This window comes from Maniola jurtina, chromosome 6, assembly GCF_905333055.1.
Source record: "Maniola jurtina chromosome 6, ilManJurt1.1, whole genome shotgun sequence".
NCBI classification, from domain to species: Eukaryota; Metazoa; Arthropoda; class Insecta; order Lepidoptera; family Nymphalidae; genus Maniola; species Maniola jurtina.
The window spans coordinates 14,197,414-14,269,502 of NC_060034.1; the positions used below are offsets into that span (position 1 = coordinate 14,197,414).

Consider the following 72,089-nt stretch of genomic DNA (forward strand, 5'->3'; position numbering starts at 1 on the left):
AAAACTGATGTCTACTCGTATCTTACCCTGAATTTGTATTGAATGCCATAAAAAATAGCCATTTTCAATAAACAAAAGATTCCAACGAATTGAGAACCTCCTCCTTTTGTGAAGTCGGTTAAAAATGCGAATCAATGCAAAATGTGATTTCACCCATCATAAATGGTTATTATTATAGAGAATTTTACTGGATTTAATTTTTCATATTAATGACATACCCTGATTGATTTATTTCCTCACATGCCATACCAATGGTAATAAGATTACATAACTAAGTAAAAGATTTACAACATACAGACGTACATTAAACCAAGTTATCCGTAGTTCAAGTGTAGAACACAATAAAACACACACGGAGGTCTTAGCACTTTAATCCTTCTAGCTTATCTTGAGAAACAAACTAGAGAATTCTGTAACTTAATCCCTGGCTAAATAAATTACTTCACAAACACTCTGTATAAAGTCATCCAACGTCGACTGCTTGTCTGAAGATTTAAGTTTCTCCCGGTCCTTTAAGATACATACAGGGTGAAACCAGAACGCTAACTAAAACTTAGGGTTATTATTATACTACCTAAACAGACTCCAATGCCAATAACCATTTGCCTTATCTTGTAGTTTTAGTGATTTAGTATTTTCAAACCCGCAATGTATGGCGTGCAAAACTCGGTTCAATGCCCCACCTACGACGCGGCATTGACTCCGGGTGGCCTATTTATGTAACGTTCGTTGACCTCTAGCGTCAGTCAGATGTTTTATTTGCAATATTGTGAAATAAAATAAAAAACTTCTAAGCGCATGCGTGTCATACCATACACACAAGCGTACTTTGTCTTCAGTTTTAAAACACGAATGTATGGGCATTTCCTATGTGGAGTTTTATAACATTTTTGTATACGTATCAGGTTTAAACCACTCGTGCGTAGCTGGAGTTGCCTTATTCATAGAGGTGTTGAGTTGGACCCGTGCTCTTCGACTGACCCGGCCGCGGCCATGTAATGCGATATAGGAATTGACTCCCTTCCTCGCCTGTCTCGATAACCTGTCGAAAAATATTCGCTTTTAGCTTTGCACGTAAATCTCTGGAGCAAGGCACACCGCACACCGGCAGAGCGGAGGCGCTGGGTTTCTCTTAATAACAACTGAAAAGAAAACTTAATAATTTCCTTCCGTATAATGGCACAGTTTTATGGAGGTGCGTGGCAAGTGATTTATAGAACGCACTTTGACTTTGCTCAGCTAAAACGAGAAAATATTATGCCAGCGATATAATGCCAAAGAATTTTTAAGTACTAACTGCCTAGTACTTAGTACTGACTATGCAGTCTCGTTTTAACAATGACAATGAAGAATGTAAAATAAAGAGTTTCCGCGGAATTTTTAAGACATTAAATCTGCACGGACGAAGTAGCAGCATCTATGTATAAAATACATAACAACCTGATTGCTTCCCCTAAGCATTTTACGCGACAAGAAGGCCGTAGCCCTGCGGTTAGTAACCCTTCTTACGTTTCACGTGTTAATCAATCGTGATATGTTAGTTCAAGAGATCAATAACTATAATGTGGAATATGGAATTTAATACAACGTAGGAATTTGTAGGTAATGATCGCTGAAGGTCTTGATCCCCTACAGAACATTTTACACAGGGACGAACGATTAGCAACTATGAAGTTTGTTTCAAAGTTGTTTTGGGAGATAACAAAAGTGTAAAAAATCTGAGATTAACATATAAAGTCTTATTTTTTATATTGTCTTCGAAATTGTATTAGAAATCACGTTATGTATTGACAGACACTTAGTGTCGTGGCAACGCCCTACCAGACAAAATTAAACTTAAAAAAAGTTTAATGGTGTCTGGCAGGGAATTAAACTTTAACAAACGTTACGGAACCCAGAAAATTACTTTTCTTAACGACAAACTCACACATTAAAAACTGCTTGATAATATTTTTTATCAGGCGTTTTTATTTATTAAAGAATATTGATTTTATTTTTTTATTAAATTGTAAAAGTTTGCTTTGATTAGTTCTACTTCTAGACTATTATTAATCTAGTTTGAATTAATATAGGATATTCCAAATTAAGGATTTGCTGGTCATGCTGAAGCCGAAATGAACATTGTTCCATCCTTTTACTTTTAAGTACAACACACACCTACAGAGTGGAGTGGAGAGTGTAACAATGTGAAGTTTCGCTTACTTGTGTGACGGGCCTTGCGACGACGGGTGCGGGCAAGGCGGGGTGCGCGCTGCTTCCCAAAGCAGTGCTTTGCGAGCCGCTGCTAAACACAATCCTCCCCTTCTAGTCCGTCCAGCTCTGAGGACAAAAAACAGTCAAGTTCAAGTCGGACTTGCACAGAACGGTTCCGTATCATTGGGATGACGACAGAATGGTTTTGCTTGCTGACATCCACCTGATCCAAGAAGAAGTAGGTACCTATAACAACGCGTGCAAGTTGATTGGTACCTGTGCGTCCAGTATGACTGACCCGTATCACGCACGCCGTAACATCTGCCTGGGCCAAGAAGTGCTACCTATGTAACAACGTGTTCAAGTATACTGGCACCTGTGCGTCCAGTGTGACTGCCCCGGATCACGCACGCCGTAACCTCCTGGCTGGATGGCGGCGGAGTGTCCTGCTTGCCGCCATCTGCCTGGGCCAAGAAGTGGTACCTATGTAACAACGTGTTCAAGTATACTGGCACCTGTGCGTCCAGTGTGACTGCCCCGGATCACGCACGCCGTAACCTCCTGGCTGGATGGCGGCGGAGTGTCCTGCTTGCCGCCATCTGCCTGGGCCAAGAAGTGGTACCTATGTAACAACGTGTTCAAGTATACTGGCACCTGTGCGTCCAGTGTGACTGCCCCGGATCACGCACGCCGTAACCTCCTGGCTGGATGGCGGCGGAGTGTCCTGCTTGCCACCATCTGCCTGGGCCAAGAAGTGGTACCTATGTAACAACGTGTTCAAGTATACTGGCACCTGTGCGTCCAGTGTGACTGCCCCGGATCACGCACGCCGTAACCTCCTGGCTGGATGGCGGCGGAGTGTCCTGCTTGCCGCCATCTGCCTGGGCCAAGAAGTGGTACCTATGTAACAACGTGTTCAAGTATACTGGCACCTGTGCGTCCAGTGTGACTGCCTCGGATCACGCACGCCGTAACCTCCTGGCTGGATGGCGGCGGAGTGGCCTGCTTGCCGCCATCTGCCTGGGCCAAGAAGTGGTACCTATGTAACAACGTGTTCAAGTATACTGGCACCTGTGCGTCCAGTGTGACTGCCCCGGATCACGCACGCCGTAACCTCCTGGCTGGATGGCGGCGGAGTGTCCTGCTTGCCGCCATCTGCCTGGGCCAAGAAGTGGTACCTATGTAACAACGTGTTCAAGTATACTGGCACCTGTGCGTCCAGTGTGACTGCCCCGGATCACGCACGCCGTAACCTCCTGGCTGGATGGCGGCGGAGTGTCCTGCTTGCCGCCATCTGCCTGGGCCAAGAAGTGGTACCTATGTAACAACGTGTTCAAGTATACTGGCACCTGTGCGTCCAGTGTGACTGCCCCGGATCACGCACGCCGTAACCTCCTGGCTGGATGGCGGCGGAGTGTCCTGCTTGCCGCCATCTGCCTGGGCCAAGAAGTGGTACCTATGTAACAACGTGTTCAAGTATACTGGCACCTGTGCGTCCAGTGTGACTGCCCCGGATCACGCACGCCGTAACCTCCTGGCTGGATGGCGGCGGAGTGGCCTGCTTGCCACCATCTGCCTGGTCGGGGAAGCAGCACCTGAAATACTGTGTATATGTTACGAGAAAAGTGATTAATTAGGTATTATAAATGACGCCCGGGGAATGTGAATAATGACACGCAGCAGGTAAAAAATTAAAATGCTAATAACCATTGAAAATATTAAATTGGCAATTTAAGTCAGAGTTCAATTATTTGTTTGTTTTTGTGATGTAACCACAAATTCACGGTTTTCGTATTTTTTCCTTTACTTGCGCTATATTATAGGTCGACGCGAAGTACCCTATAGGTTTTCTTGAGAGACACGACAGACAGACAACAAAGTGATCCTATAAGGGTTCAATTTTTCCTTTAAAAAAAAAAAAAGATTTAATAATCTTTTTTTAAAAAAAAGGGGAATATAAGTCATGATTAGCATGGCTAATGCCATGCTAATCATGACTAATATTCCCCTTTCCAAAGCAAAGCTGTGTTAGGAGTAGGTACGACAATAGTGCAACGGGTGGGGTTTGAACCGTCGACCTTTCGGAATACAGTCGGCTCCTCAATCTGTTGAGCTATTGAGGCTGAGACACGACAGACAGACGGATAGACAGACAACAAAGTGATCCTATAAGGGTTCCATTTTTCATTTTGTGGGACGCAACCCTAAAAAACATATCTCTATATTTAATCTAACAAAATGTAAGCATTAGACACAGCCCAATATTTCGTCAGAATCGTTTGAGAAAAGGTCCATAATCCAGCTTTGCTTGAATAGTTACATTTGTAGTCACCGAATTATTGCTCAGCTAAGTCTGTGAATGCTCGGTTTGATATGAATAATGTAAGGCGGAAGGGACTCGGACTATCTACATAGATGCGGTCGGGTCCGGGTACGTGCAGCATAAATCTTCCTTGAATATGTTTGGGATTACACAATAGTTGACTAGTCAAACTGTTGCACTGATTTAGATTCCGTAGAGTTACATTGTGTCTAATTTTAGTTTGGCTGCTAAGAAAGGAAAGAAAGAATGCAGGCATTATTAAGGTATCCGCGTGTAAGTATTTTGGCTTTTTTAACAGACCTCAAAATATTTCAAACTGTGTCTGAAAGTCGACGTTAACAGGGCTCTCTCCGCCATTTACTACATACAATCGTAGTTCCAATTTCATTTGAATATTAATAAACCAAAGTCAATGACATTTTGCATACATATTCTAGAAACTAATATCTGCCTGTGGTGTTTTAGATTTTTCTAAAAATGTGTAGTTTTAAAATTACAGGGGCTCAAAGATTTGTATGTGAATTTTTAAGATCGCGTAACTTTGAAACCGAATATTTTAACAAAAATCTGGAAGACCACAGAAATTAGTTTCTAGAATATGTCTGCAAAATTTCATGGACTTTGGTTGCTTAATATTCAAATGAAATTGGAACTACGTTTGTATGGAGCGAGTGACGTAGAGACCCCTCTTAAGCGGAATTTACATATCGACGTTAGTGGCACGAAATTAGTGTCGAGCGGCGAAATAAGACGTTTAAACATACAATTATTGATAGTGAAATTAATGTTGTGACACTAATTTCGTGCCACTAACGTCGTAATATAAATTCCGCTTTATAGAGAGAACCGACATGATCTCATGTTTCTAGTTTGATTGTCTTTTAAATGTATTTATGTGTCTCATACAATCCTTTTGTATGGAGATCGCTTGATTTCTATTTAAAAATATTAACCTATCAAGCTCAATGAAATGACTAATTTTACAACTTAATATCTGCGTCTATGGTTTGTTAGTTTCTTAAAAATAGGTACATAAATGGTTTCAAAGTTGAGTACTTATTCAATTAAGGTGATATTATTATCAAACGGTACATTTTTTTTCACTCGAAAGAACATTCACTCTGAACGAACCGTCTCGTTCGTCTGATATTACCTTTGGCAGTTCATTCACTTTTTCTTAATAAGTATAAAAAAACGTATAGCAATATTATTGTAATAGGTATTTTAAAAAGTTTAAAAAATCCCGACTATGGTTCGCACTGAATCTTTTTCAACCCGCGCATTAAATCACGTAACATCCCATTTTGATTTTCAAGAATTTTATGCACCCATTGCGCGCGACACAAACGAATCTAATGACGTATGATTTATCAAAATCGGTTGAGCCGTTGAGTAGTAAGGAGCGGACATAAGAACGGACATACATAAATACAGGTCAAAAACATAACGCTCCGTTTGGGCTTCACCGCAGTCGGAAAATAATGTTGAAATTAATAAATCTCTAGTTTAGTTAGTAAGTATAGTCCGCGACAGGTTGAGGTGGCAATCGGGGTATAAGGCGTTGGGACCCGCACGTCACCGGGTTAGCGCGGGTACTGTGCGGGTGTGCGGGGCATTCTATCCCCGATTGCCATTTCAACCTGTCGCGTACTATAGTTAGTTGCAAATGTCTCCACTTGAAATTGTTATGCAAATTGAAATCCCTAGACGATCACCTATGCATGATCAAACCTTCAAACCTATGCAAATTCAACAACATACTTGATATGTACTATCTCTCCAATATTAAATTGATTTAAACAATAGGTAGAACGTGAGTTGCCCATAGAATATTATATTAGATTTATAATATTAGTGTGATATTCATTATTGCATCTAACCCCACTTTACTACCTACTAACCTTTTAAAATATCATTGTACTTAAATCTTTTGTACTAGCCTTTTATTAACGTTTATACTTTGTATCTTTTTAGCTATAAACAATTATATTTTTGTAAATATTTTATGTATAAAAGTTGTAGGTTAGTCGAATAAAATAAAATAAAATAAAAAATATTACGCACAGAAACGAAGATTTAAGATTAAATGGTCTTAAAAAGTTTTTCGAGAGAATTATCTAAAGATAAGTATTGAGAAAAATCAAGGGTCAGAATTTTTATCAGCTAAGTTTGTCTGATCCCTTTCTCATGAAAATTTCATTTGCCTAGACCCGTTAATTGCTATATTGTACACAGGTTAGGTACCCTAGGTAGGTATATGGGTTAAATACATTATTTTTGATGTTAGTAGGTATGTAATGCAGATTTTGCCATGATTTTCAAGATTTTTTCGATAGAGGAAATGGCCCCATTTCATAAACGTCGGCACAGTTGTTTTAAATAATTCTTTAATTGCAGGAATAAGTTTGATTTCTTATTCTTCTTAATCTATAAACTAAAAGTTCCTTTTTTTCCAATCAAAATAATAAACTTCACGTGCCACAAGAAAGTAGAAAATTGATGATAATAATTTTTATTTGAACACGTATTTTGAAGTCCAGCAAAAGCCTATAGGTTTGCTAAAAAAACTCGTTTGACGTCAAAATACACATACAAACTACTGTAAGGTTATTTTTAAAAATTGATTTGAGTTGTCAAAAATAATATAAAATTATTAATTTATCTAATGCAGGTAGATTGATAAAATCGATATTTGGCTCATTCGATGTCATACAATCTGTTGCTAGGAGGCCAACAAGATTGAACTTGCATAAATACGGGTGTTTCGAAGGTTGTAGTTTAGTCTCCTTCAGAGATTCGGAGCGATATCGCATATTTTCGGTATTTGGATTGTGAACTGAATAATTAGATGTTGTGATAGCAATCACGCTCTAATTAAATTATTTATTTTGGCATTAGTTTGTTTAGATTAAAACTCTCGGATAACCTCTACACATTGAACTTGTGTTTTTTAGTGTTGATTTTGGAGAGGACATTCCAATAATTCGATAAAAATATTTAAATAATACCTGCTTTTCTGAGTGACGCCAATACTACAAACCAACAAGTGTAAATTAAAAATTTATAACACCCCCGACAAGTGAAGGTTACAGTAACTAGAAAAGACCGAAAAGACCTAATAACTTTTAAACGGCTGAACCGATTTTCTTGGACTATTCCGCGCCTACGATCCAAGGTATCTGAGTTTTCCAAAACATCGTTTTCAAATAAATAATTATGTATCTAGGCAACGTCCATCTTGACAGCTTGACATTTGTCAATTGACATAATATTATGAACCTAACGGTTATCTAACCTTCTTTTCTACAAGAAAACTAGAAAAGAGCTGATAACTCTTAAATGGCTGAACCAATTTTTTTGGATTATAGCTAAGAACACTCTCGATCAAGCCACCTTTCAAACAAAAAAAAGTACATTAAAATCGGTTCATTCGTTTAGGCGCTACGATGCCACAGACAGATACACAGATACACAGATACACACGTCAAACTTATAACACCCCTCTTTTTGGGTCGGGGGTAAAAAATAATGTGGCATGACAAATTGTTATTTTGAGAGGGAATTTGTTGCTACAACATAAAATCTGAATATTAATGGAAAACGTTGTTACATGGACGATAATAGTATATAAATAAAATTATATTCACGCTCTCAATATGCAAATAGCCGAAAATTGGGATGTCACCTTGTTTACAGTTATAGTATGTGCAGTGAATTAACAAAGTAGAATTTGCTTTGGCAGAGTATAATGTACGTAAAATACCCTAAGGGATCCCGAATGATCACGGTTTGGATAGGTATTATATAGCTTGTCCTGTCTGATTGATCTATCAACACACAGCCTAAAACATGACTGGACCTAGAAGCTTGAAAGGGGTTTGAGTATTTTAGTACGGAGCGTTTCCTACCTACGAGTACATGCCCGCCATTTTTCGTTTTTCAAAATAGTGGCCAGGTATAAAACCTGCATTGATCAATGGCTTGCATCAATACAAGCAAATGTTGTATGAGACAAAATCTTCCCAAGCGTCATGTTTCTGAGATATAAACTATCTTTGTACTGGTTAGACTGTTGTATCGATGACTCCACCAGTACCTATACTTTGTATCCACACACAGAAATCGTGTGCGAAGTTAGGACAGGCCTGTGTTCCGGTAGTAGTAATAGGCAGTTCGCTGTATGAAGTGTGGCAATACTAAACAGAGATCGACCTGTATATTTACCGTAACAGTTTGCAGCTTTTGAAGAGCACGATAAACGCTTGCCGGAACTTCCTATTCATGAAACAGTATGTGATGGGGTTGCAGCAGGATGAGCAATAGGCCAGCAGCTGTAGACTCACGATGCCTTTGGAGCCGATGCACTGGTACAACTCCTCGGGGTAGAAGAGGTAAATCTGTAGGTAAATGCATAAGTTACAGTCCATCAAAACCTGCCGCCAGCCCATTACTGAGAAGTTGAGAACGTCTCTCTTCTCAAAATGATTTGGAGTCGGTTTCCACACCCACACACAAGGATAATATTCTTTCTGGACACAACTTCAGGGTTTGGTTTCACCAGCTAGCTCCGGCTGAATTAGTAAAACCCGTATTTTGTACCCCGTATTTTATTTTCGCAATTACGGGTTTCTGTATTATCATACCCTGAAATACGGGGTAACCCGTAAAATACGGGGCATCTGGCAATCCTAGGTTCACTTCGTAATGCGAGTGTGAAAGTTTTTCAAATGCAAACTGGCTCTAGCTGTAATATAATGCTTCGGCCTGATTTGGGATTTGAATAACGAAGATGTGTCAACGTTTAGAGGCCTTCTAATCCGGGGCCTGGGCCTCACGGAATAATACTAGCCTGCAGTCCTAATGCTCGAACCACAATAACGTTTAATGCTGTTAATTATCACGTTATTGGATACTAAACATTGGAATATCCTCGACTTAACGAGCTGTTAGGCAATAGCTTGGATAGCGGTCCTGTAATATATCGGCAATAAACGCTAAATGCAAGTGTTTGCTAAACCCGTATTAGCGTTTATTGTCGATAAATTGTTTTAATTAACGCTTTAATTTTTGAAAGTATTTTCATACTGAACGGTAAATACGCTTGTGCACTCATTTGGTTCGTATTTTGACGGACCCGTATAAATAGAAACAAATGAGTAAGAATACAAACCAAACAAAAACGAATAGGTACACAAAATAACGAGTAGGTACACAAACGCTTTAGCCTCAGTGCGACTCGAGCGTAAGCTAAGATAAAGATCTGAAATTTTATCTCGGAAATCAAATAATTCCCCCGAGATTTTTAAATACTTAAATAAAATTTTACAGCATAAGGCATAAGGGTGGAGGAATTGGAACCCGAATTTCAATATAATTTATTGGAGAATCCATCACAGAAACAAGGACCGCCCTTACAGCATCAGTTTTCCCCTCCAATTATAATAATCAAGTCAAGAGCGAATCTTCTAGACAAGCGCGCTCGATCTTAGGCTGCATCATCACTTGCCACCAGGTCTGAGTGCAGCCAAACGCTAGTCTATAAATTAAAAAAAAAAAACCTATTCTTATAGGTTTTTGTTTGTGATGGTCGAAGTCACGGTAAAATGAGCGTTTTAGACACAGCTGTTGTCGCCCCTATCTTGCATTTGCTCCCAAGTACGTGAATGTATTTTGATTGATGAGTCAATTTGCTTTAGTGTCGCGGAGAAGGCAAAAGATTTACTTGAAAAAAGTTACTATACTTAGTACTTACGGTACTCACATAAAGTACAGATGCCACTTACATCAAAGATAGGGTAGCTTTTTATTTTGGATTATTTTATTTGGAACTAGCTGATACCCGCGACTTCGTTCGCGTGGATGTAGGTTTTTTAAAATTCCCGTGGGAACTCTTTAATTTTCCGGGATAAAAAGTAGCCTATGTGCTAATCCAGGGTATAATCTATCTCCATTCTAAATTTCAGCCCAATCTGTCCAGTAGTTTTTGCGTGAAGGAGTAACAAACATACACACACACACACACACACACACACATACAAACTTTCTCCTTTATAATATTAGTGTGAAGTGTGATGCTATCATGGCTCATCTAAGGTATACAGGTAAAGGTAATCAAAATATTTTCACCGTATTGATGACATGCAGTGGAGTCCAGCAGACGAAGAACTCCAATATGATTACGAACAGCATCCTTATCACCTGCGAAATGTAAAGAGGTTGGCCGCTGGAAACATAATAATTTTCGAACCTACGACGTTTGACAAGTGTAAATTAAAAATTTATAACACCTCCGACAAGTGAAGGTTACAGTAACTAGAAAAGAGCTGATAACTTTCAAACGGCTGAACCGATTTTCTTGGATTATTGCTAAGAACACTCTTGATCAAGCCACCTTTCAAACAAAAAAAAAAACTTAATTAAAATTGGTTCATTAGTTTAGGAGCTACGATGCCACAGACAAATACACAGATACACAGATACACATAGTATACACAGATACACAGATATACACGTCAAACTTATAACACCCCTTTTTTTTTGGTTCGGGGGTTAATAAAAAGATACTGATTCGACTAGTTGCCCAACCCCGGGTTATGGGCTAATTTTTCAATCGCCAACATGGAATTAAGTACAGTACTGTGAAATCTTCAATAATCCTATGATAAAAGTTAAAATGACGTTTAAAAAATCTGCTCTGATAGAGTTAAGAGGGGTCTCTCCGTCACTCGCTTCATACAAACGTAGTTCCAATTTCATTTGAATATTAAGCAACCAAAGTCCATGAAATTTTGCAGACATATTCTAGAAACTAATATCTATGTTTGTGGTTTTCCAGATTTCTGTTAAAATATTCAATTTCAAAGTTACGCGGTCTTAAAAATTTACATACAAATCTTTGAGACCTTGTAATTTTAAAACTACATATTTTTAGAAAAATCTAAAACGCCACAGACACAGATATTAGTTTCTAGAATATGTCTGCAAAATTTCATGGACTTTGGTTGCTTAATATTCAAATGAAATTGGAACTACGATTGTATGAAGCGAGTGACGGAGAGAGCCCTGTTAAGTCGGTTTTACGTATTTCAGAGCTCAACTTTGTCATCTACCAGCACCAGACAGTTTTCACCTGACGTACAGAATTCGACTTACTGTCGTAAAATATCGCACTTTTCATTTTCCGTGGTATGGAGTGTTATTAACTATCACATTGACTTTGATGGAGGTAGGAAAAAGTCGGGAAAATATAAATAATTCATTTCATAACGGCGCTTTGCTATTTTCCCGCTCTTTATTCATTTATGGAATGGACTACGGATTAAAGATATACGGGCCACAGATTAAAAGTGACTGTCATTATACTAGAAGGTACCTATATTGATTTTGATGGAAGATAGCAGGCTAAAAAAATTGTATAGCATGCTAAAAGTTGTACCACAACTTTTAGGAAGCGGATCATGGTTGACACTGTCAACTCAAGTAGAAGCTGTTAGAAGCAGTCGCTGGAACCTCTGGCAAATTGTAGGGTGGGCCTAGAGAAGGTCTCTAAATATATCGAGGCCATCCGTACTAATATTAAAAATACGAAGGTGTGTCTGTCTGTCTGCCTGCTCCCTTTTCACGGCGCAACATTTTAAACGATTCTGACAAAATTTGGTATAGGGTCAGCTTATATCCCGGGGACGGACATAGGCTACTTTTTATCCCGGAAAATCAAAGAGTTCCCACGGGATTCCTAAAGACCCATCCGCTTAACCGATTTGTATGTTTGGTGCCGAGGTAGCTTACGTCCCTGTAATTAACATAGGCAACTTTTTATCCCAGAAAATCAATCAGTTTCCACGGGATCGTTAAAAACCTAAGTCCACGCGGACGAAGTCGCGGGCATCCTCTTGTTTGTAATAGGTGGACCTCTACTACTTCCATCAATCACTCTTTGTGTCCACTGCGAGACATAGACCTCGAGAATTCGCCACCACACAGGGTCCTTACTCATACACCCACTTCCCGCTACCTTCTTGAGGTAGTCACCATAGCGGGTCGGGCGTCGTCTCACACTACGCTTATTGGTATAGTTCTATTTCACGAAGACCACTTACCATGGTTGTAGTAGTGAGCATACCAATATATAATACCTTATCAGTACTCATCAGTATTGACACTTGTCTTCGTTTTTCCTAGCTTTCTGTTTAGAAGAGCGTGGATTTGACCTACAATTCGCTCCAGCAATGCGCGGGATTTCAATTGCTTTTATACATGGCATAATATTGTGTATCAAATCTTTGAAAAGAGCAACCGCCGAGTTTCTTGATGGTTCTTTTCGGTAGGAAAGGCATTCCGAACTAGTGATAGATGCTTTTGACGATTCAAAAGAACTTGTAAGTCTAATTGAATAAAAATATTTTGAATTGAACAACTATGTTATCGATGCACAGAGCTTACCTTTCGCTTAGCCTCGATGCTCTTGTCGATGTGAGTGGAGCGCACCACGTGTCGAAATTCAAAGTCCGTATGCAGCCAGCACGTCTGCGTCTTCCTCTCTGCGTCCAGTTTCGACTCCGTGTCCTATTGGAAATAAGTTAAAAGATAATTCCGTTTATACAATCTGTATACTTACTAAACTTTTGACACGTTACTTTTTGTTTTTTTTTTTTTTTTGGACGTGACAACGTCTTATAATTCGATAGAGCCGGCTGCACGCACGAAAAAACATGACTCATGCGGCGTTACCTCGCTCTGAGGCGTTCCATGTAAGGCTTGAAGTGCAAGCGAGAGCGCGGAACGAGCGACAAAGAAGCACAATCGGCCTTTGTTGTCATGTTCAACTATCGTCAGTAAACCGACTTTACAGACAACCAATTTTTTTTTAAACGAAAATAGGGATCAAAAGAGCAGGCGGGTCACCGCCGCTCATGAACATTTTCAGTACCAGAGGAACCGCCAATGCGTTGCCGGCCTTTCAGGAACTTGTTGGTCCGCCCCTTGAATAACCCCATGTTGTAATCTAATGGAAGCGTACATCTTTCTTTGCAAAACGGGTGCAAGTATTTTAATTTAATCTTTTCGTTGGCTCCATGCCTCAGATAGCATGTTAAGCTAACAGCCCAGGTTATTGTTACTAACATGTAATTGTAATCATAATAACAATCTTTCAACTGAAGATTCGAAATTCCGTAAGTAGCTACTTTTTGAATGATCATAAATTAATTACCCCAAGAAAGCCCCTACTGTAATTTATCGAAAGGGGTCACGCCTTTTAGCAATGGGGAATACGATACAGAAAGGTACATAGCCAGTTAACAGTGCGCGTTCAGTTACATAATTTATGTCGCTCCATGTAACAAATTATAGCAAGCGTCCGACAAGAGGATACTTGTCAACAAGCCCCCGTCGATTTCCTACGTATGATATTATTGTTCTTATCTCTATCTGCCCTGGTTCGTGCATTCTCGGTTCCTAGATCGGTACATTTGTGATATCCAATTCAAATTGCTGTGATTGGCTGAATTTACCATGTTCTTGCTGCGACAGTGAGTTTGAGCCACTAGCGGAACAATGTTAGCCGGTCAGAAATGATTGCAATTAGTCAACCTGTTTGACGTCCGTGTTCTGTTTTCGATTACAAAAAAGCAAAAATTGTTGTTGCAATCATCAATTTTAGCAAATAGTGAAAGAGAGTCGGCCAATCAGAGGTCACAACTACCGCCACACTTTCTGTCAAACTTTGGCAGTAGGCCTGCCGAGTAATGAAAACAAATTTTTCATTCTGTCTAGGTGTAGGGTAGGTGTAGGGTTGCCACCTGCCTCTTTTAGATTTACAGGCTACCACCATCAAAAATACGGGGTTTAGATTTGTTTACGGGAGACATTGTTTCTTATATATTGTTGTATTATTGTATTGTTTATTATTGTATTTGAAGAAATAGGCGGTGGTTCTCTCTGAAAGCTTATTTAGATATTTCAGTTTATTTGTATTTTTGTATTTTTTCTCTGTATGTTGCCGGGTCTTGATCGGTGAACTGTGTTTGCAATGTGGTTTTAAATAAAAGATTATTTATTTATTTCAATAGCTTTTAAAAACTCTTCATTTTGTAAAACAAAATGCATGTTAACTTAAAATTACATTTAACTTGTAATTCCACCTTCAAAGTATCAATACCATGGCCGTAGCCAGGAATTGATTTCGGGAGAGGTTTTATCAGGGCCGGAACTGAATCCTGTCATGAGGAAAAATACGTTCGCTCAACTTTATGGGCTAATTACCTGGTTAGTTGAATTTCGCCTTTCAATTTGATAGTGGAATAAAATACAACAATGAAAAAGCGCAGCGCAGTGAGCGTAAGTGTTTTTGGTTCAATACAGAAAAAAATAAGTGAAAGGGAAACGAGTTTAGCCATAGCAAGATACTTCTTTACCAAAATTTTGATACTTACTATTCAGAGGTAACTTGCACCCCAGAAACGAACATAAGCTTTTTATCCCGGAAAATCCCCCACGGAATTTTTAAAAACCTAAATTCATGCAGTCGAAATTGCGGGGCATACACCAAGTAATACAAATTCAAAACGCGAGTGAAGCGAGCGCGAAATGTTTGATATATTTCCAAAAAAAATTGGTAAGCAAATGCAAGAAATAGTGTAAGTATTATTTTAGGTTTAGGTTTTTGACGGTCTCCCAGACGCAGTGGCCATTTCTAAATTTCTGGTCTGGTGGGAGGCTTGGGTCATGGCTAGTTATATGGTTAGTATGGCCCTACCGGCCAAGAAATTAGACTGCACTATTACCACTAGGAGAGATTAAAGTCAAGGGCTAACTTGTATAAAAAAAGGCTTAGATCCTAAAACCAACCTCCGCCTCTTTGGCTACGGCCATGATCAAAATCGAGTGGGTTTCGGCTACGCAGGTATTCTACGCATTGTCGCACAAGGAAAATATGTATTCTTTCTACTGGACATAACGTCAGCGTTTGGTTTCGCAAGCCAGCCCGGCTGAATTTGTAAAAAACCGGCCAAGTGCGAGTCAGACTCACGCACCGAGGGTTCCGTATTCGGGTATTTTTTTTCGACATTTTACACAAGAAATCAAAACTGTTATGCATTAAAAAAAATATGCATAAAAATAAATAAAAATCTGTCTTAGAATGTACTGGTAAAGTCCTTTCATATTTAATTTCATACTTAATTGACCCACTTGATTTAATATTTAGTTACTTTGAAAATTGAAAATACTAATATTTGTTCATGAACACATGACAGACGAAGAGACGGACAGACGGACAGATGGACAGACAGACAGACGGACAGACGGAAAGACAGACAGACGGACAGACAGACAGACAGCGAATTGATCCTATTTCCTTTTTGCTTTTGAGGTACGGAATCCTAAAAATATTTAGTTTTATTTGCCTCATATTTTATTTTCATAATTACGGGTTTCTGTATCCTGAAATACCAACCAGTAACCAGTAAAATACGGGGCCTCTGGCAACCCTACTCGGAAATCACTGTCACATTCAAGTTAATGTCAAATATTTTGTTTTCGATTACAGAAAGCTGCATCAATCATTATTAAAATATTTTATTTGTTGTGATTGGCTGAATTTTTGAGTTTCAGCCAATAAACAGACTGTTTGCCAATTAAACGTCATAACAATATAAATGCCAGAAAGTTTAACCAAATAAAACAAACTTAATGAGAACTTAGTGAGAATGCAATCGGCACACAATTTATAATACATATTATGTTAGTCGTATATAATAGATATTATAGTAGTCGTTCACTTTGGTAATAGTCAGATTGTCATCAGTAAAATTGATATTGGTTGATGTATCGTAAATTAGGTATTGTTTCGGTGACAAATATTTTTATAATCTATTTATCTTTGAACAGAATGGAATAGAATGAAATGGAATGGAATACAATGATTAATTTTTATTCCTGTAAACTTTTAGGTAAACTTCAAAGTGTTTTTGAATGGTCAGAAAAATTTACCACTGGTTCGGAATGCCGTTCCTACGTTTCTAGGGTTTCGTACCTCAAAACGAAAAACAGAACTCTTATAGGATCACTTTGTTGTCTATCTCTCTGTCTGTCGTGTGTGTCAAGAAAACCTCTAGGGTACTTCCCGTTGACTCAAAACCATGAAATTTGGCAGGTAACCTAACTGCGTAATTTTGGCTAGTTTTTTTAATCGATAAAGAAAGTTTGCGACATTGTTCAATAAAAAATTTGGATTCCAACTCCTCAATCCTGATGTTGCAGGGGACCTGACTACTAAAGCTAATGGGATTTAGAAAGTGTTGATTATTAATTGATATTGAAGGTATCTATACCAAGTAAATACTTTGTCGTTGACCTCAACCCTGATGCTGTAAGAAATTGCATTCCTAAATCCTGGTGATCCCTCGGGATTTGAAAAGGATCATCCGTTTAAATGTTCTTACGTGATACAGAAACAAGTTGCATCCCGGGGACGGGCTATTACGGAGAGGCAACTTTTGTTCTGGGAAATGAAAGGATCGGGATTTTCAAAAACCTAAATCCACGCGAGCAAAGCTGTGGGCATTAGCTAGTTGTAAATATATTTAAAAGCTACTATAAGATAATAAATAAGGTACTTATTTCCTTATATTTTTATTGTATGGCAGCGCGCGGTTTTAAATTATAAATTGCACGTCCTGTCCTTTTCTGTAATACATTTTTTCTCAATATCTATCGCTTTATCTCATAGCAAGAGTCCGTAAGACATAATATAGTGAATATAGGCAAAATATACAATTTTTGCAGTTTCCACGTCAGTACCTGTCGAATTTTTCTAACAGTGTAAGCAGCAGAGCTGAGTTTACCATCAAGTGTTGATATGTGGGTGTTCCATAGAAGCTTTGCATCTAACGTTATACCGAGAAACACGGGGTTCTCCTTTATTTTCAACATATGATTATTAATCAATGAATTTATGTCATTTAAGGTCCTGGTATTGGGCAGTGTGAATTGAACACACTTAGATTTCTTTGCATTTGGAATTGATTTGGAAGTAAATTGTTAGCAATAAATCAGAGAGTGACCTGTGATATGGCATTACATATAGTATACATTGTCAAAAATTATAATATTAAAGCTGTGCGTATTGCGTGAGGAATTGCGTATTGCGTGAGGAATAGGTGCAACTTGCAGGGTTTGATGCATGCGCTATTGCCAGCAAACATGAGACATATTTTTATCTACAGGCAACGTCTGAGTAGGTAACGCATACGTCTAACGCAAGTTGAAATGTACCAGTGTATTTAGTTAGACCTATCGACAAGTTTAGAGTCGGGTGTAGTTTAAATGTGGCCCGTGTGTTTAGACCAGTTTAGACTGTCAGTTCCGCCCCCCGTCACCGTCGGGGGTTGGTCGTCCCCCGCACCTCACCACCCCTCTTGCAGAAATCGAGACAGCACGAAATTTTCAAGATTTCTGGGTGTAGTTTCTGGTTTTCGTAGTTCCAACATAATTATAACAATATAAAATATATAACGATATTTTTTTTACTGCATGATATTCATTAAATTTTCTAGGTCTGTGGTTTTTCCAAATTTCATCAAATTGCTTCGTTGTCTAGAAAAACGAGCACAAAGTTGGGCCTTTTTTTAAAGAAAAATACAAATCTTTGAACCCCTGTAATTTTAAAACTACATATTTTTAGAAAAATCTAAAACACCACAGACACAGATATTAGTTTCTAGACTATGTCTGCAAAATTTCATGGACTTTGGTTGCTTAATATTCAAATGAAATGGGAACTACGATTGTATGGAGTAAGTGACGGAGAGAGCTCTGTTAATTACACATTAAAGTGAGCGGTTGGATAATGGATACAAGCAGCTGTTACTTTGCGGAATTTTGCGGGATGATGACTAAGATAAAGTTCTAAACTACTAACTTTTCATTTGACATCCCAATCGATAAGTACAATATTATAGCAAAAAAATATTTTCGAGACCCCCCACTTTTTTGATGTAACATCCGTATGTAAATTTTTTGCAGACAAATTATAGCCTATGTCACCCGGAACCGAATCAATTGACATCTCATTCATCAAAATCGGCCCAGCAGTTTAGACGCTACGGTGGGACACACCGAATCTGGATACAAACATACGTAGACTGCTAAAATCATAACCCTTCCTTTTAGTTTTGCTGTAGTCTACCTGACTACGGCAAAACCAAACCCGTTCAAACAGACAGACAGACAAAAATTTTAAAAACGTGTGATTCAGAGACGGTGCAGTTCAAATAACCATATTATGAGCTTAATATGAGGTAGTTATTTCGAAATTACAGACAGACACTTCAATTTTATTTATTAAAAAACTTGTATAGTATAGTGCAGATTAGTAGAGATTCTAATTTACATATATCTTTAGAAGAAGATTGTTAATTTCGATCGTAGCTCGCCTTCATATCATTACGTAGGTATGGCTCAAGGGATTTGAGGTTCTATCATGCAAATTTTATTTAGATTACTTTATACAATAGATAGGTACCTATTAGGGAGTGCGAGAGTGGAGACAAATCGTTGAATATAAAGAAGTCGAATACATTATTTAAATTAAATTCATGATCTCAGTATTTGCCGACAACGAAAAAGGCTACGCTATAATATTTATGAAAAACATGATTGCATTTTAGTATACGTTCCTCCAATTTATACGTGAGAGCATTTAATTCAATCCACGTTAAGGTGCATTTCATACAAGCGGAGCGGAGTGGAGACGTGTGTTTTTGAGTAATCAGATTATTAAGAGATTATGAGGGTCGTCATCTAACAATAACCTGATTTAAAAATGTCCTCGCTTAGTTCAGCTTTACTCCACTTTTGTGGTATTGCACCCTTAGGGTGCGTGTCAACTGTCAGCTTACAGACTCATTTAAAAAAAGCATACATAAGTTTTCCAAACTCGACCATCCTGCTATAATACCTATGCCATTAGAGAGATTCCATTAACAGCCTCTTATAAAAACAATGCAAAACTGAGTCCAACTTGACTGCCCTGGTAAAGCACCATCACAATTTCAGTATCAACTTCTCACCTCCAACATCAGAAACGTAATGGCACCATAATTATTTACTGCCATGTGTTTGAATCAACTCAATGGCACAGTGAAATAGTCGAAAAATGTGTTACCCATCACAGACAGACATCATAAAACTATTATTATGAACAAGTCTAACTGATTACTTGGTAAAAAGTTAAAAAAAAAACTAACCTTAGTGATTTTCTTGAGATTGCAACCGTTCCTGCAGCAAAGCTCCGAGTCGTTGCCTTGTAATATAGGCGTGGTGGCCAGTAAGGGGTTGTTTTTGCAGGCGCCTTCATTTGCCACTGTGAACAAATACATTTATACTCTCTCTGCTTCGTCGTCCTCATTGCTGAGGGTCGTCATCCTTTACATTAGCTTAAGGCCACCTCATTGGACGACGGGGAGGGCTATGTTCGGACTTATTGTGATCAGGTGCTGCATTGGCGACCTCAGACCAGAGGGCAGCAGAAAGTGCAGCATTCGCAGACCTCATAATACGTGGACAGACAACATTAAACATGTAGGGGAGTCGCTGTAAGAGGTGCTGCAATATTGTGGCGTGTAGGAGTTTCTAGAAGAGACCTATGTGCAGAAGTGAACGTCTATCAGTTGAAATTGACATTGAATCTTAATTAATTATATCTATGACTAAAAACAGGTCTCGCACTCAGCTTCATTTGAAGCTAATAACTTACTACTTAATGGGGGGGGGGGTGTGGGGGCGGGAGCGGAAGATAAATTGTACTACAGCAAGCTGAAATGAGGGACACTAAAGAACTGCCCAGGTTACATTCTCGTAGATTACGCCGTTGGAACTAGGCCTAAAGCTTTGATGAAGACTCACAATTTTTTTGCCAGTTGAAGTTATGTTGTATCTCGTGCCTCATCCCTCGCCAGAGCTTGGTCACGATGAGGCAGTACGCGAAGGACATGATGAAGAACGGCACCAGCAGGAGGGCAGCGTCCAAGCCCAGGTTGAACGCCCTCTCCAGCTCCAGGCTAGTCCAGACTTCTCTGCATTTGTATGCTGGTGGAAAGAAGAATGAGGTGAAAAGATGAAAGACATGCCTTTATCTTTCTCCTACATACATATAAAAGAGAAGTCCTGAATCATTCACTGACTGATCCATCAATGCCCATTTAATCCTCTTAGGGGTAGAATTTCCAAAAGTTAGTGCTTGACGGACCTCCCTAGGCGCCGTGGTAAGCGCTGTGGTCTTATTAGTGGGGGATCCCGGGTTCGATTCCCGTCATTAGTTTGGAATTTTATAATTTCTAAATGCCTGGTCTGGTCTGGTGGAAGGCTTAAAAGCCGTGGCTACTTACCGCCCTACTGGCAAAGCCGCACCGTCAAATGATTTAGCGTTCCGGTACGATGCCGTTTAGAAATCAAAGGAGTATGGGTTAAATGAAAACTGCCAAATCGCTTCCAGGATAGCCTGCTACCATCTTATTTTTTATTTATTTTATTTTTTATTTTTTTGGAGACACACAGTATTAACAATAAACAATAAACAAAACAAATACAAAGCACACACACCAAAACAGTCTCCAAAGAAAAGTTAACACAGAATTAAACACACAATAGTCGGGAAAAGAAGGTACATAGAAAAAGAACAGAAAATAGGTGGATAACATAAATAATAAAGTAAAAACAAAAACGAAAAAAAAACTGACTAGTGAAGCTAGTCAGTTTTGGATATAATGTCCCTAATTGCAGATTTATATTTCTGAAGAGAGAGATGAAAAATGTCGTAATTTGAAAATTGCTGATTGAACTGGTTGCAACTTCTTCTGATAAATGTGTTGGTAGCATGTTTTGTCTTACTTGGTGCTATGCAAAACAATTTCCGATGCCTAGAGTTAATCCGTGGACATCTTAAGGATATTTTAGAGATTAAGTATGGAGAGTCAACGCCGTTGTTCAGGAGCTTATATAAAAGGGTTTGATCTCTTTGAATACGTCTGCCATCGGGTGAAACTGGCAAAGGGGGAATGTCATTACTGTTACTATTTTGAGATATGTAATATGAAAGTCGTTTTAGAAACCGATTGTGGACTCTTTCAATTTTTTCTTTATGTACCTTATACTGAGGACTCCATACCGTGGAAGCATACTCCAGAATAGACCTAACAAACGAGTTATAGAGTAGTACAAGTGTAGACGGCAATTTAAACTCTTTGGAAATTCTTAGGACAAATCCCAGCATCCTATAAGCTTTACTAGATATGTGGCTGACGTGTTCATCGAAAAGCAACTTTTTATCTAATAAAACGCCAAGATCCTTCACCGAGGACTTAGACTGCATCATCACTTACCATCAGGTGAGATTATAGTCAAGGGCTAACTTGTATCTGAGTTAAAAAAAAATAACCCCCTCCCACTTGTGCCTTCTGTCTGCTACCTTTCCTACTGAAATGTCAATACGATAAGATATCGGGGTCACTCATTAGTTATGCTGCGACCGTGGCCAGTTATAGACGCCTAGAACCATCCCACCGACCATTAATTAATTAAATGCTAGCCTCTGGATATATATGTCATGGTCTACAGTGAGATATTGAACACCAGTAGTTTCCCATTAACTTAAACGTAAGTGATTAAACAATATGAAATAATAATAAATTGTATCCACTCAGCACTTTTAGCACGAAAGGTGTGATTTCAATTGTAATTGCTATGATAGGATGATACTTGTCGCACCGCCGACGAGAAAGCGACTAGCTATCGACTATTTTCTCGCTCAAGAAACGTACGTAGTTGATCGCTCACTGTGTAGAGAAATCTCTCTACACTAGTTTGTCGCAGCAACTAGAACTATCAAAAACTCGCTGGCACTCGCTGGCTCTCTCTGTATAACTAATAATAACCACTATTATACGTACATATTTTGCTAATGTGATGTAAGGTGTATTATAGTAATAAAATCCTAATTCGGCTCGAGTCTAGACAGGTGGCGGCCTTCGATTAATATTTCATAAGCAATAATTTCTGATGGTATCAATTATTTTTATTGCGAATCGTTGATAACGAAGTAAGTAGGTACGTACATACCTAGAATAATATTTCAGAGATGGTTTGAGTACATACGACTTATTTTAACTTTTACGCACTAAGTATCTACTAAAAGTTCCGTCTTTCGGCTGAGGACATAGTGTACTGTTGAATTGTTACAGGGAAATGGAGGAAAAATCCCTAAACTTTCTTAAAAGTCTCTCCTTAGCTTTAATGTTACACTTGCATAAATCAATTTTAGACTTGCCTTGAAGTATATTGTTATCATAAGTATAGTATTATATTATCAAGCTTTTTTTAATTTGTTGGGGTATGTCCACGAAAGAACTGGTTCAAAAATTCCTAATTTGAATAGAAAGCTCTTCCATTCTATTCCATCCTAATTCGCGCACAAAATTTCGCCTCTGTGCTGTTGACCGTTAAGAGTTCCTTTGTCTGGAGCTAACATTGGATGTCGATTTAGGTCATGCTTCACACTATCACACTAATATTATAAAGGCGAAAGTTTGTGTGTGTGTGTATCTGTGTGTATGTATATTTGTTACTCCTTCACGCAAAAACTACTAGACGGATTGGGCTGAAATTTAGAATAGAGATAGATTATACCCTGGATTAGCACATAGGCTACTTTTTATCCCGGTAAATCAAAAAGTTCCCACGGGATTTTTAATAACCTACATCCACGCGAACGAAGTCGCGGGCATCAGCTAGTAGGTAATATAAATCAAAATATGCATTTTATTCGGAATGGAACCAACCTGAAAGAAAAAATCAACTCCGGGGGTTAGAGACAGTGGTTCTAATTTAGCTTGCAAGATTTGACCTAAACAAACAAACTATCCCAAAAACATTGCAGGTTAAATAAAATCATAACTACAAATATTGCCGGTTAAAAAAAATGCGCTGAATCTCGAATTTTAATCGAGGAATGAAAGCGTGGCTCACTAAATATGCTTCAAAAGTCTTGAATGAAGTCCTGTGAATTTTATGAACAGTAAGATTGATGAAGGCACCTACTTGAAATAGCTCTTCAAAGTTCTTGAATAAAGTCCTCTAAATGAGCAGTGGGTAAGTTTAAAGACACGGACTTGGAATGGCTAGATGCCGCATGATTATTAAATAATATGAAAATCAACTGAGCCTAATTTTTCTTATCTAGGATGTAGTCATGCGAGTTATTTATCAATGGAGCCAACAGACTTTGACAGGGGAGAGGATCGATTTTTATACGACACTGGCCAAAAGGTAATATTTTCAGAGCTCATGTAAGAATGTGAGTTTCTTTGTTCCCTTATAACTTCTAAATGTCGGAATAGATTTAGATGTAATGGCTTTGTAATGTAATTCTTCCATCATTTCGAGTGACAATTTAGCTCTAAATTTTTGTGAAAAATTCAACATGACGACTGTATTATCTCCAAATAGCTGAAAGTGCGCCAAACTTCCGCGCGCTTTCTGTGCTGAGTTTTTTTTAAAGAATATTAGCCATGCTAATCATGATTAATACTCCACTTTCCTCTCCAATTAAGAGTAAAGCTTGTGCCAGGAGTGGGTACGACAATAGTGCAACGGGTGGGGTTTGAACCGCCGACCTTTCGGAATTCAGTCCGCTTCTCAACCGTTGTGCTACCGAGGCTCATGCTCAGTTTATTGCTCAGCACCAGAGTTTAGACGTGTTTAATATAAATAGATTTATTTCATGTATAGATCGCAACTATTTATATAAATATATGTAAATAAATATGAATAGTGTAAGTATAACTTGTAATGCGCTTTGGCATCAAGCTGTAAGCATAGCAAGGATTTGTACAATAAAATAAATGTACAAAAAAATCTTCAATTATCTGATGTAGTGCAAACTGCAGTCGGAAAATATTTTTAAATGACTTGCTTGTATTATTTTTTAAAGAGGAATGATAGTAGGTACTAGGTACTTAAATACCTATTGACAGAGGAATGAAAATAAAATAGGCAGTTGGCTCCTTGGCTCAAATGGGCACACCTGAACGGACGCTTGCGGTGTCTAGATACTCCAAGTCCGAGGATAAAGGTATATTTTAGACTAAATTAACTTTTCTTTAGGTATTCCCGCGAGCATTAAGGTTACCATATTTCCCAACTGCCATTACAGTGATTAAGTTCTATCATTATAATTTATAGCACAGAGAGAATTTGTTTCTCATGGGAAGTTAGTAGTCAGAAGTTAATAAGTATATTTCCATAATCCAAGTAAAGGTGCCTGACTTGCTACGTGAGAAATAGTATCCCTTGGCATTAGTCTATCGCAGACAACCGATAAAACCTATGTATATTTATGAGGTAGGGTAAAGCTTTTTATTATTAACAAAGAACTATCAGTATTGTATCAGTCATGTCTGAGGAAATGAAAACTGACCTTTCTGCGTTTGACGGTCGGAAATCAAGGTCTCAATATTTACCGGCGCATCCGGTGAAGTTTTTCAACCCGATATTATCGCTGCATTCTTCAATAGCAGCCAGCCTAGCGATGGGACCCATCCGCTTGGCGGCGGGTCAAGTCTTGGAGGGAGTGCGGTGAATACTACCTTAGTGATACCCGCGCAACCGCCAGTCCGTTGAGAAACAAACACAGGTTTTAGTGGGTGCAAGCCCCACATAACCCCTCCGTTTCCCCTAACGGAAGGGTATGCGTTAGGCATTTCCTGTGTATTAAAAAAAAAAACACATTTCGAGTGATTATTTGTGTAGGTAGGTAGAAAATGTCGATCTTTATTTGCATCCGCCGACATTATCTTCACTTCGATAACCATTATTTCAACTTCGATTATATCATCGGTGCTTATGATAGGAGAAAAAGTGCATTCTATTTTATTAATCGTTATAATTAATGGAACTATGTCACCCAGGTCACCCCAGGCCGCACTGCAATTATTTGAGCACGTGTTTCATAGCGGGAAAGCATCGATATGTGGGAAGGTAACAAATGGCTTTGTCCATTGTGCCAAGGTACAGACCGCATGGGTATTCTACCCACAGAACAGCCAAAAATATTGACTTATATTATATGCTACTGTAATAATAGTACATTACAGTCCAGGCTTGAAATAAAGCGCTTACTGGCCGAGTCATATTGGAAGGCCGAGGCGAAGCCGAGGACTTCTCAAGTGATTTTGAAAGGACGAGGCGCTAGCCGAGTTAACTAAACGAGGTCGGTAATTGCTATTTTGGCCGAGACTTGTATAGTGTTTTAAATCATACAGTCTGAAACACACCAATTCGAACGTGACGATCTTCTTTAAAAAATATTTAAAAAAGGTTAAAAACAAATTACTAAAAAAAATATTTAAAACAAAATAAAATAATCCTCTTGGAAAGGCGGCCAGTAAAGGCCCGATTATAGTCCTCTACAATGAAATTCTTTCTTTTGTAAAGTAACATTTTACGAGCAAGTGAGGTAAAACACTATTATGATTATCTAATCCTATTTCCAAGGATAGAATAAAACATAGTCATACTGGCTGAATCACTGCAGGACCTTGAGGAAATGCTGATCGAGCTTAGCTGTTCTTCCAGACGCGTAGGTCATGAGAGGAACATAGAGGTAAATCTATAGACACATCTATAAGTTATAGTCCATCCTACCCGTAACCGGCGCATTACTGAGCTCGGGGCTATTTTCAGAAGGCCATCCCCTTTAAACTTTTTAAAAAAGGGTGTCTGGCAGGGCTTAGTGTCTGGCAATACATGACGTGATTTTTGACCCCCGACCCAAAAAGAGGGGTGTTATAAGTTTGACGTGTGTATCTGTGTATCTATGTATCTCTCTGTGGCATCGTAGCTTCTAAACTAATGAACCGATTTTAATTTAGTTTTTTTTGTTTGAAAGGTGGCTTGATTGAGAGTGTTCTTAGCTATAATCCAAGAAAATCGGTTCAGCCGTTTGAAACTTATCAGCTCTTTTCTAGTTACTGTAATCTTCACTTGTCGGGGTCGTTGTAAATTTTTAATTTACACTTGTTAATACTATTCGGAAGAAAATGTACAAAAATTACACTTTACACTTCGACGTAACATTTTGTACACCTTTATTACCTGTTATCTCCCAAAGCCACCATGATCCTAACTTCACAGTCGCTGATCGTTCTTCCCTGTGTTGGGGACAATACGCAGAAAACTTTCAGCTTTTATAATATAACGAAGGTCTGGCCCTCGCGGGCTCTCTCTTTATATTATCAATGGAACTGATTAGTTTGATACTCCATGGTCTAACTCAATGCTTCAGATGATTTTCTATAGGTAACATTTTTAACAAAGAAAATGCAAGTTCCGGGATGCAATCGTTGTCATATTTTCCAGTTAACTTTTCCAGGAAAAATGTGTGTTATTAAATTCCTTTGTAAAAAATATATCCCCGTTCATTGTATTTAAAATGTGAAAATGCGATGGTTTCGCTTTCTTTTTAGGGTTTCGTACCCGATAGTCTGCCCGTCCGACTATCCATCCATCTGTCTTTCTGTTTATCTGTCTATCAGCGAGCTATAATCTCATGAACTATATGTACAATAGGTACACAGTTTTAATTTTTAAAGCGTGTGTATTTATTTCTAATGCTGCTATAAAAACAAATAATAAAAATTTCAAAATAGCCGCCATGCAAATTTTAAAAATTAAAAAGTGTTTTATAGTAAAACACTTTTTAATTTTTACTATTATATACTACAGTACTATATACATGAAGGGTTCCGTACTACTATAGTAATAGTAGTACGGAACCCTTCATGTGAGAGTCCGACTCGCACTTGACCGATTTTTACATTTTCTTTATTTTACATTTTATATTTACCCAATTAGGGAATGCAGTACCGCAATAAAAATTTAATTTTCTGTACCCGTGGAAAGAGGATTTTTAATTCCCTCGGGAACCTGCAGGACTCTGAAAGTCTAACGAGAAATTACAAAATTATTGTGCCATGTAATTTACAATTCTACAAAAAGTTATTATGAAACAAAAATAACAATGAAATTCTTTATGCAGAGATCCAAAAATTATCTCACTATCAACCTTTCATTGAAACATGAATTTGTTAGTGATTCTCTCAAATTGTTACTTAAATGTAACGATAGGGCTAGCATATATGTATAGTACGCCGCCTATAAAATCCCGTTAACATATCAGACAAAAAACATTATACTACCACTACTGAGAACGGCTTTGGCCATAGTCTGCCATGCTGGCCGATTATTGCAGATTGGCACACTTCAGACACTTTTGAGAACTTCATGGAGAACTCTCAGGCATGTCATGTTTCCTTATCCGTTAAAGCAAGTAATTGCTAACACCTAACTCCGACATAGAGGTACCTACCGCAGAGAAGTTGTCGTCAAATGCCCTGGGGCAATGTGAACCAGGGTCATTTAATTTAATTTATTTTATCAAAATAACTCTTACAGCTATTTACATAGATTTTTAACACCCTTAAGTCTTGTAGACTTGTCTGGGGGCTGTACATTCCTCTATATATAAACACTAGAGGATGACCGCGACTTCGTCCGCGTGGATTTCGATTTTTGTAGATCCCGCGGGAACTCTTTGATTTTCCGGGATAAAAAATAGCCTATGTCCGTCCCCGGTATATAAGCTAACCCTGTACCAAATTTCGTCAGAATCGGTTAAACTGTTGAGCCGTGAAAAGGTAGCATACAGACTTACAGACACACTTTCGCATTAATAATATTAGTATGGATATGGATTACATGAAATATTACACTGATGAGTCAACTACACAAAACAATCACAATATGTCGGTAGGTACTTTTTATCCCGGAAAATCGTACAGTTCCCACGGGATTTTTAAAAACCTACATCCATGCGAACGAAGTAGCGGGCAACAGCTAGTATAAAATGAATGAATGACAGGGTATTTGGTTGCACAGTGCACGATCATTAGGTATTTTGTGACGCTCGGCACCGAGGTGATGCTAGCCAACTCGTTCGGACTCATTCATTATACAGCATTAAAGTGTAGCCAGTAGGTAAGTAATTAGAGGTAGGCGTTTAGTGAAGTTTTAAGTGAGGTTCGCCCAAGCGTTTAATCCCAAGTAAACACTCAACACGTGCGATTTGCTACATTTACAACAAAGTTTGCAGTTTTGACCTTCATTAACAGGTAATTTTTTTTTTGTTTGTTGCATGCATTTCCTCACGATGGTTTCCGTCCCCCTTTAAAAAACCGGCCAAGTGCGAGTCAGACTCGCGCACTGAGGGTTCCGTACTCGGGTATTTTTCTAACATTTTGCACGATAAATCAAAAACTATTATACATAAAAATAAATAAAAATCTGTTTTAGGATGTACAAGTAAAACCCTTTCATTATGATAACCCCACTTGGTATAGTTATCTTAATATTTTGAAAGTTGAAATCAATTTTGTTTTAACAGGGCTCTCTCCGTCACTCGTTTCATACAATCGTAGTTCCAATTTCATTTGAATATTAAGCAACCAAAGTCCATGAAATTTTGCAGATATATTCTAGAAACTAATATCTGTGTCTGTGGTGTTTTAGATTTTTTTTAAAATATGTAGTTTTGAAATTACAGGGGCTCAAAGAATTGTATGAAAATTTTAAAGACCGCGTAACTTTGAAACCGAATATTTTAACAGAAATCTGGAAAACCACAGACATAGATATTAGTTTCTAGAATATGTCTGCAAAATTTCATGGACTTTGGTTGGTTAATATTCAAATGAAATTGGAACTACGATTGTATGAAACGAGTGGAAACGAGTGACGGAGAGAGCCCTCTTAAATGATGTAACCACAAATTCGCGGTTTTCAGATTTATTCCTGTACTTGTGCTACAAGACCTACAATTACATACCTGCCTTTTAATATTCTAGGTCAACAGGAAGTACTCTGTAGGTTTCTTGACAGACACAGACAGACAACAAAATGATCCTATAAGGATTCCGTTTTTCCTTTTGAGGTACAAAATCCTAAAAAATACCAATGATATATTTTCACTAAAATAATATTTTCATAGCTTCTCTCTGGAGATATTATGTTCATCCATCTGTGCCGAAGGTAAATCGAGAGTGCCTCCGGGAGCCACTGAATGTTGAAATAAAAATATTTTCTTATATATCGTTTTTTATTTTATTTTTATGAGGTGTGTTGAAACAACAATCGGATAATACAAAGGATAACAAAACGATCGTTTGTTATAGTAATATTATGCACTTTAGTTAAAGTTTTTTTTTTTAAATCTCGTGGGAACTCTTTGATTGGATGGGATAGCAAGTCGTAGTAAAATATTAAAAACACGACTGTTCTTGCAAAAATGAACTAAAAAGTAAAAAAAATCACAATAGTAAGTATATGTAAATAGGGCTGAATCGATTTTTCTCAAAAGAATTTTCCCCATTGCTACTTGGGAATCCTACCCCCTATAGATACATCCTCTGTTCAGGCATTTAGAAGTTATAGTGGAATAATCCATGTACACAAACACACTAGTTTTTTAAAACGCTTTAAAGTTTAAAAGTTTAAGGGTGTCTGGCAGGGGGCTGCCACGATCCTAAGTTTCTGGCAATAGGTACATAACGTGATTTAGAATACTATTCGTAAGAAAATATACTTATAATAAATTGAGTTTATACTTTAACCTCCGATTTTTACACCTTTAATATAGTAAAATTATCTGTTATTTCCCAAAGCCACTATGATCCTAACTTTGATCCAAACTTCATAATTATGTGATAGTTGCTGATCGTTTCTCCCTGTGTTGGGGTCAAGACGCAGATAAATTTTCAGCTTTTATAAAATAACGAAGGTCTTAAGTCCAAATCTTCGATCGTATCATCGATGCTTTTATCAGGAGCATATACTTTTGATAGATTATTTTAACTTGTGACTGTGAGTTCAAATAAATACATACCATTTCCCCTCATCGGTTGCAGCGTAGAGACAATCAGTATTGGTGAGTTGAGCGCTATGGACAGTATCCATACAGTTGCTATCATCTTGTATGCGTGGCACTGCGTCTGCCATTTTCTGGACTTGAGGGGTCTGCATATCGCGAAGTACCTCTCGAGCGATATGGCCACTAGGGTCCAGACGTCCACTGACACAGAAACGGCTGAAACAAAAGGACAAAGTAAAACTTCGGCTGAATACTCAGGCCAATCCTGTACAGTTAGGCTGAGATCTATAGAGCGCACTTTGACTTTGCTCATACTTGAGACACTGTTAAAACGAGACAGCGGTATACCGCTGGCATAAATCTGTCTCGTTTTAATTGAAACTTAAGTCTAAGCAAAGTCAAACTGCGCTTTATAGATACGAAGAAATATGAAAACTTAACGCACAATGCACACCGGCGTTAGAGTAAATCTGAGGTGCGGTTTTCTTCATAACACCTCAAACTGAGTGAAATATACAGGGCTATATATGGGCCTTAAATGATTTAAATAGCTTTCATTTGGTGGAACTATACTTAGGTATTTTTTCTTCACTGATATCACAGACAATTTTTCACCGAAAGTGAAATTTAACTAAAAACTATGACCAAAATCAATAGCGCTGATATTTTTCATGAAATTTTCGCACATTATGATTCCCTACACTACCTACCTTACTTACTTACATATATCATAATAGGATGGGAGCTTATTGCAATAAGCAAGAAATAAATGGACGGTCGGCAAGAATAGATAAGTAAATAAACCAGCCACAGGGGTTCATACTATCCTTAAACTTTTCATCGCTTTTCATCTTCAAGAAGAAACTAAAAAGAAGTAAAGCAAAACTTGGAATAACTTTAAGATTTGAAGTCTCAACTTTATGAATACAAATTCTACTTTCTACTTCTTTTCTTTCTTACTTACTACTTCTACTTTGTCTACGTATAGTGCGAATGACAGAACAAAATACATTATATAAACACATAACTGAAAATTTAAAAAACCGCCGACACAAAAACCTCTATAAAAAAACTAGAAAAGAGCTGATAACTTTCAAACGGCTGAACTGACTTTCTTCGATTATAGCTAAGAACACTCTCGATCAAGCCACCTTTCAAACAAAAAAAAAACTAAATTAAAGTCGGTTCATTAGTTTAGGAGCTACGACGCCACAGACAGATACACAGATACACACGTCAAACTTATAACACCCCTCTTTTTTGGTTCGGGGGTTAAAAAGTGATACAATCGATATTACAAGTATCTACATATCGAAAAACCGCCATAAACTAGTAATAGCGTCATAACGTCTACGAACAGTAAACAATCTTTTGTAAGGTTGAAAATAGTACACTTTTACAACATTATTTGAAAAGATTTTTTTGATTAGACATATGAACAACTAGCTGATACCCGCGACTTCGTCCGCGTGGATTTGGTTTTTAAAAATCCCGTGGGAACTCTTTGATTTTTCGGGATAAAAGTCACCAATGTCAATTTCCGAGATGCAAGCTACTTTTGTACCTCATAAAAATCGGTTAAACGGATGGATCTCTTAGAATACCGTGGGAATTCTTTGATTTTCCGGGATAAAAGTAGCCGGGGAAGGGCATAGGTTTAGGAACCGATTTTGATGAAATTTCGTACAGAGGTTAAACTGTTGGGCCGTGAAAAGCCAGCAAACAGACAGACACACTTTCGCATTTATAGTATGGATTAGCTTTTTCCTGCAACTTCGTGTTATTATAGTTTATAGGCTACTAGGTAATGCTCGCGACTCCGCCGCGTGGATGTAAATAGGTTTTAAAAACTCCCTCCGATTTTCCAGGACAAAAAGTACTTATCTCCATCCCCAGAACGTAAGCGTATGGAAATAGCAAAAAGCATCGATATAATTCTAAATTAAATGATAGTCAAAAGTCAAAGTCAAAATCATTTATTCAAAGTAGGTACAATTGTACTCTTTTTGGTGGTCGGAATTGTTAAATTTGTACGATATAGTGGTGATAATTAATTACGTAACTTAAAACTAAAGCTACGAGGGTTCCAAACGCGCCCAAGTCTGAGAAGAGCCCACAATAAACTCAGATACAAATGGCAATTTTGGTCTGAATTAAATAGACGACGGACTATTTTATTTTCATAAGGATTAATATAATGTTAGTAAAACACCTTCCAAACTAAAGGTTTATTTTACTTTCAAAGTTAGACAACAACTCCGCCTCCAAAATCGGATAAGCTAGGAAATTAAAAGAAAACACTAGACGAAGGCGCACACATAACTGTAAAATTCTAATGCCTCTCCTGTAGGTGGGTGATAAAGAAATTAAAGAGCGGTTTTCGGCTAACAAAGTACTGAGCGCTTGACAAATAAAAAACCAGATTTGCGGTCATATCAACTCTGTGAACTTTTTTCGTAACAAAAGCCGAGGTTTTATCAACCCTTACAGCGGCTGCGGGTAAACACACAAAGACGCAAAGGCTTCAAAAGACCTAAATTAAATAAATACTATTTTTATACTGTACACATACGTCAAAGGCTGAACAAATACAAGTGTAGACTGCGACAAGTGTAAATTAAAAATTTATAACACCCCCGACAATTAGTGAAGGTTATAGTAAATAGAAAAGAGCTGATAACTTTCAAACGGCTTAATTGATTTTCTTGGATTATAGCTAAGAACACTCTCGATCAAGCCACCTTTCAAACAAAAAAAAAAACTAAATTAAAATCGGTTCATCAGTTTAGGAGCTACGAGGCCACAGAAAGATACACAGATAAACAGATACACAGATAAACAGATACACAGATACACACGTCGAACTAATAACACCCCTCTCTTTGGGTTGGGGGTTAAAAACAATAGCGCATGCAGTACCAGTCCACCACGCTGGCCATGTACGGTTTAGCAGACTTCATACATCTTATACATCATTATAGAAAACTCTCAGACATGCAGGTTTCCTCACAATATTTCCTTAGTGATATTTAATTGCTTAAAACTCACAGAACTCTGTTGTGATAAAATGTAGATGAAATGTTAGAGGTGCGTGCCTGGGATCGAACCCCCAATATCCCGAATAGGAGACGGACGTCTTAACTAGGCTATCGAGCCTCTGTTAAATGTTTAAAAAAAAAAGAATATTAGCCATTTTTAATCATGACTAACATTCCCCTTTCCCCTCCAACTAAGCGTAAAGCATGTGCTGGGAGTGGGTACGACAATAGTGCAACGGCTGGGGTTTGAACCGCCGACCTTTCGGAATTCAGTCCACTCCTATAACCGTTGAGCTATTGAGGCTCTACTATTTAATTAATGTTTTTTCTTCTTAGTTTCGCGTTATATCCGAATATTAGTTCCAGCGTAGCACCAAAGCTACACAAAGGGAACCAATATCGCTTACGTATGTGGACCAGGTGTGGCAAATGCACGATGTATTTTTAGACTGAAAGCCATCCGTTCTGGGAATTTCAATTTCAAAGACGTCCATGGATGACCGGGTTCTTAAGTAAATAATAACGGATTGAAAGCAAAAGCGGGTTTACAAGGGATAACAAGGTTTGCTACCGCCTACCTAAGCTTGTTCCCATTCTGATACAAGTTACGTGTGACTGCGATCTCACTTGGTGGTAAGTGATGATGCATCAGTCTATCTTACAATAGAAAATAAGGAAATGGGGGTCGACAAAATTGTCAGTTTTAGACCATTTTTGTGAAGGGGTCTATCTCAAATAAAATATAATAATATACAATAAAATAGTTTGTAAGCTGTGTTAGTTTGTTTTATATTAAAAAAAAAAATACATTTTTTGGCGTTTTCTTTCACGGTTTATTGCAATGTTCTAGCTCGAAACAGAAATTAGTATTTCAAAAAAATGTGATGTTCATAATTATGTACTGAACCCTAAAAAAGCGAGGCCTAACTCGCACTTGACCAGTTTTTTTTTCTGTTTGAGGCCCAGGACCATAAAAGTTAGGCACACAAATCCGGATTCTGAGTCTGGTTTACGAAATGGCAGTTACAATATTTGTAAATGGGATGCAAGAGAGACACCAGGCCGCCGAACAATGTGCCAAATGCAAATGAAGTGCAATGAAGCTGTGAATTATTAAGTCAAACACACCTATGTCGGCGTTATTATTAAGAGGGCTCTCTCCGTCACTCGTTTCATACAATCGTAGTTCCAATTTCATTTGAATATTAAGCAACCAAAGTCCATGAAATTTTGCAGACATATTCTAGAAACTAATATCTATGTCTGTGGTTTTCCAGATTTCTGTTAAAATATCCGGTTTCAAAGTTACGCGGTCTTAAAAATTTTCATACAAATCTTTGAGCCCCTGTAATTTTAAAACTACATATTTTTAGAAAAATCTAAAACACCACAGACACAGATATTAGTTTCTAGAATATGTCTGCAAAATTTCATGGACTTTGGTTGCTTAATATTCAAATAAAATTGGAACTACGATTGTATGAAACGAGTGACGGAGAGAGCCCTGTTTAAGCACTTAATTAACGCTTACACAGGTCTGCTTGACTCAATAGATACCTGTTATCTCCAAAAGCAATGATCAAAACTTCATAGTCGCTGATCGTTCCTCCCTGTGTTGGAGACAATACGCCTCTGCGTATTGTCTCCAACACAGGCAGGAACGATCAGCGACACAGGCAGGAGGATCAGCGATGAAACTTTCAGCTACATATACCATATAACATAACGAAGTTCTAGCACGCGCTGGCTCTCTCTCTATATTATGTCATAATAGCTAACATATTTCAGCCCGATCTGTCCAGTAGTTTGAGCTGTGTATTGATAGATCAGTCAGTCAGTTAATCAGTCAGCTTTCCCTTTTATGTATATTAAATTTAATAAAAAACCGCAATTACCTTGTAAAAATGGTATTAGCTTGCAGAGCGCCGCCCCAAAAAGGAACCTCCTGTATATCTGGCCGACGAGGGTGAAAGGCAGGCAGAATACACCGAGCAGGAAGTCCGATATTGCCTGAAAAAAAAAAACTGCTTTATATGTGTCGCAACGGACTGTAGGTGCGTTGAATCAGCGCCATAAATGTGCTCAATGGTTAAAATGGCGTTTATGGTGTGGTCCCACTGTACGAATGTTTCGAGTTTGGGCTTCAATTTGCTTTCAGCTTCACTTGATGATGCCCGCGATTAATTCCGTGTGGGTTTAGGGTTTTACAAATCCCATCAAGATCAGTTAAATCGATGGGCCTTTTAAAATCCCGTGGAAACCCTTTGATTTTCCGGCATAAAAACGAATCTTGATGTTCAACTCAGGAATGCAAGCGGTAGCCGTCATGAACAGTTAAACCGATGATGGGCCTTTAAAAATTCTGTGAGAACTCTTTGATTTATCGGTATAAAATGCAGCGTACCTACGTCCGATACGTCGTCAAAATCGGTTAAACGAATGGGTCGTGAAGATCTAGGAGAAAGACACACTTTGGCATTTATAATACAGTATAGATTTTTTTAGGTGTCGTCTAAACATTTGTTTTGCTGGGTTCACAAAAAATCAGCGCTTTGTGCTAACAGATACCAGAGATTCAATTTATCATTATACTCAGTTTTATTTCGAATATTTTATTGTTTGTAACACAAATAAACGTCTTCTTATTTCTTTCTTCGATTTTTTCGTTTTCGATTTGTAATCCACACGACTTATATTTATTCGTTTTGCTCTGCCTTATTCTTAACTAGAGGATGCTGGCGACTTCGTCCGCGTGGATGAAGGTTTTTAAAGATCCTGTAGGAGCTGTTTAGTTTTCCGGGATAAAAAGTTGTCTATGTCAATAATATGGACACAGGCTACCTCGCTACCTTTCATACAAATCTGTAGAGCGGATGGGTCTTTAGGAATTCCGTGGGAACTCTTTGATTTTCCGGGATAAAAAGTAGCCATGTCCGTCCGCGGGATTTAAGCTAACTCTGTACCAAATTTCATTAAAATCGGTTCAGCGGTTGAGCCGTGAAAACGTAGCAAACAGAGAGACAGACAGACACACTTTCGAATTTATAATATTTGTATGGATGACTAGGTATATTTAAAAAAAAAAAGAATATTAGCCATTTGAATCATGACTAACATTCCCCTTTCCCCTCCAACTAAGCGTCAAGCTTGTGCTAGGAGTGGGTACGACAATAGTGCAACGGGTGGGGTTTGAACCGCCGACCTTTCGGATTTCAGTCCGCTCCTATAATCGTTGAGCTATTGAGACTAGGTATATCATCGATGTATGTATATATCTGACCTAAGAACATAGTTTACTTGGATATTTTTAAATAAAAACAGCGAGCAAACGATTAGGTGGGTCACCTGATGTTAAGTGCTTAACGCCGCTCATGAACATTTGCAGCACCAAACCTACCTACGTTTCCGAAATTGTTGATACGCCCCTTAAAATTAACCTTGTGTTAAAATCTAACGGAAACACCGCCGAAGGGAGTTCGTTCCACAGTTTAATGTACGTGGAATATCTGGCACAACGGGCGGTCAAAGTGCGCCAGGCACTCAGGTGCATTGAAACTAGTCCGAAAGGTAAGGTAAAGGCTCTAATCAGACTTGGGCGCGTTTGGAACCCTCGTAGGTTACGTACATAATTAATTATCACCACTATATCATACAAATTTAACAATTTCGACCATCAAAAGGAGTACAATTGTACCTACTTTGAATAAATGATTTTGTCTTTGACTTTGACTTTGGTACGAAATTTACAACGCTTACCCGTTTTGGGCGGGCTACCCATTTTGGGCTTGTCTCCCCTACGTAGTAATTACAACTATAATAAAAGTTGATGTTGCCGCATCGCTTGTATGAACTTCGCCAACACAAACAAAGCCTTCGTTAGCGCTCATTGTTTTCAGAGATTTCCTCAAACAAAATCAAAACAAACACCTAAACTTTTATATTGTTAACTCAGAAGTTATTTTCATTCCTATTAAAATTTTCTCGGGCGTAACCGTGGCGTAACTTTAACACAAAGTGAAATAACTGAGCTAACATTTACCAACTATTTTCACAGGTGGGTATAGTTATAAAGAACGATAAACTCGGGAAACTGTCGTCTTTATAGGACATTTTATGCGCAAAACAAGTTGCAGTAAAGTGCTTATATACATGTCTCATGAAAGCAGGAAGAAATGAGAACTGAGGTGCGCTCAGGCAATTAAATAGTATCTTAAAGTAAATTAAGGTAAGCTGTGACAGCCTAGTGGTTAGAACGTTCGGCTTCTAATCGGAAGTCGGGGGTTTGATCCCGGGCACGCACCTCTAACTTTTCAGTAATGTGCGTTTTAAGCAATTATATAATATTACTTGCTTTAAGGGTGAAGGAAAACATCGTGAGGAAACCTGCATGGCTGAGAGTTCTCCATGTACTCAAAGGTGTGTGAATTCTGCCAATCCACATTGCCTAAACCCTTCTCACTCTAAGAAGAGACCCGTTCTCGTCGAATCTGCTCGTCGAATCGTCGATCATGATGATTTTCACACCCCGCGCGGGCATGAAAGTAAAAGACTGCTTGATTTTTATGCTTGTCGCTTCAAGGGGAAGTAACTTCCCCTTGGTTAGAGTGGCGTACGTACCAAGTAATTTCTCCTTGGGGAAGGTACTGAACACGGAAGCCATATACGTGTCCCTGCTACGGTTGATTAATTGCAACGTAAATCGACAAAGGCATCCTTGGAGGCTAGCATTTGTACTGAATTAAGGTCACGGTACTCTGTGTTATCGTTCCCTAGGGGTGCCATTTATTATATCTAATGAGTTTTCAGCAAACTGCAGTCTCGGCAATTGCGGGAGAGAGCAATTTTTGTTATAAAATACATGGAAAGTGTAATGCCTTTTTTCTTATTAGGGTTCCGTATACCGAAGGGCGATAAGCAGGCAATCTGTGATAGCCTAGTGGTTCCCATCTACCGGCTAATCGGAGGTCGGGTGTTCAATCCCTCTAAAATTTCGAAGTTATGTGCGCTTTAAGTAATTAAGTATCACTTGCTTTTACGGTGAAGAAAAACATCGTGAGAAAATATGCACCGGTGAGAGTCCTCCATAATGTTCTCAAAGGTGTGTGAAATCTTTCAAACCGCATTCGGTTAGACTATAGCCAAACCCCTTCTTGAGAGGAGGCCCGTGCTCTGGAGTGAGCCGGCGGTGGACCTATTACTAAACTTCCGCTGTCCGGTCTGTCCGTCCGTCTGTCTGTCAGCGGGCTGTATCTTATGAAACGTAATAGGAAGAGTTGAAATTTTCACAGAATGTGTATTTCTATTGTCGCTATGACTGTACTATGACTCTATGACGCTAAGTTTCTATGTTCAACTCGCACTTGGTCGGTTTTTAAATATACAAAAAATTTGTGTACTCTGCAACTTTTGAATATTTCAGTGATCGTTGGAGTAGGTATTTATTTTAATGCTCTTGAAAACTACGATTGGAAAGCTGAAAACTTTTCCATAAGTCCAATAAGTAACTGATCAACTTTGGACATAAAAACAGCTAAGTACCAACTTGAAATGACAAAAGTTAAAAGCGAAAGCTGTGAAGTTTGACCGGTTAAATGTATTTGATGTTGAAACAGCGCCAAATAAAGTTTAGGAGAGTTTGAGTATTTTAGAATTAACATAATATGCCCTGACCTTGACCGCGTGGAATACATAAATTTTCAAAACCCTCTTTCAAAATGGACCCCATATATTATGTTAAAAAAATTAAAAAAAAAACCGGCCAAGTGCGAGTCAGACTCGCGCACTGAGGGTTCCGTACTCGGGTATTTTTCCAACATTTTGCACGATAAATCAAAAACTATTATACATAACAGTTATATAAAAATCTGTTTTAGGATGTACAGGTAAAGCCTTTTCATATGATACCCCACTTAGTATAGTTATGTTATTTTGAAAATTGAAACACATTTTAATTTTTTTTTTAATGATGTAACCATAAATTTTTCAGAAAAAGGTTTTCAGATTTATTCCTGTACTTGTACTATAAGACCTACCTACCTATCAAATTTCATGATTCTAGGCCAACGGGAAGTACCCTATAGGTTTTTTGACAGACAGACAGAAAACAAAGTGATCCTATAAGGGTTCCGTTTTTCCTTTTGAGGTACGGAACCCTAAAAAATTCTGAAGTGCAATTCTGAAGTTCATAGTAGTTTTTAGAAATACTTAGATGCCACCGGAAAATTTTATAATTTTATTTCGTCATTATACTTCAGCATTGTATTTATCAGATCAAAATAGCATGGGTACCACCTACGTGTCGTCATCATATACTAATTACCAAACACCCTATATATATTTAGTTAATACTATTAACTACTAGCCAATGCCCGCGACTTCGCCCGCGTGAATTTAGGTTTTTTTGAAATCCCGTGGAATTCTTTGATTTTCCGGGATAATAAGTAGCCTATGTACTAATCCAGGATATTATCTATCTCCATTCTGAATTTCAGCCAAATCCGTCTAGTGGTTTTTGCGTGAAGGAGTAACAAACATACACACACACACACACACACACACACACACACACACATACAAACTTTCGCCTTTATAATATTAGTGTGATTATAGGTTAACGCACTTTGTTTTTATGGCACTGGATGTAACAAAAACGCCCCATACATTCTATAAGTTTAATAAATAAAATATGACGGAGACGACCGTGGTACCAAAAAAGAAAAATCACTTTCCGTGAAAAATCGTGTGTGAAAACACTGTGAAGAAAAATAACAATTTCCCAAAATGAAAAAGATTCATTTCCCTGTAAGGCTTCCATAATTACAAAACAAACAACAAAGTAGTTACAACATAACAATCATAAAGTTCCCGACGAGCGACGTAATATTGAAAACACGCTTTGTGGATCAGGATTCTAATAAAAGCGCTTTCTTTGCACGTCGTGGGTGCTTTATGTACTAAGAAACAAAATAATTGCTTTGCTTTTGAGCTAAGATTTATTATTAAACGCTTTTCAACGCGTAGTACAAGATGTCCATCTTATTACGAAAGACATAGAGTACAGAATTTTCAATTAATAACTGGGTAATAAGCTCGCGATCTCTTTACACAATAGCGCGGTCGGCATGGAGCCCTTCAACAGAGGCTTTGCGTAAGTACCTATTCCTAAAGTCCGACGCATACTGAAGGAGTTGAGTAAAGGTACACTTGTGCAGTGTCGGTCTTTCTTGGTTTTCGTAGATTATACATATCTTACACGAAAGGTCGAGATGTAAATCGGGGTGGGGACGCCCCGCACACCCGCACAGCCCCTGCGCGAACCCGGTGCCGGATAGCGCGGATGACGTGCATCCCCCTACCTCATACCCCGATTGCTATATCTGCCTGTCGCGTACTACCTACTCGACACCAGTCTCCACTTTGACTCGACTCACAGTTAAGCATGGAGCTTTACCAACTCTCGGTTCGATCCTAAGTCGACAGAATATATAATATTATGTCAAATTTGGCTATTATTGGCGTCACTCAGAAAAGCAGGTATTATTTAAATATTTTTATCGAATTATTGAAATGTCCTTCCAGAAACCTACGCAAAAAACACAGGTTCAATGCGTAGGGGTTATTCGAGAGTTTTTATCTAAACAAACTAATCCTAAAATAAATAATTTAATTAGAGCGTGATTGCTATCACATCTAATTATTCAGTTCATATTATTTTTGACCATTCAAATCAATTTTTAAAAATAATCTTACACTATGATCGTGTAAAAATAAAGAAAATAATAGGGCTACTTTAGGGCTACCTGGTACAAAGTAGATACTAACATTTGACGCCTGCCGCAGTAATGTCGACGCCTCGACCTTTTGTGGGAAGTTTCCTAACTGTCGTGAACTGTGACGCTACCGCTGTTTTTGACACCTGATATTATTCTCATTACTTAAGAGCTGTCTCTCCGTCACTCGCTCCATACAAACGTAGTTCCGATTTCATTTGAATATTAAGTAACCAAAGTCCATGAAATTTTGCAGACATATTCTAAAAATTAATATCTATGCCTGTTATCCAGATTTCTGTTAAAATATTCGGTTTCAAAGTTACGCGGTCTTAAAAATTCACATACAAATCTTTGAGCTTTCACGCCACAGGCACAGATATTAGTTTCTAGAATATATCTGCAAAATTTTATGGACTTGGGTTGCTTAATATTCAAATGAAATTGGAACTACGATTGTATGGAGCAAGTGACGGAGAGAGCCCTGTTAATGTCACTGTCACTTGGTCGGGATCGCTAAACTGTTGTCGGAAGGAATATGCTCGGATCGGATATGAATAGGACCGGTAATTTCAGTAAGTGGCAATTCAGGTTAAAAGTTTCCTTAGCGCGCTCGCAAGCACTTTCCAATACTCTGCAATGAACTTTTGTTGTCACGTTTTAGAAACTACCTAGTATACAGATTATATATAGATTTATCAAAGTAAGTAAATGACAAGTCACTAACAAAATGTCATAGCGCAATTGGCCTGGTTTGCACACATATACACATCTATGTTTCTTATTAGTTACCAAAATAATATTTAGAAACTAGAGGATGCGCGCGACTTCATCCGCGTGGATTTAGGGTTTTCAAGATCCCGTGGAAACTGTTTGATTTTCCGGGATAAAATGCCTATGTCAATTATAGGTACGCAAGCTACCTCGGTACCAAATTACATACAAATCGGTTAAGCGGATGGATTTGCTCCTATGATCTCCTTATTTCTGATTTGATCATGTAGAGAAACTCCGAGCATGACATAAGAATAGATTAAACAAGTCAGTGAAGGAGTCCTTAAGAAGGGACCTACCTAAAGAAGTTTTTATTAAGGACTACCCTACTGCTTGACTATACTTAAGTAGTTAATTAAAATAAATATTTTATTTCACATCTATACTTCTATACTATCTATACTAATAAATAAAATTGGAGTGTCTGTCTGTAATTTCGAAATAACTACCTCATACTAAGCTCATATGATTATTTGAACGATACCAACACTGAATCACACGTTTTTAAAATTTTTGTCTGTCTGTCTGTCTGTCTGTCTGTCTGTCTGTTTGAAAAGGCTAATCTTTGGAACGGCTGAACCGATTTTGACGGGATTTTCACAGATAAGTAGAGGATTGACCAGGGTGTAACATAGGCTACTTTTTTAACCGACTTTCAAAAAGGGAGTTGTGTTTTTCTACCTATGTACACCGAAATCTCCGAGATTTCTGAACCGAATTGCGTCGTTTCTTTTTTAATCGATAGGGGAATTTTGCGACATTGTTTTATAAAAAATTTGGATTCCAACTCCTCAATCCTGATGCTGCAGGGGATCTGACCAATCCACGCGGGCGAAGCTGCGGGCATCAGCTAGTTTAATGATAAAAATGATGGCCCGATCAGAGAGGTATTGGAATAATATAAGCCCACTATGAAGAAAGACACTCAATTCGACCGCAATGGGTCTGACAGGTTGATTTTCCCCGGCTTTATTCTGTAGACAAAGGACACAGGATTTTATTTATAGACCATTTCCTTTTGATTACGAAAGAATTGAGCAGTCGTATCATTATGAAAGCTCGCAGCTCAGGGACGGACATAGGTTACCTAATTCTAAATGCGGAAAATCAAAAAGTTCCCACGGGATTAAAATAAATTTCAATCCATACGGATGAAGTCACGGGGATTAGGTATCTATAGCTTAAAATAGTTTCATAAAACGTAGATGGGGATAATCTAGCTTAAAATCACACTTATAATATTATAAAGGAGAAAGTTTGTATGTGTGTGTGTATGTTTGTTACTCCTTCACGCAAAAACTACTGGACGGATTGGGCTGAAATTTAGAATGGAAATAGATTATATTATTATGGATTAGCTCATAGGCTACTTTTTATCCCGGAAAATCAAAGAGTTCCAACGGGAATTTAAGAAAACCTACATCCACGCGAACGAAGTCGCGGGTATCAGCTAGTAGAACCATAAAACGTACGTGCTCTTGTGCTCTTAGGTACATAGTACTTTACATAAATGACATAAGTTGGAAGGCAAATAATGTTTTACATGGCTAGGTAAATATTCTTAAATAAAATAATATAAAAGTGTTGAATTTCTTTTACCACTTATACAAATACCTGAACAACAAGACAATAGTAGAAAAAATTAAATATTGATACAAATGTGCTGAATTGTCTCGTCTGTGTTTGCATTTTGGTTAAAATATAATGAGAATATAATAATAATATATTCAGATCTGAAAAAACAGTTGTCAAGGTCTCCATAAAAAGGATAGGTTTTTACTGCAATAACAAGTGTAAATTAAAAAATTTCAACACCCCCCACCAGTGAAGGTTATAGTAACTAGAAAAGAGCTGATAACTTTCAAACGGCTGAACCGATTTTGTCGAATTATAGCTAAGAACACTCTCGATCAAGCCACCTTTCAAACAAAAACTAACTAAATTAAAATCGGTTCATTAGTTTAGGCGCTACGATGCCTCAGACAGTTACACAGATACACACTTCAAACGTATAACACGCCTCTTTTAGGGTCGGGGGTTAAAAACAAAACATATTCACTCCCAATTTTCTTCTGGGTACTGTTTATATCGGAATTCTGAGTTATAAGATGTTTTACTGTCTAAAGTATCACTCCACTGGTCTAAAAGCTGTTTTACTCCGAAGGAACACCATGCGACAATGGTTGATCGTTTCACATAATATGGCATGTAAAAAATTACTCCTTTTCATTTTTCATAATATTTATTTTTCTTTTCATATTTATATTTTCTTTTAATTGCTGCCTTCATCAAAGCAGCCTGTGAAATATCACAAAGCAAAATCTTACAAAGTTTGAAAACTATGATGCCTGCGACTTCGTTCGCGTGGATTCAGGCTTTTTAAAAATCCCGCGGGAACTCTTTGCTTTTCAATAAAAAGTTGCTTATATCGGTTTCCGGGACGCAAGCTACCTCTGCATCACTACTCATATAATAAATTTTTGGGTTTGCTGGGTATTTTTTACTAGGCTTTATTTATTAGAAAGCTTTTAAATGAAACGTTAATGAATACTATATTACTCTCTGTTGTTTTTCTGCGGTTTCTGGTGCAAGGTCACCTTTCCAGCACGTTGGGACCTCAATGGCTATTGGCTTTTCGAACTATATGCCTTGTTTCCCGCTAGTAAAATCTAGACCCATCAAACCCTAAACTCACCAGGTTCAGTAAATACACGTTGGTGACTGTCCGCATCCTCCGGTTGCTGGCTAGTGTTGCGATCACGAGGCAATTCCCTGATATCGACAGCAAGAAGATGAGGAAGTACGGAGGCAGCACGAATCGCCACTCGTATGCGTTGCCGGCGATTGTTGTGTTTCTGACAACAATCGATGGTGTTGTTGTTGTCTCCCGGAGGAGCAGCGAACTGGTGTTGTAATCTAACGTCATGTTAGGATCCATTGTTGTTATCTGCAACAACAAACAAGATAAAGTTGAAAACTAAAATCCGACTGCAATCGTCTTAATAAACGCTGAAATATAAGAGTAAAATTGTTTTTCTGTCGCTTGGTATATTTTAATGTTGTAGTACATTTATATTAATTATGAACTCAGAATTTTCTTCTCTTTCATTTGACACCCCACTCGATACAATAGCAAAAAAAAATTTGAGACCCCCATTTTTTTCATGTAACATCCGTTTGGTCAATTTTTTTCGTATAAAATGTAGCCTATGTCACCCGGACCCTTACGACGAATCGATTGACACCTCATTCATCAAAATCGGCCCAGTAGTTTAGGCGTTACGGTGGAACACACAGAATCTGGATACAAACATACACACACACATACATAAACACAAACATACATACATAGCCTGCTAAAATCATAACCCTTCCTTTTAGCTTTGCCGCAGTCGGGTAAAAATGAGGTGGAAAATCGCTTCGATACGTTTCCGTGGAATTTCGACTACTAATAATTATTTACGCGAATAAAACGGGATAGTAATAATTAATCTTAGAAGGTTATAATTTATGGCTAGGTTACAAATTACAGGATATAATTTATGCACATTTTGCGAAAAAAACCTACTGGTTTGATGATAATAAGTAATTACTTATCGTGAATTAAGTCGGAAGAATTCGCCTTAGCTTCCTTGGCATGCTATGTGTAAATAATGATGAGTAAAGTTACATGAAAACAATATACATATAATGAATTAGTTTCTCGGGTTGCTTGTTGTATGTATGTGTGTGTCCTCAAACTCCGGCCCTTATCTCCCAACTTTATCTCGTACCTACTTGCCAAGTACAAGCAAGTGCAATACCTACCTATACAGGGTAATGTTCTGACGACAAGACACAGGAATCATGTCGTAACTTTAAGCGATACATAACTCATAGTTATAGTTTGCTGGACTGCGCCCAACGATAGGTATGTATAACCGCGGAATTTTAATAGAAATAGTATTTGCTGTCTTTAATACAGTGACAGTGTGACATGGAATTTCAGCTACTTGCGAAATTAAAAGAAATAGTATTTGCTGTCTTTAATACCGTGACAGTGTGACATGAAATTTCAGCTACTTGCAAATTGTGCGTGCAATCCATACTAATATAATATTACTAGAGGATGCCCGCGACTTGGTCCGCGTGGATGTAGAATTTTATAGATCCCGTGGGAACTGTTTGATTTTCCGGGATAAAAAGTTGCCTATTTTGATTACAGGGACGCAAGCTACTTCGGTACCTTTTATACAAATCGGTTAAGTGGATGGGTCTTTAGGTATTCCACGGGAACTCTTTAATTTTTCGGAATACAATAAAAAGTAGCCTATGTCCATCCCCGGGATATAAGCTTGCCCTGTACCAAATTTTGTCAGAATCGGTTACACTGTTGGGCCGTGGAAAGGTAGCAGACAGATAGACACACTTTTTCATTTATAATATTAGTATGGATAAATGCGAAAGCGTATTTTTCTGTTTGCTGGCTTTTCACGGCAACTACCAACCAACCAGTCCTTATTTTTGGTGTACAATTTTTACACGTTTCAAGTTAGCCCGCTTCCATCTTAGACTGCGTCATCAATTATTACCAACAGGTAAGATTGTAGTCAAGATCGCACTTGTAATCGACTTTCATTTTGTGGCAGGGCAGCTGTTGTGGTTTTTAAATTTTTACTATTACGATTTGTTACAAAAACGTGCACTAATATTTCAATAGACATCTGCTTGGCGAAAAAATCACTTTCCCTTACCACTTCTATGCCTATTTCAAATTCTGTGCTTATAACATTATACGGGTAAACATACTCGTAGCATGAAACTTGTACCTACGTGAAACTTTGGCTTGCCAAGATCTTAGTGATTTATAAGAGCAAGAGGCGTGCAGAGAATTTGCGAATCTGTTAGCTTGGGACCAGTTATATAACAGACTGTTAAATTAACGTTAATCTTCAGCCACTTCTAAGTTCTATTCACTACTCGCATTATAGGAAAATATGAAATGTTTATTTATTGATTTATTGGTTTATTCTTCATTCGCGCCGCAATGAAGTAACGGATTGTTTTTTTTTTTTACGATGAAGAGCTGGAGAGTGACATCGGCAACTTTTTATCCCAGAAAATCAAACATTTCCCACGGGATTTTTGAAAATCGAACTCCACGCGGACGAAGTCGCAATCATCAGCTGATGACGTCATAAAGCATAACGGCAAATATTTTAAATTTTTTTAGTGTAAAAATATTTTCTAGCAAAAATTACTCTATTTTTATGTTAAAAAATTGAAAAATATTTTTCAAAAATACATCTAATTTCTGCGGGAGAATATTTTTAGCAGCATTTTAGTTATGTAAACAATAAGTTGAGATACTTTTCATTAAACAGTCCAAGACCCTATTGTCTTTAATCTAGTCTGGTGGGAGGCTTCTATAGCTAGCATGCGGAGGGCGGACCCCATGTTAGCCGGCTTCCATCTTAGACTGCATTATCACTTAGCACCAAGTGATATCGCATCAAGAACTAACTTGAAAGGGAATTTGCATTCATAAATTATATTATGGATTAACTTTGCCTCCGCATGACACCTGTGTACAGTCTACATTTATATGAATACATGCACCAGCTGATAAATAGCTGATATATAAAATAATAAAAACAAGTAATAAAAACCGGTCTAGTACAAGCCGGACTCGTAAACGATGGGTTCCGTACCATCGTACAAAGAAAATACTATTAATTTTTATTTTTATTTAATTCGCATAATGACCATTTTGAAATTTTTATTAAGTATTTATTGTTATAGCAGTAGTGGAAAATATACACACTCCGTGAAAATTTCATCTCTCTTACCTATAATTATGGTATGAGATATAGCCCACTGACAGACAGACAGACAGACAGACAGACGGACGAACAGTTCTTGCCGAATGTGCAATTTAGTGAACCGTGGGCTAATGGTCGAAGGCACTCCAGTCGCGATATCAAATGCTATATTTATTAATTGTATACCTACTTACAGTGTAAAAGGTAGGTGTGTAAAATATATCTCACCTTTAAAACTTAAGCAGCTTCTTAGAATTAAACTTTCTAGCCACCACAAACTTTTATAATAAACTTGTTTTTAAATAGAACATAATACAATTTAGACTATAGGATGCGTACCTATTACACAATTATTTAAGTATATTTTTTAATTTCACATTATTTTAGTATACACAGGAAAACTTATAATAAATGTAATATCCGCTTTTAAAATTATTTTAATTTTACACACGTATAACACACCTTTTATTTATAAACTTATTTTATTTTTAACACTAAAACATTTAACTGTATTAAATACACAGATTATATTACACAATGTTCTGGTTTAATGTAACACGAATTAATTAATACTTATAGTCTTAATTATATATTTATTTTCTAGATTTTATGTATATATTTAGTATTTAGTTTATCTGAATGAAGTTTCCGTAATTTCCCGGGAAAGTTGGTCGCAACTTGGTAAGCCCGGGACTGTACGAGTAGCGAAAGCATCCGAAGAACTGCCGAGTTCTCTTGTACCTAAAGCTTTGTTGTGTCCTACGCATGCGTGCGATTTGAGTTTCAATTTTCTATTGTGAACATTCGTTATAACTACTACCTACACAAAAACAATCCATTTTTTTATAAATATGTAAGAATCCGGCTTTACTCACGTGTTTAGTCGACGTAAGCCCGACAAGTTCCGTACCTACCTTTCGAACTGTTATAACCCTAGTCTAGGCCGCATATTGCTGACTTGCTATTTCCAAATTGACATCAATAATAAATCAGCAGTATGGGGCCTATAAAACGATGCATTTGGCAACAATAATTCAGTTCTCAATTCTTCAGTCCTATCCGTTCCAACTTCGGACCCGGTTTTAGCCTGCCGGTTGGACCTCGGAAAAGACTGGAGAAGAGGCTCCGGCTCGATAAACCCTTCACTAGGGTTCTGCGCTCAGTATAACCCAAGTACCCGAGTGACTGTGTGAACAAGAAAATTAATAAACGGGGTGTTCATCTAAATTCGTGTTTGTTTCTCCAACGCCGAGACGCCCCGTTATAACAGAACACATACGGCCCCCTTTTTTATAGGGACTAAACTATACATCGATGGACTAAACATTTTATTATGGAAACGTCTTACGAAAGTGTTGTTGTGCTTAAAGTATTTCCCTGCATGCAATAGGCATATTTTGTTACGAATATGTTTCTTACCTATTTATTAGAATCATGCTCGTAAAAACCTTTGGGCGAAATTTACAAGGAAAAGACCGAATTTCTTTCCTTATTCGCCCACATATACCTACAATAACTGATGCCCATGACAGCCAACATGAATCAACGAAAATAGGTACTTTTTTAGTGGGGCTTGTGCAAAAATCTTAACATGACTAACCTAACTTTTTGAGTTGTATCTACGTTTATATGCCCCGAAGATAATATAGATTACCCACACACTCCTACTTTATATGAAAAACCATATTCATACTTCCATATCCATTGATACTAATATTTTACATGCGAAAGTGTGTCAGTCTGATGTCTATCTGTCTGTTTGTTAAATTCTTACGCCACATCCGTTTAACTGATTTTGACGAAATTTGATTAAAGATAATCAGGCGGACGTCGGACAAGGCTAATTTTGGTTCCGCAAAATCATGTAGTATCGACGGGATTTTTCAAAAACCTAAATCCTAACCATATATAACAAATAAACTAATAAAGCACCAGTTTATCTGTAACCATTTACTTGTAAAAGCAGAACGAATCTTGACGAAATCCTCATAAATAAGCTACTCAAGGTTTATAGACTGAGGTCACTATTTACAGTTGGTACTTAATTTCAAGAATAACCGAGTTACATAGAAAAACAGACAGGTTATAACATAAGTATCATCTAAACCTGCGAGACCAAAGCGACTACGAACATAGCGGGAACATCACCTGCGCGGCGGTCGCTTTCACGCCACACACACTTATGGAATTACAACAGTCGCGTAGGTGTGCACGTATAGATTCACGGTGTAGACGCTCCCGCATCGCGTCCTGCATTCCGCGTTAATAACGCGCAAGTGTGACCGTAGCTAATGAATGAAGAATTTTGAGGTCTTGACTTGGTTTGGTCTAACTTCTTTAAAAAAAACTAAATCCAGCCTCACATAGTCAAAGGAAAAACCAGTAATATTATGTTGTTCGTGTGTAAGAATGTGCAATATCACACTTCACACTATAATATTATAAAGGCGAAAGTTTGTATGTGTGTGTGTGTGTGTGTGTGTGTGTATGTTTGTTACTCCTTCACGCAAAAACTACTGGACGGATTTGGCTGAAATTCAGAATGGAGATACATAATATCCTGGATTAGCACATAGGCTACTTTTTATCCCGGAATACCAAAGAGTTCCCACGGGATTTCAAAAAACCTAAATGCACGCGGACGAAGTCGCGGGCGTCAGCTAGTGCAATATAATATTATAATGTCAGCATAATATAACAATGAACACAAAAGCTATTTATTATACCTATGCATTTTATTATTAACAAAACGCATCGTGACAAAATATATCCTAACATCATAATAATGCATAGGTACCTATGTATTGTAATATTATCTTATAGGTACGTATATGTATAAACTGACTGACTGAGATAATATTATCAGCATTCAGCTGAAGATAAACTATTATACTCCCAACTAATAGATAATTTTCCGCCTTATTATATTTTGATGGGACCATTATTCGCTCTTTAACTTGCAATGGCGGCGTTTAATTACATACACACTCTGCAGCATATCTAAATAATGATTAAAAGGATGTGTTATAAAGGTCATAGCTCATTAGGGCCACCTATCACCCAACCAGCACCACCTCATCGTTCAGCGTCTACTCGTTGCCAACAAACGAGAAGACACAAGAGAACAAGGACCACGTGTGGTCAACGAGTGGACATCACGTAGTCTGGTTTTTTTTTTTCTTCTCTCGTCTGGCTTTACACTGATTAGCCAATGTCAAGTGTGTAGTTATTTACAAGTTAGGAAAACTATTTATGGACTTCGTCTGTGCCGGCGCCCGCCGACATACACGCGGCGCCCCCCTAGAGCGCTTCTCAGTCAGTTGCTCGGTCAGTTCCACCACCAATAAACACCAGCGGGACACAAAAACCGGCCACTTCTAACAAAAAAACACTCCAAAAAGTCACAACACGCGCGCCAACAAACGCCACCACAGACAAAGTCCGGTTTTTGATTATTTTGTCAGCGATTGGCACTAGGTCTTCACGTGTTTCATTATGTCAAATGAGTTCCCATGGGATTTTTTAAAACCTATATCCCCAGGAACCAAGTCGCGCGAATCAGCCAGTGAAATAATATTCTTAGGCACTTATCGATATTTTATAAGAATGTGCAGGCGTTACAATTTGATTTAAAACTAGCTGATCCCCGCGACTTCGTTTCCGTTATTGATTTTCCGGAATAAAAGTAGCCTATCTGTTAATGCAGGGTATAATATATCTCCATTCCTAATTTCAGCCAAACCCATCCAGTAATTTTTGCGTGAAAGAGTAACAAACATAAGTGCAAACTTTCGTGTTTATAATATTAGTAGTAGGATACTATTAAAACTATAACATCTGGAAGAGAGTTAATTTTGAAATATTAAAAAGGAAATTGTGCATAAAAATATTAAGTAATTAAATTGTATTTTTTTTTAAAATTCAAATACAAGTAAGCTATTGTCTGTAAACTCCCTTGGTGGTAAATGATGATGTAGTCTAAGACGGAAGCGTAACCTGGATGAATTATGGCAAGTAGGCAACTACCTTTAGGCACAATTTCACCAAGCATGAAACCACTGTTTAGTTAAACATTGTAATGCTGTCGCTTTTTGGCTGATTACATACGCGATTTTCAAAACGAAGGGATACAAAGAATGTTTAACTAACCCATGGTTAATTCCTTGGTGTAACAGCATGAACCTCCGTATTTAACACTGAAAATCTATGAAGTGCATTATACAGTACAACCAAATTAATAATGCGCATAGAAATCTTCGTCACTGTTCGGCAACGGTCGTATGATAAACATGATATTGACTCATATTTGTTTATAACATTATTCCTCCTGTCCTGTATTAATAGTATTTAATATTTAAAACAAAATCATACTTTCAATCGAATTCATACTCGATGAATTGGTAAAGATCAAGTGGGTTTCCTTGTGGTGACCTTCTTGATTGTTTCTGATACGTTTTTTGGGTTCCTTCCTCGTAGGGTCAAAATCAAAATACTTTTTTATTTTTATTTTTATTCAATCAAACTTTTACAAGTACTTTTGAATCGTCAAATGCATCTACCACTGGTTCGGAATGCCTACCGAGAAGAACCAGCAAGAATCTCGGCGGTTGCTCTCTTTAAAGATTTGATATACCTACAATATTATGACACATAAAAGTAATTGAAGTCTAGCGCATTGCTTAAGAGGGCTCTCTCCGTCACTCGTTTCCACTCGTTTCATACAATCGTAGTTCCAATTTCATTTGAATATTAAGCAACCAAAGTCCATGAAATTTTGCAGACATATTCTAGAAACTAATATCTATGTCTGTGGTTTTCCAGATTTCTGTTAAAATATTCGGTTTCAAAGTTACGCGGTCTTAAAAATTTCATACAAATCTTTGAGCCCCTGTAATTTTAAAACTACATATTTTTAGAAAAATCTAAAACACCACAGACACAGATATTAGTTTCTAGAATATGTCTGCAAAATTTCATGGACTTTGGTTGCTTAATATTCAAATGAAATTGGAACTACGATTGTATGAAACGAGTGGAAACGAGTGACGGAGAGAGCCCTGTTAAGCGAGCTGCTGGTCAAAGCAACGCATTTTCATAATCTTCGATTGTTGCTTTTTCAGGAGCATAATTTTAATAGATATTATAAACTTGTTTGAAGGCAAGGGAACCAACAGGACCCTATTACTAAGCCTCCGGTGTCCATCCGTCCGACCGTCTGTCTGCCAGTGGGCTGTATCTCGTGAACTGTAAAATGTAGAGAGTTGAAATTTTCACAGAATGTGTATTTCTATATTGCCGCTATAACAACAAATAACAAAAAATTGAAAACAGTCACCATGAAAACAATTTAAAAGGGGGTATATCTTATGTGACGGTACGGAATCCTTTGTGTGCGAGTCCACTTGCGCTTGACCGTTTTTTTACCTACTTCCCAAAACGATACTCGAAGGAGACAGTACCGAGGCCGCATCCTACCTTTTCCTTAAACTCACGTATCACCATTATAATAAAATTCTTAACCCGTATATTTTCTCTACACCTGCTATCTAGTTGACGTATTTGTAATCGTACAGAGCGTTACAAATTTGTATAACAAAAATCCATTATCCGCAATGTAAGCAGGTAAAATTATGACACGACTTTACCGCTATATAATAACTTTACAGAAGCGGAAACAAATTATTCTTGTCTCAGCTGTCTTCGCTCCTCATTGTAACAATGAGAGTAATTTTCAATACTTTAACATTACTTTTGTTTCTTTACAGCATCAATGGAGAGATCACCAATTGTCGCTACTATCCACGGTATCACGCTGCGCCACCATACGGCTGGATGAATGATCCCAATGGATTAACATTTTTCAAAAATAATTACCACCTCTTCTACCAATTTAATCCTGACTCTGCTTTGGTACCCGGAACAGCTCACTGGGGACATATGAAAAGTACCAATCTTGTTCACTGGCAACACCTTCCGATAGCAATGTATCCAAACAATACCTACGATAGAAGCGGAGTATTCTCAGGCAGCGCTTTAATAGAAGACGGTAAAATGTATTTATACTATACAGCTCATATAAACCATCCCGGGGAGACACCCGATCACGAGGAGAGCCAGGCCCTCGCTATTAGCGAAGACGGAGTCAACGTGGTGAAATATGAAAATAATCCTATCATCCTCGGCGCAGGGCGCCAACCAGACATCAGAGATCCTAAAATTTGGAAACACGGTGATACCTATTACTTAGTTCTGGGTAATAAATTTATTAAAAATGATACAGAGCTCGGCCGCGTGCTTTTATATTCATCAAAAGATAAATACAACTGGGAAGAAGATTCTATTGTCGCTGCATCCGATGGACCACTCGGTTACATGTGGGAATGTCCCGACTTCTTCCAGATTGGTGGCTATTTTGTACTTCTATTTTCGCCTCAAGGAGTTAAACCAGAAGGAGATAAGTTCTTAAATCTTTACCAATGTGGCTATATAGTTGGAAGTTTTGATTACGTGACACGAAAATTCGTACCCAAAACTGAATTCCGGGAACTGGATCACGGCCATGATTTTTATGCAACGCAGTCTATTCTGGATAACAAGAAAAGGAGATTGGTTTTAGCATGGAACGATATGTGGGAAACGAACTACGCTGAACAAAATGATGGCTTTACAGGACAGATGACATTACCGAGGATATTGACGCTTACGAAAGACTTGCGTTTGCTTCAAAGGCCTGTGCCTGAAATCAGAGAAGCTAGAGACAATGTTATTTGCACTGGAAGAGCTTCGGGTGGTACCAGTGTTACATTAGCTGACAAAGCCGGTGAAGTGAATATCAGGGCATCTCCGTCGAGTGATTTAGAATTGTCTATCGAGGGAAAAAACAGGTCAGTTCTGATTTATTATGACGCGACAAATGGTCAAATATCCCTCGACCGGGGCGGTGATGATGGCCTTCGTCGCACGGAATGGAAACCAAAGTATATACTCAAAATGACCATTTTTATCGATGCAAGTTCCGTTGAAGTATTCTGTGGTGATGGTGAAGTGACCATGTCCAGTCGATTTTTCATCGATGGACCATTGAGCGTGAGATTAGGAGATAACTGTGAAGTTGAACAATTCCGTGTGATTAATCTGAAGCGTACTATACCAGTTGATTGTTCTGATGAATAAAACGACGCTTGATTACGTAAAATTTTAATTTGTACGAAATACGATAAAATTGTACTTTAACTCTAAATTATTTAAATTCGCTAGGCACCAAATAAAGTTCAACCAAATTTTAAACGTATTTTCAAAAATTTTCAGTAGAAGCTACTTGTATTTTGTTTGTTTTATTAATTCTAATTGGAAAGTGTCATATTATCATTAACTTATTTTTATTAATTATTTTTTATTGAAATGTTAATTTATTCACTTTTAATTAGCTGATTACACTTCTATCTACTAAAGTACTAATTTTCATTTAGTTCATATTCCAATTTCGTTTAATTTTATGCATCGATAACATTTTTGGTACATAGATCAATGAATGCAAAAGTAAAAAAAAAACTATAGGTACTTGTTTAATAATTTTATTTATTCTTTTGTAATTATCTGCTTAGTATCATTTTATTTTTTGTACAATTAAATAAATAACTGTTTTGTTTTCTTTTATTTTAACTGTTTTGTAACAACTTAGCAATGGCAATTGGCATTCTTATAAAAAGTTATTGAAAGAATACCTACGTAAGAACTGGTAGTTTTTCAGAAAATGATATATTTATAGACCTACCTACCTACCAGCTTAATGGATAGCCTGTATACATGACTGTACGACACTGGTTAAGTACCACTTTCCGAAACGATTTCGTAAATTTCAGTAACCATTAAGAAAATTCTTCCTTATCTTCATTTTGCTGAGTTTATTCAGCTAGGTACCTTTTTTATTGCTCATTGTTGTGTTTTCTTAGGTATATATTATATTATTTATATAGTCGTAGGAAGAATTTGTATGATTTTTGAAAAATAAGTGTGTGTTGAGCTATGACATTTTGTAAGTAACCGATCATCTGCCTGTGGGATCTTTTTGATTTTCCGGGATATAAAATGGCTATGTCTTTCCATGGGATGAACCAAATGTAACAAAATGTCTTGTTAAAAGCCACAGACACAGATATTTTTTTATTTTTTATTTAAACAATATTAGCCATGCTAATCATAACTAATACTCCCCTTTCCCCTCCAATTAAGCGTAAAGCTTGTGCCAGGAGTGGGTACGACAATAGTGCAATGGGTGGGGTTAGAACCGCCGATCTTTCGGAATTCAGTCCGCTCCTCAACCGTTGAGCTATCGAGGTTCAATTTAGAATTCTTTATTGCAGTACACAAACATACCTATGTACAATGTACATATACAAAAAACACAGAAGAAACTGTACAGAGAGTGCAAAGCCGGCTTTACACCCATTGCAGGAAAATCGGTCACTCAAAATAGTTCCAGGGTTGACAATTTGACATCATTCCATGCAATTATGTATTTTGCTTGAAAAAAAAAAACAGTGTTCGTGTTCACCCTACTGTTAGAGTGAACTACTAGGTACACTAAAATGAAATGAAATGAAAATGAAATGAAATGAAATTTATTTATTTGCTATAAAATAGGTCTACTGTACAAAAGTTTTAAATATTTTTATAATATGACTTCGCTCAAACCACGGAGTTAGGCATCAGCTTATTAGTAGTTCAAACAATGTCAACGATTACACGGTTTAGCGCGAAGAGTAATGGTCATAGCACACATATCAACTCGGATAGGAAACGTCACCGTATTGCCTATCGCTTCGCCGTCAACCAGGCATCAACCCAATGTAAAAGCGGATCAGGAGCTCCGGTACGGATAGACGACTGACCAAGCGACACGCGACGTCGCGCTTGAGCTGTAAGTCGCCCACACACAACACACACAAGCGTGGATGAAGAGACAGACGCATGGAGAGCTGTAAGCGTCGGGACGACGAGCCCATAGATTAATTAGTATATGTATGACGAGCCGTAGGCGTAGATACTGCAAGTTGACCATGCACCTCACTGCAGTTTCTGAGCTTGTCTCGAGGTTAGGAGATAACGATACGATTCCGATTAGTGTGTGTTGGCAGTAAGGAGTTTCATACAAAGAATACTAACAGCTCGAGTGAATACGGTGATGATCCGTTTCTGAGTTGATATGTGTGCTATGACCCTTAGAATAGGTACCTACTTCAAATAATTAGGTTCAAGAAGCGTAACGTAATTATTGTCTTTAAACAGTTTGTGTCAAGGTAAGCAGTCATCATAAAAACATCATGTTTAGCGCATCAATTTAAAAATATAGTTGGATTGATACTTTGAACAGTTGAAAATTACCATGTTGAGGTGAATTATTATATTACTAGCTGATGCCCGCAGCTTCGCCCGCGTAGATTGGTCAGAATTTTTTATGAAACAATGTCGCAAAGTTCCTCTATCGATCAAAAAAGAAATGACCCAAATCGGTTCAGAAATCTCGGAGATTTCGGTGTACATAGATAGAAAAACACAACTCCCTTTTTGAAAGTCGGTTAAAAAAGTAGCCTATGTTACTCCCTGATCAATTCTCTACTTGTCTGTGAAATTCCCGTCAAAATCGGTTCAGCCGTTCCCAAGATTAGCCTTTTCAAACAGACAGACAGACAAAAATTTTAAAAACGTGGGATTCAGTTATGGTATCGTTCAAATGTTTTGCTAGACATGGGTACACCGCAACACTTAGTTCATCTTCTCAGACGCCTTTACGAAGATGGAACGGCATCGGTGCGGACGGATGACGTTTTATCACAAAATTTTCATCCCAGCGCAGGCGTTCGCCAAGGATGCATAATATCGCCGCTATTGTTCAATGCTTACACTGAACTTATAATGCGCATTACTCTTGAAGACTGGACCGACGGTGTTGCTATTGGAGGCTACAAGATATCAAATCTGCGCTACGCCGATGATACTACCTTGTTTGCGACCAGTGCTCGTCATATGGAAGAGCTACTTCTCAAAATGGAGCGCGTCACTCTAGAGTTCGGATTAAAAATCAACCGCAGTAAAACTAAGATGATGGTTGTAGACCGTGCCAATAATAATTCGCCCGAAGTCACTCGAATTGCGAACTGCGAGGTCGTCCAATCCTACATATATCTTGGTGCTTTAATCTCGAACAATGGGGGCTGCGTAGAAGAAGTAAAGCGGCGTATGGCGATAGCGAGAACTGCAATGGACAAGCTAAAGAAAATATGGAAAAACAAAAACATCACAAAAGCTACGAAGATCAGGCTCGTTCGGACACTTGTTTTTCCCATTTTTCTATACGCTGCGGAGACGTGGACTTTGCGAACAGTCGAGAAGAAGAAGATTGATGCTCTGGAGATGTGGTGCTGGAGGCGAATGCTAGGAGTCTCATGGACTGAATTTCGCACCAACGTCTCTATACTCCAAGAACTCGGCATTAAACAACGTCTTTCGGCGTTAGTACAGGGTCGCATACTAAAGTTCTTCGGACATGTCTCCCGGCGTGAGAGTGACTCCATTGAGCGTCTTGTGGTGCAGGGCAAGGTGGAGGGTACCAGAGGGCGAGGAAGGTCGCCTACGCGATGGACCGACCAAATTAAGTCCGCTGTGGGCGGTGCCGTGCACGAGTGTACCAGAATGTCGACCAGCAGGGAGAAGTGGCGAATGCTCGTGAGGCGTGTAACATCTGCCCCCCAAAACGTCACTTCATGATGACCACGACCGCTCTGCCAAGAGTGTAACGACAAAGAAGAAGAAGAATCGTTCAAATAACCATATGACCTTAATATGTGGTAGTTATTTCGAAATTACAGACAGACAATTTTATTTATTAGTATAGATGCCTACCTATCATTGAAATTATATTATTTTATTTATTTTTATTTTTCATGCACCACAATTACATATGGTTCAAGCAACTTAATTTTAAAATATAGAATACCCGTGGGAACTCTTTGCTTTTCCGGGATAAAAAGTTGCCGAAGTCAATTTACGGGGCGTTTTAAGCTACCTCTGTACCCATATTTAAATCGTTTAAATGGATAGACCCTTAAGAATACCGTAGGAACTCTTTGATTTTCCGGGATAAAAAGTAGCCTTAGCGGAACCCTAAAATCCGTCCATCCGTCGTCCGTCGTGTCTGTCAAGAAAACCTAAAGGGTACTTCCCGTTGACATAGAATCATTACATTTGGCAGGTAGGTAGGTTTTATAGCACAAGTAAAGAAATAAATCCGAAAACTGTGAAAATGTGTTTAAATTTTCAAAGTAAGATAACTATACCAAGTGGGGTATCATATAAAAGGGCTTAACTTGTACATTCTAAAACAGATTTTTATTTATTTTTATGCATAACAGTTTTTGATTTATCGTGCAAAATGTCGGAAAAATACCCAAGTACGGAACCCTCGGTGCGCGAGTCTGACTCGCACTTGGCTGGGGTTTTTTAATGATTGATCCTCTTTTTCAATGATTGATGTATATTTAGATTTAAGTATTGACGCAATAAAACATAAGTGATGATGATGACACAATATGATAGTTTATGTTCTAATCTAATCTAAACTAAGATTTTGGGCTTACAAAATGACCTTAAATTAGGTAGGAGTCCTAATAATCACTGTACGCCCCCGTGGCCGGTGGTAAACATTAAGGATTTGCCTCACGACAAAAAAAAAGGTTCTATCCCAATAGAATATTTATGTTCTAACCTAACTTAACCAAAGATTTTGAGAAATTCCTACGCAATCTCGAAGCCTGATTCCACGCGGGCAATGTCGCAAGAAAAACGTACCTAAATCCATTAGCAACTTTGAAATGCTAACAGTTCCTAAATGGCACTTGAATTATGTTTTACGGAGCTTTCAAAACGCTGAAAATTAATGTTCCAAGGATTTCAAGCAATTTAGTGAGTTTAAAACAGATTGAAATAGATTACTGAAGGCGTATTATCTTCCTTTTTTCTTTGTCTTTTTCAATGGAATTCATATTGTTGGAATTCCAGTGCTAATCCTTATTACTGAGGTTTGTGACCCTTTTTAATTAAAAGCAGGCAATGCACGTTGTTATATTTTTTGTATAATAAACCGTGGGCTTCCAAATCTTTTCGCATATGACTCGACCTAGTAGGTAGGTTTTTGATTGGTAGGTAAATAGTTTGTCTAGGTAGGTACGTTTAAGTTTTTATATCTAGATATTAGTTATACTCGTATCTTCCAAACCCGTTTTAACACTTTAGGGGTCGACCCGATCAAGCTAGTAGTTTGAGCTGTGCGTTGATAGATCAGTCAGTCAATCAGTCAGTCAGCTTTTCCTTTTATATTATGTAAGTAGTTATAGTTGGCAGTGGGAGACATACCAAGCGTTTCGATTGGTCAATTCCTTTTCAACCATCTGTTTCAACATCGGAAACGGACCAATCAGAGGCGGCCTCATATTCTAACGACCAGTGAAATTGTCAAAATATCATTGCCTTACAATATCACTGTAGTGACCCCGTGAGATTATAATGACACTAAAATCAGAATGTTAAGAGAGCTCTCTCCGTCACTCGTTTCATATAAACGTAGTTCCAATTTCATTTGAATATTAAGCAACCAAAGTCCATGAAATTTTGCAGACATATTCTAGAAACTAATATCTATGTCTGTGGTTTTCCAGATTTCTGTTAAAATATTCGGTTTCAAAGTTACGCGGTCTTAAAAATTTACATACAAATCTTTGAGCCCCTGTAATTTTAAAACTATATATTTTTAGAAAAATCTAAATCACCACAGACACAGATGTTAGTTTCTAGAATATGTCTGCAAAATTTCATGGACTTTGGTTGCTTAATATTCAAATGAAATTGGAACTACGATTGTATGAAACGAGTGACGGAGAGAGCCCTGCTAAATTGCAAGAAATGAAGTCGATTGACAATCTACCGTTTAATTATCACTAGTGAAATTGTAATATCACGGCTTTGACAATATACCAGCGACATATATACAGATTATTATTAATATTGCTAGTGGACTCTTCGCTTTAGGGAGCGTTGCGTAACTAGTTCGCTTTGATGAAATACAATAAATATTTTCTAGCAGAATATTTTAAATAAAACATTTAATCAGAGCTTAAGCACAAAGTATTCCCAGAATAGAGCAATCAATGATGTGAAGGCTGTGCTATTGGCGTTGCATTATCATAAGCCACGTGCAGGCAAGTCCATTGGCACACTAAGTTCGCACTTTTATTATAAGTTGTGCAAAAGCATGTTTATTTGTCCTTCAATCACCCATTCATTTTTTTTTATTCATTCATATTCATTCACAGGGTCATGGCCATGGCCGTAGCCATTTAGTATGAGAGTTGATAGTCATAGAGTTGAGTTCGGGGGATTTCATGAGAATAAAAACATAATGGCACACAATAAAAAGGATTAAGGATAAAAAAATTCGTAGGTAAAGCTCAACACCAGGCACCATCACAAACACAAGTTAACCAAAATTCTGTTTATTAGATAAATAATTATTTTACAAAATCATGGCAAGTTGGAATCATATTGTAATTGAATAGAAAAAAAAATCAACCTTCACATTTCTTAAGTATTTTATTTTAATTAAAAAATAATATTACATACTAATATTTTCCTATGATTGTAATAATATTATACTAACAATGATGTTCTTAGAAGTTAAAAATCCTTAAATTCGTGTAGGTAAACCTAATATTAGTTTTGCCCTTGCTTCACATATAGATATCTAAAGTAGGTATTGCGTACTAAACAGATTTTACCCAACTACAAAATAAATACTGTCAATGTATCATGGCACACTAACTAATATAATATTATATGTTACTTAAATTGTGGAATCTAAGCAATATCACATAATTACATACTTAATTGTTAATATTAATAATCTTATGTTGATGTTAATTTAAAAGAAATAAAAATTTGCAATAAAAAAATTTAAAAAATTTTGTGATTAGATGTACTTTACATTATATTTTTGCACACTGTCTGCGGCAGTGGGGACAAACAGATAAACAAATTCTTTTTTACGTGAGATATCTATTGATAACCTAAAACAATGTATATATAGATGACCATCAAAAGTTAATAAAACTAGTGGCAGCATAAAACGACCACTTGTGGCCGTATTAAGTACTTAGGATGGTAGTTTTATAAGTGTACCTAGATTACAATAATTTATCAAAAACTTAAACTATAGAAATATTACATGGAAGTAATTAATTTACAAATAAATAAATTAATACTAAGGTAACAAATAATGCATGAAACAAGATGAGTGAGTCTGTATGTTTGTGCGTACCTTGTACGTTAATCAATTACGTAATTATTATTATCAATTAGCTAATTATTATTTTTAGTACGATATCACGAAGATTTTATTAAATAAGTGTCGTTGGTTTCGCCTTGTTTAGCAGTCGTATTTTCAGAGTTAGTGTTTTATTATATTATTATTGTGTTGCTTGCATCTTGCGTGTTATTTAACAAAGGGCCACTGGTTAGTGGTTGTATTTGGATCGTGAACGCACTAATTTTGACCATTTTTTGTCCGTTTTACAAGTAATATGTCTATAGTAATAAGTCTATGTTTGACGTTATATTACTTTGACACTTGAAATAGGTCCACTTTGTCGGAATGTGAAAACTCGTGTTAATACGGCAAGTGTTGTTCCACACTTGTGCCACGCGCAAAAACCGTACACGTTTCGCTCATAAGAATATAATGTGGATAATGGATATACGAGTAGTTTGCGAGCAGTTCGCGTGCATGTTGTACAAGTCCCGGCGTGTACGTGTTCGTAAGTTTTTGAGAGTGAGCACAAACACTATCTATATACATAAGCGTTCGCGATATTCACGTACACACAGACATTATAGTGACGAAAAGAAAGAAAAGAAAAAGAAAGAAAAGACGTTTATTTTTGAAAGCCGTGCCACACATTACAAGTTATACCTACGGGTTAGATAATACCGGCGCCTCTAATACTAATTAAAAGACCTCAAGCAGAAGACGCGCCTATAGGTGTTCGGTGCACCTTGTGTTCTCGGTTCGTGCGTGTACGCAAGTGTGGATTACCCTTTCAAAAACATAGCGTTAGCAGTAAGTGACTTATCGGATTACGTCAATGTGACATTTTCATGACTGATACCACTTTTATCATGGATCATTTCGGCGATTGAAACATATGATCCAGATACAAGTGCGATAACAGCAATGATCATGATGATGGTGTTTTTGATAAGAATATAGTTCCATCTGCCGAGATCCCTGTCCCAACGGTAGACCGTGTCGATCAGCGCTGGGATCAGGAGGCCTAGGGTGGAGAAGAAGATGGCGCCCACGAGGCTGATCACGAGCTCCAAGTTAGGGAATAGGACAGCAACTGCAACTGTAAACAAGGAGAAATTACTAAAATCAATACTTATATATTACTAATAAACTAGGGGACGCCCGCGGCTTCGCCCGCGTGGACTCTTCACTTTTCCGAGATAAAAAGTAGCCTCCTTCCCCGGGATGTATCCCAAGTTTGTACCAAATTTCATTAAAATCGGTTCAGTGGTTGGGCCGTGAAAACGTAGCAGACACACAGACAGACAGACAGACAGATAGACAGACAGACAGACACACTTTCGCATTTATAATATTAAGTATGGATAGTATGGCTTATTATTATAGAATCGAAAAGTAATAATCATCGTCATCAAAATCATCATCAACCCATCACCGGCTTACTACTGAGCATGGGTAAGAATAAGGAGGGTTTAGCCATAGTCCACCACGCTGGCCAAGTGCGGATTGGCAGACCTCTCACACCTTTGAGAACAATATGGACAAGTGTAAATTAAAAATTTATAACACCTCCGACAAGTGAAGGTCACAGTAACTAGAAAACTTTCAAACGGCTGAATCGATTTTCTTGAATTATAGCTAAGAACACTTTCGATCAAGCCACACAGATACACACGTCAAACTTATAACACTCCTCTTTTTGGGTCGGGGGTTAAAGAATGATTTAAGTAATGTTACAAAGTTTTTAATAAAATCCGATTGCACATCTAAAACAATAAGCATTTCCTATTTGTGTTCTTATGTTCGATAACTAATTAAATAGTAGTCGAATACAAAGCTCCTCAAATATTATTGTAAGCTAAGCTTCCGTAGCTTCCTTTACCGCTCGCTCGAAGCGTTGTGGTTTCATTAATTACTAGGTATTCTAGAATGTAATTAGATTTACTTACTTACTTTTTACTTTTATCTGGATCTAGGTTCGTTAAATGTACCGTTGGAAATCGCAATAAATTAAAAATCAAAATTTGTTTATTTCAGAATATTACAATAAAACTTAGCAGAGGACTGTCTGTTGTACGTAGTTTTATTTTCTCCATACAAACGTAGTTTTATTTCCATTTGAACAAAGTCAATAAAATTTTGTAAACACATTGTAGAAACTATAATAATAGGTATCTGTGTCTGAAGTTTGCCAGATTTCCGTAGATATTTCTAGCTTTAAAGTTACGTGGGTTTGATTTACATGTAAATCCTTGAGCCCGTGTAACTTTGAAGCAACGCCCCTCTATATGAGGGGTCGGATATTCAATCCTGGGCACGCACCTTTAATTTTTCAGAGTTATGTGTATTTAGAAAAAGCAAAATAAGTACGCATTTAATAATAAAACTTTGTCTTACCAACAATAGTGAGTAACGTAGTTCGAATTCCAATTTGTATAACATTCTCGTATTTATCAGACTTTCGCTTGGCCAACATACGGTTGATTTTTTCCATTGGAACGTAGAACTGGAGGGCGAATGATAAATAGATGACCACCGCCATCAACAGCTTGGCTCCTTGTGCTACCCTGAAATAATAGAGGTCCATTTATGAGCTTTTACGGTCGATTAGTGGTTTATAATGGAGAGTAGAGAGTACAGATCGCCTATGAGATGGACAGATCAAGTGAGGCCTGTAATGGATATTCCCTTACATGAGTTCACAAATTGAGCAGCTGTTATTGACTGGCTATCATAACTGAGCCCCGAGCCGCACGCACGATTCGGGTGCTTGCTAAAATAATTGTATCAACGACTACAGCGTAATCCGTTCCATAGCGAGTTGATTTCAAGAGATGGTGTCAAAGACGTTATTATAAGGATGTAACAAGTGTAAATAAAAAATTTATAACACCCCCGACAAGTGAAGGTTACAGTAACTAGAAAAGAGCTGATAACTTTCAAACCGCTGAACCAATTTTCTTGGATTATAGCTAAGAACACTCTTCGATCGATTCGAACGATCAAGCCACCTTTCAAACAAAAAAAAAACTAAATTAAAATCGGTTCATTAGTTTAGGAGCTACTATGCCACAGACAGATACACAGATACACACGTCAAACTTATAACACCCCTCTTTTTGGGTTGAGGGTTAAAAACGCTTGAAAAAGGTGAAACAATCCAAAAAGAACAAACAAAAGAAAAAATTCTTGCCACGTAGAGCTGCATTGCAAACAATATATTGTTATTAGCGCCATTGAAAAATTAGTTACATACGCTGCACTTTAATTAAAATAATAGAGGTTGATTATTGGGCATTGAGTGGTTATTAATTGAAAGCTAAAGTATTCCAAGTCTACTTCGATAAAATCTAATTGGTAGAATGCCTCTGATAACACACGAGCGGTAGAATTAGCTGAAACAGTCCTATGGTAACGGATCTAACTGTTTGGATTAATTTTAGTTTTTAACCCCCGACCCAAAAAGAGGGGTGTTATAAGTTTGACGTGTGTATCTATCTGTGTATCTGTGTGTCTGTGTATCTGTGTATCTGTCTGTGGCACCGTAGCGCCTAAACCAATGAACCAATTTTAATTTAGTTTTTTTTTGTTTGAAAGGTGGCTTGATCGAAAGTGTTCTTAGCTATAATCCAAGAAAATCGGTTCAGCCGTTTGAAAGTTATTAGCTCTTTTCTAGTTACTTAACCTTCACTGGTCGGGGGTGTTGAAAATTTTTAATTTACACTTGTAGATAATATGTATTTGACTTTCCAAGTTTATCATAATAATAAGTGTCATCTCACGGGAATTCACGGATAACACCGTCAATTCGAAGGACGCCGAACGAAGCTTGGTCGCCCCCAGTGACATAATATCAAAGAGCTCTGGGCGACCGACACATAAACGATAAACTGACTGACATAAATACTACTGCTTAAACTGTTGGAGCTAGAAACCGGAGATTTTCAACCCCAGACCCAAAAATAGGGGTGTTTTAAGTTTGACATGTGTATCTGTGTGTTTGTATATATGTCTGTAGCATCGTAGCTCCTAAACAAGTGAACCGATTTTGATTGAGTTCTTTTTGGTTGAAAGGTCGCTTGATCGAGAGTGTTCTTAGCTATAATCCAAGAGAATCTGTTCAGCCGTTTGAAGATTATCAGCTCTTTTCTAGTTTTCTTATTAGATTAATATATCCGACCAATAGGTACATATTGGTATCCAGCCAAATTCTAACAAAGACAAATTCTAATAAGGCGACACACTGGCATGGTAGTGGTAGTGCGTAATGTATATATTATATTGCACAAAGGATTTCAACATAAAAAGTTTAAAAAGCGTGAAATAAAAATAAAAATTTAGAAAACCCTGACACAAAATAAAATAATAAGTTATTATGTATTGGCCGTTTAAGTTTAATCTAATTAGTAAGGTTTTTATCCCTTTTTTAATTTAATTTTGAATCTAGATTTTCTTTCTCTTTTTAGCATTCGAGTGGAGCGGGAGCGGATCAACTTTATCCTTATTTTGCGATCAGAATTTATTCCACTTTTAGAGATTTAAACAATGAGATTTATCTCTGAAAATTAAATTTCTCTTAATAGATAGGTAATTTACAAGCATCTCATTCATGACAATGGTTCGTCTCAGGGATAATTAGCTTAGCGTGTTGGAGAGTGCCATTGAATTTCAGACCCATTAACATGTTATTATTAATTTCTGAATCAGTTATATCAAAATTAATTTCTCATTTATCTCATAATAGCCTGAAGCTGAAGGTTTTAGAAGAAAATTGAAAGCACTTACTGTGACTGACATTTTTAGGGTTCAGGTACCTCAAAAGGAAAAACGGAACCCTTACAGGATCACTTTGTTATCTTTCTGTCTGTCTGTCCGTCCGTCTGTCTATCCGTCTGTCCGTCGGTCGTGTCACAATTGATTCTGGATTTGACACTAACGTCTTTGGCAAAGAAATATGTCTTCGCCACGTCTTAATTTTCATATAACACATCATTTTTATGCAAAACACGCCAGTATAGCAAAATAATTAATATTGGTTACCATTGATCCTGAGGTAGGTTTAAAGTTATGCTGCCCTTGACAGCGTCGCCGAATTGGACGTATCCGAAGAATCCAAACACTCCGTACAATGATATGACGATGATCATAGCCGTGTTCAGCACTCCAGGACATCCCAAGAACTTCTCCGGATGTGACATTTCATTCTCCACAGGCATTACTACGCCGATGCCTTCCATTGCGAATATTACCGTACTGAAAAAGTTTTTTTTTAAATCCAATAAGTTCGCCCTTGACTGCAATCTCACCTGATGATAAGTCTGATTGTATAAAGGTTCTAGTATTTTAAACTCGACTACGGGTGGTTATATTAACAGTTAACAGTAAGTTATCTATGTTTTCGTCCTTTAAGAGACGAAGAGACGAGACTTAACTGAGATACGAGGCTTTAAAGAAATGAAAAAGAAAATGTTTTGTTTTTTTAAATTAGCTATATCTGAATATAATATAGTCTTATCTCATTAGTAGCTATAATATTATTAAGGCTAAATATAAGATCTTAAAAAGTGATTAGTTTTAAAGATGCATATAAAAAACTGAAGTAATTAATTTTTTGCCCTTCAATCACTTTGTTTTAAAGTAAGCGATTTTTCGACCCAAGTTAGTGCTTATTCGTACATCTTTTAACTTGTTTTTGATTTAATTAAATCGAGAATCACTAAAAATGCTCAGTTAGTTTTTGCTTTCATATTTTATAACGAAGCGTCTGTTCTGAAAATAACTTAATTGTTTTAGTGAATTTGGAAACAAATAAGAATTTGATACCTACCTATTATAATGAGTAACGTTTTAAAAATAGGGAAAATAACTAAGTTTACTTGGGTATGTGTTGAGTTTTCCCTAAACTTGAGGGCTTCAGCATGTTAACCTGATGTGTTTTCGCACTGGCTAGAACAAAAACTAAAAGAGAAAAGAAAGGGAGATCGATTTAAAAAAAAATACGTACCTAAAGAACAGCGGCCATGAAGTCACACTGGCGACCATCTCCCTCTCCTTTGGAGAGGGCAGGTCAATGAATATGTAATACATGGTGACCACGAACACCACCACGATAAGCAAGTTGGCGGTCGCTGAGAAAGGCACCAAGTACTTCAGATTCCTTATCTGGCAAATCAGTACGAGGGGTACTAAGCAGAGTGCGCAGTATACTTGGAAGGATATATCGGACTCTGGATACCACCCGTCCATTGCCTGAAATTAGTCTCAAAATTATACGGGATGAAACTGGAAAACTAGCAAAAACTTAGCGCAATTATTATACTACTTAAACACATTCCAATACTAATAACCATTTGCCAAAATCAATAATTGATTTAGTATTTTTTTAACTGGCAGTGTATAGCGTGCAAAACTCGGGGTCAATGTCCCGCCTGCGACGTGGCATTGACTCTGCGGCACCTATTCAACGTTCTTTGACCTTTATCATCGGTTAGATGTTTTATTTGCAATACATTGCGAGCTTTTTAAAATACAGTATTTAAAAAAGCGCGTTTTGTTTAGTGGTATCTTATCAGTAATCATCAGCACTATCAGCTGTCTTTATTTTTGCTAACGTTCTGGTTATACTCTTTATATTATGTTGGGGTCCCAAGCTGCTGGGAGGTTATCCACGAGGACCGTTGCGAGTGGAAGTCTCTACAAGAGACCTATTGTGAATAAGTTATGCAGTAGAGGTCTATTGGTTGATGACGACGGCGATAGTGTTTTTTTTAACCGCGAGGCTCAAAGCTCGCGAAGGAGCTCCTGAATAAAACGAGTCTCAGGCTAAGTTGAGCTGAGTAACACTGTTAAAATGAGACAGCATTATACCGCTGGCATAAATCTGTCTCGTTTTAACTGAAACTTAAGTCTAAGCAAAGTCAAAGTGCGCTCTACAGATTTCAACCTAAGAGGCCGAGTGGAACGAAAGGGAGAGGTGTGCGAGTGAATGCACGATGCGCGTCACACTTTTCTATTTTTGAAGGCAAAAATAAAAATACCTCTTTAATGGACGACGCGATGAACACTGTGTAGACACAGAGCAAGCTTATGTACGTCGCCACCATCGAGTAGTCAATAACTGTTCTGTAATAAAAATAAACATTTGATTCACTTGGCAATTCGAAAGCACTTTATACAAGTGTAAATTATTTATACTTAACACCCCCGACAGTAACTAGAAAAGAGCTGATAACTTTCAGACGGCTTAACCGATTTTCTTGGATTATAGCTAAGAACACTCTCGATCAAGGAAGGCCACCTTTCAAACAAAGAAAAACTAAATTAAAATCGGTTTATTAGTTTAGGAGCTACGATGCCACAGACAGATACACAGATACACACGTCAAACTTATAATACCCCTCTTTTTGGGTCGGGGGTTAAAAATTTATGAATAGAACACATTTTTATTCTAATTTCTATTCTATTATTTGCTACAGTACGCGACAGGTCGAGATGGCAATCGGGGTATGAAGTGAAGGGACACCCCGCACACCCGCACGTCACCCGCGCTATACCGCACCGGGTTGGTTCGGGGGGTGTGCAAGACTGTCCCACCCCGTTAGTCCCATCTCGACCTGTCGCGAACTATGTATTACATGATCCCTGAAACTTCGCCCACGTCGATGTAGGTACCTAACTCGGGTTTTTTAATGGGAACTCTTTGACTTAGCGGGATAAAAGTAGCCATTTCCATACCAGGATGCAAACTACCAAATAGATGATGCCCGTGACTTTGTGCTTTATTTAGGTTTTTTTTTGTCAAGAATCTCGTAGGAACTCTTTGATTTTCTGGGATAAAAATCAGCCTATGCCCATAGCTAACTCAGTCTAGTAGCCGGGAGGATATTATATTGTACATCGACTTTTAGAAAGAGATTTCGGCTTCGTAGACCGTTGTCTCACTCGTACCTACCTCATACCTACTCGTATGTGACGTTTTGTTGGTCTCAACGACAGAGACAACGCTCTACGAAATCGCTATCTCTTTCTAAAGGCCGATGTAGATACAATTTTCCCTTCAGGCCCATTTCCTGCCGGGTACTGTAACTTTCGTCAAAATAGGTTAAACAGATGGCCCGTGAAAATATAGTCACACTTTCGAATTTACAGCATGTACTAAAATTCTATTCTCTCCAGCCGCGACGCGCGTACCGCGTAGCGCGTCACTACCGCGCATCGCGGCTGAAGAGAATATCGTGCAGTGCGCTGCCGCGACGCGCAGTTCAGCTGCAGTTCAGTTGCAGTTCAGTTCGAGTGCGTGGGCACCTTAAGAGTTAAAAAAATCCCGCACCTTACAAAAGACCCCCAGCTCTGTAATTTCTTGGGGCCGTAGGTAAAGGCCGCGCCGCACGTTTCAGCAAATCCCATTGAAGGCTTTTTTGCTATGACGCAAAGCTCCTGAGACGACCTGACCTGAAAAGTTAATTCTTATTCAAACAAATACAAAGGACTCTTATTGTCATATTTTTATAACAATACTACTAAAGGGGAAAAAGACGGAAATAACAATAATGTTATGTTTCTTTGTAAGGATTACTTACCTAGTTATGTACCTACTTTAACGCACTGACTAAAAATATATATTTTTTTAAATTTTATTTATTAATATAAATAATGCACATAAACTTATAAAAATCAGTTTGTTGGCGAGTCAATCAATTAACAATATGTCCGTGACTTCATCCTCGTGAACTACACAAATTTCAAACCCCTATTTTACCCCCTTGGGGTTGAATTTTCAAAAATCCTTTCTTATCGATAGCTACGTCATAACAACTATATGTACTATATGTATGCCCAGCTCGACCCGTCCAGTAGATTGAGTGTGGATCAGTGAGTCAGTCAGTCAGCCAGTTTTTGTAATTTTATATTTATAATAAGTGGATGTAATTTTTTAATACAACGAGAGGACGCCGAACGATCAGGTGGTGCTGCTTGGGTGGCTCTAATGAGCTCTAATGGCCTTAAAAGTACCAAGTATTTAGTGCAAAAAATTAAAAGCTATAATATTTTTACAAACACTTTTTGCCGACTGATTTTTGAATAAAAATTTTGATCCTGCGCGCGTTCTGTGTTTTCTTATAAGTTACAGCCACAATTTTTTGAATTAAGTTCCTTTTCTAAATTCCTTACCACTAAAGCGACGGTGTGCGTACAGATGACGCCCGCTAGGATGGTCCCAATCATGCCGACCACTATGCCAGCGTTCTTGAACGCCGACGGCATCGCGAGGATGCCAGAGCCCAAGCATCCTTTCAGGAGATGGATTGTGGCACCGATCGTTCTGAAAGAGTATAACCCAATCATCAATGCATTTAGAAATAATATTGTTCTTAAAATATTACAATAAAACTTAAAGCTAGCCTTATCTAATTACTATACAAATCATGCCCGCGTGGAATGGTGCCAAGAATACTGGCTGCATATCCGCGCTGGACAGCCAGGCTGATCCGTTGCGCAAAAAATGAGCCAGCCCTTCTGTCACTCGATGGGGCTATTAAACGCGGTGGAATTTCTCGTAAAAAATTTTAAGCACTAAGACTCCATGGCCCCAGGGTCTTGTTCTTTGTATTTTCTAGTTTTAAGTTTAGTTGATATGTAGTCTTAACATCTATAATTTAGCTGCATCCCAGATACAGGCGACCTCGTCAGTGGCGGGTGCAGCGGCCACCAGCGTCGAACAGGCCAAGAGGCGCAAATATGAAAACCTCGATGAGAGCTTCATATTTGTGCCCTTGGAGAGCTTGAGGCCGTGGGGTTCGAGCTCTTTTCGAAACATTTCAAAAAGGGTTATCGAGTCAACTGGGGACCTGAGACC

General features: G+C 37.8%; 3 protein-coding genes and 1 long non-coding RNA gene across 4 annotated transcripts in view; 2 read left to right on the forward strand and 2 right to left on the reverse strand.

Annotated features, from left to right (window-relative positions):
• Positions 1–758: 758 nt before the first annotated feature.
• Positions 759–45,013, reverse strand: LOC123866529 (cholecystokinin receptor type A-like). The gene is given in 11 exon segments (XM_045908173.1): positions 759–1,042; positions 2,203–2,319; positions 3,713–3,788; positions 8,741–8,913; positions 10,643–10,714; positions 12,959–13,081; positions 19,765–19,880; positions 20,423–20,605; positions 30,510–30,710; positions 35,428–35,542; positions 44,771–45,013. Coding segments are annotated over 11 exon segments (1,524 nt in total). The 3' UTR covers positions 759–937.
• LOC123866530 lies at positions 21,064–40,809 on the forward strand. Its single transcript, XR_006796216.1, has 3 exons — positions 21,064–21,399; positions 29,071–29,078; positions 40,798–40,809. It is a non-coding gene; the product is annotated as an uncharacterized LOC123866530 (long non-coding RNA).
• An 8,523-nt stretch (positions 45,014–53,536) lies between the features above and the next one.
• On the forward strand, positions 53,537–55,519 carry LOC123865932 (sucrose-6-phosphate hydrolase-like). Its single transcript, XM_045907151.1, has one exon. It carries the CDS (start codon positions 53,595–53,597, stop codon positions 55,047–55,049), a length of 1,455 nt encoding a protein of 484 aa, XP_045763107.1. The 5' UTR covers positions 53,537–53,594; the 3' UTR covers positions 55,050–55,519.
• A 7,329-nt stretch (positions 55,520–62,848) lies between these two features.
• LOC123865933 (proton-coupled amino acid transporter-like protein pathetic) overlaps positions 62,849–72,089 on the reverse strand; it is a 17,389-nt gene continuing 8,148 nt past the window's right edge. The window contains exons 4-10 of the mRNA XM_045907153.1: positions 71,405–71,555; positions 70,563–70,684; positions 69,270–69,354; positions 68,237–68,481; positions 67,273–67,485; positions 64,630–64,799; positions 62,849–63,331 (exon numbers count right to left, since the gene is read on the reverse strand). Of these exons, the coding sequence (XP_045763109.1) occupies positions 63,060–63,331; positions 64,630–64,799; positions 67,273–67,485; positions 68,237–68,481; positions 69,270–69,354; positions 70,563–70,684; positions 71,405–71,555 (1,258 nt within the window). The 3' untranslated portion in view covers positions 62,849–63,059. The remainder of the gene's footprint in view (positions 63,332–64,629; positions 64,800–67,272; positions 67,486–68,236; positions 68,482–69,269; positions 69,355–70,562; positions 70,685–71,404; positions 71,556–72,089) is intronic.

Coding starts and splice junctions, on each gene's coding strand:
- LOC123865932 (XM_045907151.1), top strand. CDS start 53,595: ATGAGAGTAATTTTCAATACTTTAACATTACTTTTGTTTCTTTACAGC.